Genomic DNA, 72,089 nt, shown 5'->3' on the forward strand with positions numbered 1-72,089 from the left:
AGCGCCATATTGCAAAAAATAAATGGCCTGGTCATGAAGGGGGGGGGGGGTTAAATCTTCTGGAGGTCAAGTGGTTAAAGCGGTATTAAAGCCAAAACCAAAAATATATTATATTCCAGCTTACCAATCATTAGATGTGATGGCTGCATTCATTTTCTTTTTGTAGGCTTTTTTCACCCTCTGTTCTCACCTGGTGATCTGGTCGGTAACACACCTCCTGTATTAGAGTGACTGCACTCTGGATGAAGGAGCACAGGGGGCACATTTGGACAGCACCATTGTCAGTCTGGGGGGAGGGGAGTGTTACTAGCAAATTCTATTTTCTTTCTTCTTCTTGGTATAAAGGTTTTCCATGAATAAAAAAAAGCTGATCATTGTAAGCACCCTCTACAAACCATTGCAAAACCCAGATTGTGTGTGCTATATGTCCACATCCCTATAATTCATATAATTCAATAAGCAAATCTGACATCATTGACTTTCTGAGGACATATATATATAGAACAATTGAGTATTCTAAAAAAACAAACGATTTTATTAGGTTTCATTAAAAAGCATTTACAAAATTTGCAAAACATATTAAAATACTCTTCACTTAGAGGTTCACAACATGTAAGGATTCCAAACATAGTTCACATGTAGACTCGACGCGTTTCAGAATCCTTTTTCAGGAGAACATGTGAGAGAACTAATACATTGGAAGCCACACTTGATCTTTCTGGAAAGGCACCAAATGGTATAATTAACTGGAATTTACAACATGAAAATATTTCCTGTGAAGATGCAGCTGAAGAAATCAAAATGGAATCACCGCCTCTTATGTAAGGATACCCATAAATGGCCAAAAAGCAATCGAAAATTAGTGATGAGCCCGCGGTTCCAGTCGAACGTAAGTTTGACTCGAACATCGGGTGTTCGTTTGCTCTAAAAGGAACCGAACATATGGGGCGTTTGGAGGAAATTCTAACCCCGCAGAACGCCCAATAATGCACTGCGAGATCGCAGTGCATTGCTGTATGATGATTGGCCAAAGCATGCACCTGACCTGCATGTTTTTGGCCAATCACAGCGCGCTCTGCTGAGAGAGTCAAAATTGGTCAAAGGCAGGGTGCCTTTAGCCAATCATGGCTCAGGGGGACTAAGTCCACACCCCCACACTATATAAGGCTGCTTACACAGCGGCCGTGTATAGTGTGTGGATGGAGATAGATTGAGATAGATTAGGCAGGCATGTTAGTTAGAGGCAGTGTATTTGATATATATATTTATACAGTATATACAGTCTAATATATATATATATATATATATATATATATATATATATATATATATATATATATATATACATATATATACTCCGCATTCAGTGTAGCTTATATATTCAGTGTATACTCTACAGTGCCTTGCAAAAGTATTCAACCCCCCTTGGCTTCTTACCTATTTTGTTACATTACAGCCTTTAGTTTAGTTTTTTTTAATCTGAATTATATGTGATGGATCAGAACACAATAGTCTAAGTTGGTGAAGTAAAATTAGAAAAATATATACATAAAACTATTTTTTCAGAAATAAAAAACTGATAATTGGCATGTGCGTATGTATTCACCCCCTTTGTTATGAAGCCCATAAAAAGCTCTGGTGCAAAAAGTTATAGCGCCTACAAACTAGGGTACATTTTCTGGAATTTACACAGCTTTTAGTTTATGACTGCCTATGTCGTTTCTTGAGGTGCTAAAATGGCAGGGCAGTACAAAACCCCCACAAATGACCCCATTTTGGAAAGTAGACACCCCAAGGAAATTGCTGAGAGGCATGTTGAGCCCATTGAATATAAATTTTTTTTTGTCCCAAGTGATTGAATAATGACAAAAAAAAAAAATTACAAAAAGTTGTCACTAAATGATATATTGCTCACACAGGCCATGGGCATATGTGGAATTGCATGCCAAAATACATTTAGCTGCTTCTCCTGAGTATGGGGATACCACATGTGTGGGACTTTTTGGGAGCCTAGCCGCGTACGGGGCCCCGAAAACCAATCACTGCCTTCAGGATTTCTAAGGGTGTAAATTTTTGATTTTACTCCTCACTACATATCACAGTTTTGAAGGCCATAAAATGCCCAGATGGCATAAACCCCCCCCCCCCAAATGACCCCATTTTGGAAAGTAGACACCCCAAGCTATTTGCTGAGAGGCATGTTGAGTCCATGGAATATTTTATATTTTGACACAAGTTGCGGGAAAGTGACAATTTTTTTTTTTTTTTGCACAAAGTTGTTACTAAATGATATATTGCTCACACAGGCCATGGGCATATGTGGAATTGCACCCCAAAATACATTTAGCTGCTTCTCCTGAGTATGGGGATACCACATGTGTGGGACTTTTTGGGAGCCTAGCCGCGTACTGGGCCCCAAAAACCAATCACCGCCTTGAGGATTTCTAAGGGTGTAAATTTTTGATTTCACTCTTCACTACCTATCACAGTTTCGGAGGCCATGGAATGCCCAGGTGGCACAAACCCCCCCAAATGACCCCATTTTGGAAAGTAGACACCCCAAGCTATTTGCTGAGAGGCATGGTGAGTATTTTGCAGCTCTCATTTGTTTTTGAAAATAAAGAAAGACAAGAAAAAAAAATTTTTTTTCTTTTTTCAATTTTCAAAACTTTGTGAAAAAAGTGAGGTCTGCAAAATACTCACTATACCTCTCAGCAAATAGCTTGGGGTGTCTACTTTCCAAAATGGGGTCATTTGGGGGTTTTTTTTTGCCACCTGGGCATTCCATGGCCTCCGAAACTGTGATAGGCAGTGAAGAGTAAAATCAAAAATTTACGCCATTAGAAAGCCTGAAGGCGGTGCTTGGTTTTCGGGGTCCCGTACGCGGCTAGGCTCCCAAAAAGTCTCACACATGTGGTATCCCCATACTCGGGAGAAGCAACAGAATGTATTTTGGGGTGTAATTTCACATATTCCCATGGCATGTTTGAGCAATATATCATTTAGTGACAACTTTGTGCAAAAAAAAAAAAAAAAAATTGTCTCTTTCCCGCAACTTGTGTCACAATATAAAATATTCCATGGACTCGATATGCCTCTCAGCAAATAGCTTGGGGTGTCTACTTTCCAAAATGGGGTCATTTGGGGGGGTTTTGAACTGTCCTGGCATTTTATGCACAACATCTAGAAGCTTATGTCACACATCACCCACTCTTCTAACCACTTGAAGACAAAGCCCTTTCTGACACTTTTTGATTACATGAAAAAATTATTTTTTTTTGCAAGAAAATTACTTTGAACCCCCAAACATTATATATATTTTTTAAAGCAAATGTCCTACAGATTAAAATGGTGGGGGTTTCATTTTTTTTTCACACAGTATTTGCGCAGCGATTTTTTAAACGCATTTTTTGGGGAAAAACACACTTTTTTAAATTTTAATGCACTAAAACACACTATATTGCCCAAATGTTTGATAAAATAAAAAAGATGATCTTAGGCCAAGTACATGGATACCAAACATGACATGCTTTAAAATTGCGCACAAACATGCAGTGGCGACAAACTAAATACATTTTTAAAAGCCTTTAAAAGTCTTTACAGGTTACCACTTTAGATTTACAGAGGAGGTCTACTGCTAAAATTACTGCCTTCGATCTGACCTTTGCGGTGATACCTCACATGCATGGTGCAATTGCTGTTTACATTTGACGCCAGACCGACGCTTGCGTTTGCCTTAGCAGGGGGGACAGGGGTGCTTTTTTTTTTTTTTTTTTTTTCTTTATTTTTTTTTGCTTTTTTATCTTATTTTTAAACTGTTCCTTTCATATTTTTTTTAAATCATTTTTATTGTTATCTCAGGGAATGTAAATATCCCCTATGATAGCAATAGGTAGTGACAGGTACTCTTTTTTTAAAAAATTGGGGTCTATTAGACCCTAGATTTCTCCTCTGCCCTCAAAGCATCTGACCACACCAAGATCGGTGTGATAAAATGCTTTCCCAATTTCCCAATGGCGCTGTTTACATCCGGCGAAATCTAAGTCATAAAATGCTCGTAGCTTCCGGTTTCTTAGGCCATAGAGATGTTTGGAGCCACTCTGGTCTCTGATCAGCTCTATGGTCAGCTGGCTGAATCACCGGCTGCATTCTCAGGTTCCCTGTTGAGACAGGAGAGCCAGAGAAAAACACGGAAGACGGTGGGGGGGGCAATCCCTCCCACTGCTTGTAAAAGTAGTCTAGAGGCTAATTAGCCGCTAGGATTGCTTTTACATGAAAGCCGACCGCTGGCTGAAAAGAATTAAAACCAAGATGATACCTAAACCTGCAGGCATCATTCTGGTATAACCACTCAAAGTCGTGAATGGCGTACCTGAAGACAAAAAAATGGTTAACAATAAAGCACAGTAAACGGTAAAGTATATAAAATTGCATACCTGAAAAGCAAACATGATAAAACATAATAACAATAAAACATTGCAGAATAGAATACAGTAAAAAAGAGCAGAACAATAGAGAGAGAATAGAGAGAGAGAGAATAGAGAGAGAGAGAACAATAAAATGACAACTATTTTTTTTTATTTTATATTTTTGTTTGTGTTTTTATTTTTATTTTTTTACACTTTTTTTTGTAACTGTAACTTTTATAACTGTAACCGGTTCCAGGTTCGGGTCTCTCAAAATGCGATGGCATCTTGGGAGACCCTGTGAAAGTGTGCCTAGTCTATGCAATGCTGTATCCTACGCTAATACTCAACTAGTGAATGGTAGCGTTCAAAACATTCACCAATGCAAAGACCAGGATTATCAGGACAGGAGGGACAATAATAGCGGGTGTCACACCTATATCCGCGCTTGCTGCAGACACAACATCTTTTTTGGGGGGTTCGTTGGGTAGGGGTACTCGGGAAGACATAAAGAAAATGCCTCTCATGCAGCCGACTGCATTTGGTTGGGGATGTGAATGGGTGAAGTACGGGTGCTGCAGAAGTGGTGGGTTCCCAATTAAGATTGGCGAATGCAGCAGGAAGGGCACTATGGGCACGACGGGCCTGTGTTTGTCTTTTTGGTGGCAGCGGGACACTACTTGTGCTTGCCACCTCACCAGCTTGAACTGCACTTATGGGACTCGCCACGTCACCAAGTGTTACTGCAGTGCTGGTTTGACTACGACCGGGGTGTACTAGGCCGCTGGCGCTTGCCAGTTCACCAAAACGCTACCAAAAAAACTGTTAGCGATCGCAGGGATCAGGCCTGACTCTGCGAATGCTGCAGTTATGCGTTTAGTGTTTTGTAAGTGACAGTGATCGATCGATACTGCACTTGGGTGGGCCGGGCGGAGGGGCAAAACGCAGGTGCTAGCAGGTATCTGGGCTGATCCCGCTAACACTGCGTTTTTGGGAACCCTAAACTGCTGGGGACGCTAGTATAGATCTGATCAGATCAGATATTGATCCGTTCAGATACTATACCACTAAGGGAGGCGTATGCTGCGTGCGTGGGTGTTAGCGGTACTGGCGCTAATCTGACGCTGCCTGGGGCGACGCATATCACTGCCGGGCGATCGGGGGGCTAAACCTTTATTCGGTAATAAACGGCAGGTGCCCTGACACTATAAAAAATAAACAAACTAACCAGCGTCAACTGTAACGGTTATACGGTGATCAGTGGTGAAAGGGTTAACTAGGGGGCAATCAAGGGGTTAAAACCTTTATTAGTTAGTATATGGGGGTCCCTGTTGCTATAAAACGCTGACGGCGAACCTAAATATTTACGTCCCTAACTAGCGTCACCAGTGACACTAATACAGCAATCAGAAAAATGATCGCTTAGTGACACTGGTGACGGGGGTGATCAAGGGGTTAAAACTTTATTAGGGGGGGTTAGGGGGGTATCCTAGACCTACAGGGGGCTAACACTAACTGCCCTAACACTTCTAACTGTCACAAACTGACACCATGCAGTAATCAGAAAAAAAAAAAATACTGCTTGGTGTCAGTGTGACAGGGAGGAGGGGGAGGGGTGATTGAGGGGGGATCGGGGGTGTAAAGTGTGCCTGGCATGTTCTACTGTGTGTGTGTGTTGTGCACTCACTCAGATGTCTTCTCTCCTCGGCGCCGGAACAGAAACTGCCGAGCCGAGGAGAGATGACATCACATCCTCTGCCTCTGTGTACTACACAGAGGCAGGAGATGATTGTCATTGGCTGGGAGCGATCGCGAGGGGGGGGCCATGATCGGATGGCCTCCCCCTCATCTCTAAACGCTCCCAGACCAAAGCCGACCGCCGCTGGCACCGGGGGGGAAGCCCCCCGCCCGCGGAGGCAGATCACGTGCCACTCTGCGACGTATATCGGCGTGAGGCAGTCGGCAAGTGGTTAAGTTGTAAAAATATATCCAAATCTTTGATGATCCCTAGGAGCACCATCAAATCTATCATAACCGAGTGGAAAGAACATGACACAACAGCAAACCTGCCAAGAGACGGCCGCACACCAAAACTCATGGACCAGGCAAGGAGGGCATTAATCAGAGAGGCAGCACAGAGACCTAAGGTAACCCTGGAGGAGCTGCAGAGTTCCACAGCAGAGACTGGAGTATCTGTACATAGGAGGACAATAAGCCGTATGCTCCATAGAGTTGGGCTTTATGGCAGAGTGCTCAGAAGAAAGCCATTACTTTCAGCAAAAAACAAAATGGCACGTTTTGAGTTTGCGAAAAGGCATGTGGGAGACTCCAAAAATGTATGGAGGAAGGTGCTCTGGTCTGATGAGACTAAAATTGAACTTTTTGGCCATTAAAGAAAACGTTATTCCTGGCGCAAACCCAACACATCACATCACCCAAAGATCACCATCCCCACTGTGAAACATGGTGGTGGCAGCATCATGCTGTGGGGATGATTTTCAGCAGTCGGGACTGGGCAACTGGTCAGAGTTGAGGGAAAGATGGATGGTGCTAAATACGGGGATATTCTTGAGCAAAACCTGTACCACTCTGTGTGTGATTTGAGGCTAGGATGGAGGTTCACCTTCCAGCAGGACAATGACCCCAAACACACTGCTAAAGCAACACTTGAGTGGTTTAAGGGGAAACATGTAAATATGTTGGAATGGGCTAGTCAAAGCCCAGACCTCAATCCAACAAAAAATCTGTGGTCAGACTTAAAGAATGCTGTTCACAAGCGCAAACCATCCAACTTGAAGGAGCTGGAGGAGTTTTACAAGGAAGAATGGGCAAAAATCCCAGTGGTAAGATGTGGCAAGCTCATAAAGACTTAACCAAAGCGACTTGGAGCTGTGATAGATGAAAGGAATTCTGGTTCTGGGCGGCCATCCTTGATTAATTCGTCAAGCCACTTGGACCCTCGGCACCGGGAGACACCCCAAAAATACAGGAAGCAAGCAAGATGTGTATTCATAGGGTCTCTGTCTGTATACAGATGAAAAGAAAAGGGGGGCGGTCTTAGTGACAGGAAGAGAGAAACTATTAAATACAGATACCAAAAAACAGTAAACTGGACACCTGGTCATTTAGTCATAAAACGAAGCCGATTGCCTAAGGATAAATAGGATATACAAACCTGAAAGGGCTTGACCATAAATACACACTATAGGGTGTATGCTATTTATACAGACATTCCTACATAATCATAAACAATCTGAAACCAGAAGCAATGAGAGACTATACCGAATATAGCAGGAACAAATCAAATGATGGGACTTATTAAATTGGAGTCCTTATGATTCATTCATATTATCACAATAGCCACAAAAGGTGGCTCTACAATGTATTGACTTTAGGGGGGTGAATAGTTATGCACATTGACTTTTTCTGTTATTTTGTCCTATTTGTTGTTTGCTTCACAATTAAAAAAAAACATCTTCAAAGTTGTGGGCACCTCTTTAATTAAATGATGCAAATCCTCAAACAATCCATGTTAATTCCAGGTTGTGAGGCAACAAAACACAAAAAATGCCAAGGGGGTGAATACTTTTGCAAGGCACTGTATATTTAGTCAACGCAGGCAGTGTAGTTTATATAACACAGTGTACTGAAGTGGTTAAGGGAAACCCTGCGCCAATTTTTTTTTTTTAAATGGCGTGGGGGTCCCCCTCCCCAAATTCATACCAGGCCCTTCAGGTCTGGTATGGGTTTTAAGGGGAACCTCACGCCATAATTTAAAAAAAAAATGGCGTGGGGGTCCCCCCAAAATCCACACCAGGCCCTTTAGGTCTGGTATGGATTTTAAGGGGAACCCTGCGCCAAAATAAAAAAAATGGCGTGGCATACCAGACCCTTATCCAAGCATGCAACCTGGCAAGTCGCAGGAAAAGGGGGAGATGAGAGAGCACCCCCCCTCCTGAACTGTACCAGGCCACATGCCCTCAACATGGGGAAGGTGCTTTGAGGTCCCCCTCAAAGCACCTTGTCCCCATGTTGATGGAGACAAGGGCCTCATCCCCACGACCCTTGCCTGGTGGTTGTGGGGATCTGCGGGTGGAGGGCTTATTGGAATCTGGAACCCACTTTAACAAGGGGGCCCCCAGATCCCGCCCAGCCTATGTGAATGTACCCCTACCCATTCACCAAAAAAGTGTCAAAAAAGTAAAAACAACAGCAGGCAGTTTTTGACAATTCCTTTATTTTAAAAAAAATTTAAAAAGTGTCCTGCAATGTCCATCTATCTTCAATCACGGAGCCGACAGTCCCAAGAAAAAAAAACAGAAAAACTCAGCCTCCATGGGAGGTGTCCCACCGACTGCAGCCTTTTTACGGTGACAGCTGTTATATAGCCAAGGGCGGGGCCACAGCCGGGTGACCCCACCCCTTCTGATGTCATGTGATGTCACAGGGGGCGGGGTCACCCATTTATGTCACCGGGTGGGGGGGACTTATGTTTTGAAAGCGGATCCATTGAAGTCTATTACTTGCAAAACGCTGCATTTTGCAAGGAAAAAAGTCCCCGACCCTTTCCAAAAACGAAGAGGCACAAAAATGCATTGATGTGAACATGTTCCGTAGGAACCCATGTTAAAAAATGTCCCTGCATTAATGCAAAGTGCAAAATACATCAAAAAACGCATTAGTGTGAATGGAGCCTAAGTCTGGGATGCCATTAAAGTTTATGTGTGTGTAAAGGCAGGTGTCCCAATACTTTTGGTAATAAAGTGTATCTTCAAAAAAATTCAGGGTCCCCCAGTCCATACCCATAAAAAAAAAGTGGAATCTCAACGTTCTGCATGATTCACATCATTCCAGCGTCTGATGGTTTGTTTCATCCCTGTAACTGATACAATCTGCAAGAGAGCTTGTTCTTTTGAAACACAACAGGCTTACTGATTGGATCACCAGGTGAAAATAGAAAAAGGAAAGCCAAGAAAAAAAAAAGAAAACGAATGCAGACATCACATCTAGAAATTGCTAGGCTGCGATATAATAAATGTCTGCTTTTGGGTTTAATACGGCTTTAACTCCATCAATAAGACACAGAAACACAGCTCCCAACTGTCCCTGATTTGGAGGGACTGTCCCTGATTTGGAGCAATGTCCCTCTGTCCCTCTTTCCTCTTCATTTGTGCCTCATTTTGGTCTGATCTATATAAATGTATATAAAATGCACTTTTTATCTTTCAAAAAGTGTTTCCCAGTGCTAAACCTTTCATCCGAATTCTAAATTGTAAATTTTAAAAGCCAATATAAAGGAATAGTAGTGGTAAAAAAAAGTCCTTGTGGATTTATTTAACCTTTTTTTTTGTGTTAATTCTCCTTTAAGGGGGTGTGGCAGGGGGCGTGTCCTATACCTACATACATTTGCTAGTAGTAGTAGGTGTCCCTCATTCCCATCTCAAAATGTTGGGAGGTGTGCAGAAGATGAATCCATCACAATTTTACTTCATCTAATTGCAATACAGGCAACATGGAGGAAATAAGGAGGGTTTAGGCGGGACTAAAGTAACTAGCACTAAACAGGAGGGGGCGGACAGAGGTAGATACAAAATCATATTAATAAACAAGCTGTAGTGGCCAGAAACTGCCACTAGGTGTCAGCATACTAATGAACAATAATAATCTAATGCAGTACAATAGAAGACATGAAAATACGTGAAATTGGGGCAGAAAACCAAGGATGAGCAAACCGATGTCCCCCGAGTGGAAACTCTAAACTGCTCTTATTGACCTGCTTATGTGAAATTTGTTGAAAATGATTTGCAATTCTTTCCATCCAGTCCTGGGTTTTACACAGCTCTGGCACGCAGCACACCCCTATCTGGCAGGGCAGGAGACATTATTTTTTTCTCCTAAAGTTCAGTAACACTTACAGGTCTTCTCCTTCCCCAGCCTATGATAGGACAGCCAAAGGAGTAACAGCAACCTAATGCAGCTCACCTCCCTGTCACTCTGCTCTCTCCTTCTTTGAGCATACCCCATATTACTTCTTGCGCACTGCAGCACAACTGATTGGTTCCGTGCGCTGCTTCTCCCTCTCCGGTCTGAGCTGTGTTGTACTGGGTTGAGGCTGATACCAAGACCCATTCTGTCACTTACACTGCTTGTATTTAAAAAAAAAAAAAATAATAATGCAGGCCTTGTTCAGACAGGTGGCCGCCCCTCTGAAAAGCGATCTACCACAGGTCATTTTTCAGAGGGGCAGACACCTGTCTGAACGAGGCCTAAATTTTTTTTTTAATTTTTTTTATAGGCATCTGGGAGATGAGATGTCTCCTTTTCATTGCATGTTTTAGCCCTGAAACGACCCGAACCACTGTATGTGGGTGTAGGGTGGTAGTGGCACCTGACTGGGTCACGTTCGGTGGTGGTTTTGCTACAAAAACAACATAGGATTCATTTTTGCAGCATCATGTGTACAGCCCTGAGCACCTGCATGGTTTTCTTTAGGTGGGCCGTCGGGCAAAGGGGGCGGTAAAACCAAAGTCCTACATGCCACCCTCCAATTCACCTCCAAGGATCTGCAGGCTGCATGTACCATTCCACTGCTTGGGGGGGGGGTGACAAATACAAAAAATGATTTTCTCAGCACAGACTTGCAGCAATCACAGGATTTGTACGGCATCATTTCCAAAGTCTGGTATCACTTTTCACCACATCGCCTGCAGGGTGTGGTCATTATAGGACACCCCCGCCCTCTCTGTGGAATGGTATGGCCCTCAGGTATATAAGCCCAGGTACTCTCTAATGGGCAGTAGTCTGTTGAGAACTTTGCAAAACAATATGAGTCATATGCAGGTATTAGTTGGGGAAATGCATAAGCCCAGGAAACCTACTGGAGAAGATCAAGCCATCCTTGACAAGGTAAGTGGTTGAGGATCCAATCCTAAGGACTTGTTGGCACCAGGTGTGATGATCTGCATTGGGATCCTGAGATAACAATTCATCTCTGTGTGTCCTGTGCTCTCCATACAAGTGTGTGTTGGATTAAAATGCATTACAATGTGTCAGTATGGAGTTGTTTGAATTATTTTAAGTAAGGCTCCATTCACAATTGTACGATTTCAAAGTTGCACCGACTTTGCAGTGCAACTTTTGATGGGTGCAACTTGGATACAACTTTGGATTTGATCAGTGATAATGGCCAACTGTTGCACACAAGTTGTGTTGTAGAACATTCAGGTATGGCTTTCATGCAGCTTCTTAGGGTTAACCTTAAAGTCTGTGGCCCTCAAGTTGCATGAAAGTCAGCCTAAAGTGTTGCATGAGCTACTTTTGAAGTTGCTGCAACTTTTAAATTGCACAAATATGAATGATTATCATTGGAAAACATGGGGAAGGCCTTGGCCTGCAACTTTGATGTCCAAATTTGCATGACAAGTAGTAAGAGTGCATAGCTCCCAACTGTCCCTGATTTTTGAGGGACTGTCCCTCTTTTCTTCTCATTTGTCCCTCATTTTGGTCTATGTGTATTTAGTCAGCCACCAATTGTGCAAGTTCTCCCACTTAAAAAGATGAGAGGTCTGTAATTGTCGTCATAGGTATACCTCAACCGTGAGAGACAAAATGTGGAAACAAATCCAGACAATCACATTGTCTGACTTTTGAAAGAATTTATTTGCAAATCATGGTGGAAAAGTATTTGGTCACCTACAAACAAGCGGACCTGTATCTTCTTCTTTAGGAGGCTCCTCTGTCCTCCACTCATTACCTGTATTAATGGCACCTGTTTGAAATTGTTATCAGTATAAGCCTCGGTTCACACCAGAGGCGGCACGACTTTGCAGGTCGCCTCACCGAGGCGACCTGCACACGACTGCCGGGGCGACTTGCAAGACGACTTCTGTATAGAAGTCTATGCAAGTCGCCCCCAAAGTAGTACAGGAACCTTTCTTCTAAGTCGGAGCGACTTGCGTTGCTCCGATTAGAATGGTTCCATTGTACAGCACGGGAGGCGACTTGTCAGGCGGCTAGGTCGCCTGACAAGTCGCCCCCGTGTGAACCGAGCCTAAAAGACACCTGTCCACAACCTCAAACAGTCACACTCCAAACTCCACTATAGTGAAGACCAAAGAGCTGTCGAAGGACACCAGAAACAAAATTGTAGACCTGCACCAGGCTGGGAAGACAATCTGTAATAGGCAAGCAGCTTGGTGTGAAGAAATCAACTGTGGGAGCAATAATTAGAGAATGGAAGACATACAAGACCACTGATCTCCCTCTATCTGGGGCTCCACGCAAGATCTCACCCCGTGGGGTCAAAATGATCACAAGAATGGTGAGCAAAAATTCCAGAACCACACGGGGGGGATCTAGTGAATGACCTGCAGAGAGCTGGGACCAACGTAAGAAAGGCTACCATCAGTAACACGCTACGCCGCCAGGGACTCAGATCCTGCAGTGCCAGACATGTCCCCCTGCTTAAGCCAGTACATGTCTGGGCCCATCTGAGGTTTGCTAGAGAGCATTTGGATGATCCAGAAGAGGATTGGGAGAATGTCTTATTGTCAGATGAAACCAAAGTAGAACTGTTTGGTAGAAACACAACTCGTGTTTGGAGGAGAGGATGGTGAGTTGCAACCAAAGAATACCATACCTACTGTGAAGCATGGGGGTGACAACATCATGCTTTTGGGGCTGTTTCTCTGCAAAGGGAACAGGATGACTGATCTGTGTACATGAATGAATGGGGCCATGTATTGTGAGATTTTGAGTGCAAACCTCCTCCCATCAGCAAGGGCATTGAAGATGAAAAGTGGCTGGGTCTTTCAGCATGACAATGATCCCAAACACACCGCCCGGGCAACAAAGGAGTGGCTTCGTAAGAAGCATATCAAGGTCCTGGAGTGGCCTAGCCAGTCTCCAGATCTCAACCCCATAGAAAACCTTTGGAGAGAGTTGAAAGTCCGTGTTGCCCAGCGACAGCCCCAAAACATCACTGCTCAAGAGGAGATCTGCATGGAGGAATGGGCCAACATAACAGCTACAGTGTGTGACAACCTTGTGAAGACTTACAGAAAACGTTTGACCTCTGTCATTGCCAATAAAGGATATATAACAAAGTATTGAGATAAACTTTTGATATTGACCAAATACTTATTTTCCACCATAATTTGCAAATTCTTTCAAAAATCAGACAATGTGATTGTCTGTCTGGATTTGTTTCTACATTTTGCACAATTGGTGGCTGACTAAATACTTTTTTTGCCCCACTGTAAAATGCACTAATCTTTTCAGAAAGTGTTTCCCAGAGCTAAACCTTTCATTCAATTTCTACATTGCTGCAGTTGTGTATTTGGGTTTTGCGCTGCCCTAGGCCTGACTAAACTTGTGCACCCCCCCTAATTTAAATATGACCCACTCCTTTCTGTCAATGCCATGCCCCTTCATGTGTAAGACCTGCCCTATCACCTGTAAACCACACCTCTTCCTCTTTAGGCTCCACCTCGATACTGCTATATAAGTACCTGAAATAAATGAAGAATAAATTTAGTACAGTGATAGTGCATATTGTCACTGGTCCCCAAAAAAGTGACAATGTGATTTTTGTCCACTGCAATGGCCCAGTCCCACCATGTACATGAGAGTAAAGACCAGGTATTCATAGTGTAGGAAGCGCTTGTAGCTTGGGAACTAGCCGTTTTATGTGAGTAGCAGCTCTTTTGTAATGTATTTTTAATCAAATAAAATAGATTTACAGTATGGGTGCCCATGCCCGGTCTTTACTCTTTCAACATGTACATGGAGTAGAGAAGTAAATGAGGCTGACCTCTTTCAAGAGGCGTAGATATTTCATTGTTCCAGTCAGTGAAGACACACAGGAGGGGAGCAGAGTACACCTGGGGCACTGGAAAAATGTATAGAGGCACTAAACACTTTCATATCACAGCTTATTATTGTACACAAATTGTGTATTGAGTATAGTTTGGAGCATACAAATTTTTACTGAATGCAGACTGTTTAACCACTTAAGGACCAAGCTTTTTTTATTTTATTTCTAACACCCTAGAGAATAAAATGGCGGTCGTTGCAATACTTTTTTGTCACACCGTATTTGTGCAGCGGTCTTACAAGCGCACTTTTTTGGAAAAAATGCACTTTTTTTAATTAAAAATAAGACAACAGTAAAGTTAGCCCAATTTATTTATTTTTTTTTTCTATATTGTGAAAGATAATGTTACGCCGAGTAAATTGATAACTAACATGTCATGCTTCAAAATTGCGCCTGCTCGTGGAATGGTGACAAACTTTTACCCTTAATCTCCATAGGCGACGGTAAAAAAAAAAAAAAAAAATTCTAAAGGTTGCATGTTTTGAGTTAGAGGAGGTCCAGGGCTGTAATGTAAACATCCCTTGTAATAGAAAAAAAGTATGACAGGTCCTCTTAAATATGAGATCTGGGGGTCAAAAAGACCTCAGATCTCGTATTTACACTAAAATGCAATAAAAAAGGCCCTTTAAGAGCTATGGGTGGAAGTGACGTTTTGACATCGCTTCCGCCCTGCAATGATATGGAGACAGGTGGGGGCCATCTAAACCCCCCCCCCCCCCCCCCACTTGGCTCCGGTAAGTGGCGGAGGGCACTGAGAGGGGCCCCCTCTCCTGCTGCTGATAAAAGTGATCTCGTGGTGAATCCGCCGCAGAGACTTTTTTTTTTTTTTTTTTTTTTTTTATCTTGTAGCTGGCCAAACACGAGGATACCAGGGTTATGGCAGCTAGCTGCTGCCATAACGATATCCGTCCTCACAGTAAGGATGGTTGGCAAGTGGTTAATGAATTTTTAGAGCACTTTATTGCATTATCTGTACATTAATTTAATGCATGTTGATCACTTTATATTTGATCCTATTGCTCCCAAGATAGAAAGCAGTTGTAAACTAAATGCAACTGCCCTTGATCACAGAAGGAAGAGACACAGTGCTTTCTATCATCAAAGAGCGCTTCTGTCCCTGCCTGTTAACTACCAGACCCAGTGGCGGCTGGTGCTCAACTTTTTTTTTTTTTTTTTTTGGGGGGGCGTAAAAGTGAAATACGGGGGGGGGGACCCATCCATTGCAGCCTCTCTGTGCCCTGTCAAATGCCACTACTGTGGCCCCCACACTTGCATTTTAGTGGCAGGTCAGGCAAGGGGTGACATTGGTGAGCTGTGGGATGGTTCCTGTGTTCTCCATGCCCCCCCCCCTTGTGGTGTTTTTTGATGGGAATCCAATCGGGTAACTGGTATTAGACCCGCGCTACCTGATTGGTGGCGAGGCGGTTCAGCGTTGGAAAAGAATATTTGCTTTTCTGATAAACCTGGGTGGGCTCCGAGTGCAATGCTCTCCACTCCAAGTCCACCAGTTTTGAAGCCTATTGGAGCTTATGGCTCTAATCAGGTGCTTAAAAAAAAAAAAAACACCCCCGCCGCTGTAATTTAGGCCCCTGAAAAGGGGCCGGATGTCTGAATGGGGGGGGGCAGCCATAGATGGATTCATGGGATGCATGAATCTATCCATGCTGGAGAAAGGGGGGGGGGGGGTGGCTCGAGTGTGCCCTTAATGGACGGGCCACCCCAGACCCATGTGCCGTTTAATTGCAGCTTTTGTCCAGGTCTGACAAGCAGCAGGTCTGCGCCACCGGGGACATTGCTGGAGCCATGTGTTTTCTGGGGACAGACTTTTATGCAGCATGGATTGGAGCCATAGGAAGTGCTTTTGAAATCCTCCTCGGCTCTGTGCTAGCTACACAGGTCTGACAGGAGGTGGGCAGAGACCAGAGCCAACGACTACAGTACATCCTTCAAACTCCTCCTTGTCTGCATGCCGCACAGGCTTGACAGGTGGCAGTAACATTTGCAATGGAACTAGTGCGCTTGCAGCATTAAGGATGCACAAGTGTTTGCTGGACAGGCGAGCTGGTCTGCCTGGGAGTTCTCCTCGTCCTCCTCCTCTCTCATCGAGTCGTCAGCCTGGGCAGGAAAGATCCTGTGGAGGAAGGTAGGTGGAGCATTAGGCTCCGCCTCTGGCAGTTGTACTGAAGTGCAGCCGGTCTAGACAATCACTGACCGCTTTATGGGGGTGCCAGTCTCTGCCCCCCCTGCACAGCCATGCCATAATGACCTAGTGTAACGGCTACACAAAAGCCACTGTGGACTATTATGCAGCGGGAGGAGCTTTCTCTTTTTGTGTGTGGCTTTTCTGCCACCCTAGGCCTGGGCCTTGTTGGCCTAAGCTAAGACTCGGCACTGCTTTGCTATTTTTGTAAACTTGAAAAGCCAGTATAATGGAATAGTGGTGAGAATTTTTTTTCTGTGGGTTTAACAAATCTTTTTATATAATTCTCCTTTAAAAGGGTGTGGCAGGGGGTGTCCTATGCCTACATATTTTTGCTAAAAGTTGGGAAGTATGCGAGTGTGAAAGGAGCCTAAAAGTAAACTGTGAAATGCATTGTAACTATGTACACCATAATGAGTGCCTGTTGGTGTGAATGGGCCTTTAAGGGATTTATAATGTGTTTTTATTGGCTAGACTTTGTGAAATTACCCCAAAGCAGTAATGTGAGAGGGCCCTTAAAGTGGTATTAAGCAAAAATGTATTGTATTTGCTGTTTACCAATCTTTGGATGTGGTGGCTGTATTGGCTTTGCTTTAGACTGTAGGCCATTAAGTCAAATTTTTCAACTTTTTTCCAAGTGGCAGAGGGTTGGGACAAACAATCTACCACTGAGAGGTGCTTACAATGGTCAGCTTTTATTCATTTATGCGAAATCTTTGTTACCAAAAAGGGGGGACTGTTGCTGTAACTGCTTATCTGGAGTTCAGCTTTAATGTATTAGTCTTAATTCTGCAGACTGACAAAGCTGTTGTCCAAGGGTGACTGGTCTATGATGACGTCTGCCAGACTTCATTTGGAGGTCACGTGGGGTGAGTCAGAGATGCAGATAGCCTGGCCTTGTTTGACTGTCCAATCACTGACAGGCTTTTTCATTGGTCAGTTGGGCCTAGCTTTAACAAATCCTGAGCGGGCATCTAGAGCAGTGGTCTCCAGGCTGTAGCCCAGGGTCTGGATGAAGCCCTTTGCTTGCTGCTAGCTTCTATCTGGCCTTTGGAGCACGCTTCCTCCCAGTGGTGCCAACGATGGGGTATTTTTCACTTCAATGGCCAGTCTGCTACCCCCTAAAGTCTAAAGGACCGTAAACTTGTTTTGTCAGACTCCTGCTCTAGAGGATCCTTTCCCTACAGGTTAATGCCTGGATCAGATGTGGTGGTCTAGAGTCCCAGGCCTGAGGACCTTGGGTAACTGGTCCACCATTTTTCTACTAAATACTTCAGCATGGGTGAGGCCCATTCTGATCTGTCTACTACCAAGGATGACACAAGACAATGGAGTAACATCTGAACCTCCACTGGTCTACTGTCTTGCAAAAGACAGCCAATCCCAGTCCTATGCCTGGGGACAAGATGAATCAACTATGGGGTTCCACTTGGATGACAGAAGGCACTTTTGATTGCAGGCACTGCCAGACCATTTTATGTTCCCACCTTGTGGCGGCTCAGTTTAAGCTGGCCATATACTTGTAGAATTCCATATCGGCATTTGCGAGAGTTCTTGTCTAAACGGTCATAGAATGTTTGTTCTAGCCACCATTGAGTTAACTAATTTTTGTTCAAAGCCCTGTAAACTTTGTCCAGACAATCCTATTTCTTTGTAATTACGGATGTATTAAACATGTTTAAATTTTTTTTTTTTTTTTTTTTTTTTTTCCCCCTTGAACATTCCTAGTTTAAGTTTGTTTGAGAAAGGTCCTTTTAACATGTCACTTTTTTAAAGATGAACAGTAAACATGGTGTTTTTCAGGTGAAGGAACAGTATGAGAGGCAGTCCGGGGCGAAGCCCAGGAAATTTAAGGCAGTCCTCGTCCGTACTCAGGTTGTTACCGGAACAAATTACTTTTTCAAGGTAATGCTTTGGGTTTTCTACAAGATCGTCCCACCAATCACTTGCTATACATCTATAAAGCTCTGACATATACTGCAGTGCAAAGACTTTGCACCAGGGTAGCTTACGCTCAGTTCCGTACCCCCCCCCCCCCTCAGAAAACAAAGCGTTTTTCTGGATATTTTTGTTCTGTCTCACTGTAAAAATAAACCTTTCATCAAAATGAGCCTGATCATTTCTTTGTTGGTGGGCTGGTAACTGAGGGTGGTACAGGTGACCCATCCCACCAGGAGGTGGCTGGCTGTCAGTGCACTATTTGTCCCCCAACAAAAATACCACCAGCCACCACTGCACACTATTACGCTTATGTGTTTTCTCAACTTCAGTCCTCAAGTACCCCCAACAGGCCATGTTTTGGGAATTTCTCTTAGGCTCGGTTCACACTGGGGCGACTTGGGATCCGACTTGTACGCCCTCAAGTCGCCCCAAGTCGCCCCAGAAATAGTTTGAATGGGAGTTAACGCTAGCATCTTAATAGACGCTACTGAAGTCGCTCCGACTTCAGAGCGTACTCCCTGTACTACTTTGATCCGACTTGGTAGGCAACCTGTAACATAGAAATCAATGGAAGTCGCCTCCAAGTCGGATCTCTCTGTAAAGTCAAGCGACTTTGCAGGGAAAACCCCTCCCTCCCAGAGAGCTGATTGGCCACAGGCGAAGTCGCCTGTCATGCAGGCGACTTCAAGTAGCCTTGTAATTTGCTAAAGTCGCGTCGAAGTCGTGTTGCCCCAGTGTGAACCGAGCCTTAGATAAAATAGCTGTCCAAAATACCAAGCCATTGACTCTGATTCAAAGCACCTGTGTGAAATAAAGGAAAACCTGCAAACATGGCCTGTTGGGGGTACTTGAGGACTGAGGTTGAGAACCACTGATGTAGCTGACCTATTCCAGTGCTGCAGATTGCAGCAGTTCTTAACCAGAAGAGCTTGCACTCCAATGTCTGTCAGTCCTTGCCCCACAGGAGCTTGCAACCTAAAGTAGCTCCTGGAGTATCTCAGAACTGTTATTCCAGATAGAACATTTGAAATGTATATCGGTAACTTTTTTTTTTTATATTTATTTATTTTTTTTGATCCTTTCAGGTGGACACTGGAAGAGACACTTATAGCCACGTTCGAGTCTTCGTACCTCAGCCTGGTTTAGATGAGGAACCCACTTTGGAGTGTTTCCAGGCGGATAAGACCAAGGATGATGAGCTGGTGTATTTCTTAGCTGATGACAACAGACTATGAACATGAAGAATCCTCCTAGTACAAATCCCCAGTTCACCTTTCAGTCGGCACAATTTTAATTAATGCATATGTCAAGGACAAGTGTACATGTCTGCAATGCATGCATTCCACATCTTTTCTTTTTCTTTAGCCTCTTCTCACTGATATAATGCTTGGGCTCCATGCACACTGGACATTGAAATAACCATCTTAAAAAAACGCCAGTAGCTTTGCAGTGAGTCCTTCAACGTTTTTGCAATAGTGCTAGTTTTTTTAGCTTTTTTTGAGCAAAAAAAGTTAAATGCTGGTGAGCCACATTTTTTGAGCGTTTGCTGTTTTTTGTGGTCAGAAATACGACTCCTGAACACTATTTTATGGCGTTCAGGAAACTGCCCATAAACTCCACTGCTGAAAAACGTCCATGTGTGCATGGACTCATAGGATAACATAGAGGGGAGTTTATGGGCTGTTAAAGGCAGTTTATCAGCTTTAGTGTGCATGGAGCCTTATGAGTCTGTATGGGGGATGAACCTGAACGCTGTATGTATAAATGTCAGCTGGCTCCCTGCAGAGACTTTTCTAAGCACAGTGACCGAGCTGTCACCTTTGTATCAGGTGGGCAGGGCTTGTGATCATGTGCTCACTGCAACAGCCAATTAAAGTAGTTGTGTGATCAGGAGCTCCACCTGTCTTTCAAAACTCCTTAAAGGGCCAGCAACAAGAGTTTTAAAAGCAGAAATATCTGATCTGCCAGATATGCACTTGGCTGATGCACAATATTTCTGTGGACTCAGGTCTCCTGACAACTGATGGTGTGTAACATTGATATGTACCTAATTTGTAAAACCCTGTTCAGTGTTATCTTGCTCACTGTAACAAACTCTGAAAAATGCAAATAAAATATTTTGGAGAAGTTTGTTTGCCTAGCTTTGCAAATGTATGTAAAGCCACCTCTAATCGTGCCTCCGATTGGCCACAGGTATGTACTTTTCGCATAATAGACGCCCTGCCACAGTAAATATACGGCAGGTATACTGGTTCTAGCAGATGTCCTGGAGAATAAATTGGTGGGGGTTGCTATTATGTCGCACAATATTTGCACAGCAGTTTTTCAATTTATTTTATTTATTTGGGGGGGGGGGGGGGGAGAATACACAATACCTAGCCCAAATCAGATAAATATTGATGGATAGGTCACAAATGTAAATTTTAGCATCCATAGGTGATGTGTTTTTAAAAGCCTTTACAGGTGACCACTTTAGATTTAGAGTAGGTATTGTGCTAGAATTTACTGCCCGTGATCTGACATTCACAACCTGTGGGGTGATTGCTGCATGGGCCCGACATATTCACCTTTTGCATGGGGGGGGGGCACTAAATTTTGGGTTTTGTTTTTTTTTTATACACTGTTTAATTTTTGATCACTTTTATTGCTGTCACATGGAATGTAAACATCCCTTTAGCAATAGGCATGTAACAGGTACTCTTTTTTTTTTTTTTTTTTTTTTTTTATGGAGAGATCAGGAGTCTAAGACCCCCAAATCCTCCTCGGCACTTAAAGCATTCAAAATGCCAAGATCTGTTTTTGTGTGTGGTTTAAATGGTGCTGTTTACATCCGGGTAAACCAGAAGTGATGTCATTTCAGGTTAATATAGTGAATAGCCAATCCCAGCTTTGTTTGGCTGTCCAGCTGGTTGCTCAGGCCTACCCCAACCCCCCCCCCCCCCCTTCTAATAGCAATTGAGTGGCTAGTTAGCTGCTGATTGCAATTACAAGAGACAACTGCTGGCTCTAAAAAAAAAGTACTATGCTGATGCCTGCAGGTGTCATCCTGGTATAACCACTAAAGTTCATTTTAAGTGGTTAAATTTGTTACTTAAAGGGACACTAAAGGGCAGGACTCGGCACCACCCTGGGTGTCCACGTCATTGGACTTGATTGACAGCAGCGGGAGCCAATGGTGCTGTTGCTATCAATCTAGCTTATCAAGAGCTGAGACACTGGCCAGAGAGGGTGCGTGTCTCCGACGTGGGAATGATTGGGCTCAGGTGAGTAAAACTGGGGGGGCTAGTGCCCTACAAAAGTGTTTTTCACCTCAATGCATCCTCAAACAGAAGGTGGAGGAGTACAAGGTCTCTAACATCCACCAGCTTCGTGATGTCCTCGTGGAAGAGGACTACAGTGGCAACCTGTGAACTCCATGCCCAAGAGGGTTAAGATGGAAAATAATGGTGGCCACACAAAATATTGACACTTTTTTTTTTTTTTTGGGGGGGGGGGGGGGGGGGGTGATACCCATACATGTGTCTACAAGGTCCCAGAACACAGCAGTATGATTGCACATTGCATGTCCCACATAATAAAGATGGAGTGCAGCTGTGGGATAGACATGTGCACTGACTCATTCATTTTCATTAAAATTTTTTTTTTTTTTTTTTTTTCTCTGGTCATTCATTATGATCTAAATTTGTTTAGATGCAGTATTTGTTTTTGAAAATCTGCATTACTAACTAATGGCTATTAAATTATAGGCATTAGAATTCCCTTTTAAATTTGGCTATTAGTGAATGTAACGAATACGAATTTATCCAAAGTTACAAACTTTGTGAAATGCAGCATTAAAACAAATGGAAGTTAACAAATTCATTATATGAAATAACGGATGCTGCATAACGAATTTAATGTTTTTATTATGTGGCATCCGTTATTTCATATAATTCATTTGTTAAGTTATATTTATTTCATACAAGTTTATCCAAAGTGACAGATTATATTTGTTACGTTCACTAACAGCCAAATTTGAAAGGAAATTCTAATACCTATTGTTATATTTTGGAACTTTGTATTTTTCAATAACGGGAATTTTCCCGTTTTAACAGGTTTTTGTTAATTCGAATATTTCCAAATTAACATTTGTCGAATTTAGTCGAAAAACGAATTTGGAACGAAATGAATTGCGTTTACTGTGGGACACAGAGGCGGCTCTCTAATTAGGCGGTCGCCTAAGGCCTCGCGGCCTCCTAATTTTCCTGTTCTCAATCACTGAAGTTGACGCCGGCGGCTCCGCCTGCCCCCACTGGGACTCTGTGGCTTAGGAGCTGATGGACAAATCAGATACTGCCCGCAGCCTGAGGAATAGCGGCCTCATCACGGAGCGTCCCGGTCCGTGGGGCCTCATGTGTAAGTTTTGCCTAAGGCCTCACAAAGCCTAGAGCTGCCTCTGACAATAACCTTGTTGTGGTGGAGCTCCTAAAGGCAGGTATGCCTTGGAGGTGCAACATCACTTAGGCCCCATTTACACAGGCACCAAGGCCCATAGTCTCTAAATGTGCCTGGTTTATGTAGCTTGAGCTGCCAGATGCTACATGCATTTTGGAAGCCCCACACCTGCTAAACTAGACTATGTCCATGCAGCCTCTGTCCCCATAGACTTGAATAGGATGGCTGCATTCAGAATCTGACAACTGTGGCCACAAACACGCCCTGTTCATAGACTACAGACCTTGGTGTCTGTATGACTGAGGCTTTAAAGACCCTCCATCATTATCCCATTAAAGGAGAAGAGAATTGTGCGCTGCATTTCCAGATTTCATAATTTGCCGCGTCACAAATGTTAATGCTCCATTGCGAGCACTAGCTTACAAGACCGACCGCTTCCGGCTCATCCTTGCTTCCGAGCATGCATGTTTGGACTTTCGTCCGACGGACTTGTGTACACACGTTCGGAAAATCCGACAACAGACATTTGTCCGCGGAAAATTTTAAAACCTGCTAGTCAAAATTTGTTGGCGGAAAATCCGACAACAATTGTCAGATGGAGCGTACAAACGGTTGGATTTACCGCCAACAGCCTGTCGTCACACGCTTCCTGACGGAAAGGCCGATTGTGTGTACGAGGCTTGAGTCTATACGCTGAAGCCTACTGTGTCTGATGGCAAATCCAGCTCTACATGCAGATAAAAGATTTTATTCAGGAATCAACATTGAAAATACAAGGAGACATATCAGATGTATGTTGGAGTTCCCAGGACACCATGGTAAGAGGAAGGGAGGGGAGAGAACTAAAGAGAGGGGAGATGATGATGATGATTACAGGACAGAGTTGGATACGGAAGGATCGCCCGGGATATAATTCACTGTGCCGCCTCAAACACATTTTTAGCAATCCCCGAGTTTATCATTTTCATTCTTATTATCCTCGTAAGACTCCAACTTTGGTCCCTCATTTGTACCAGGCAGAGGTACAAACACATGAAGGTGGACATATAAGCCATTTCCAATGTAAACCTGAAAAGATTAGAAAAAAGATGAAAAAAAATGACACCAATAATATATATTTTCGCTGATATTCTAGAAATCATATTGATAAGATATGCAGTATATCAGGAATAACACTTGTGAGATACTCTGGTGGCTACATTGGATTGCAAGCTCCTGACACAAAGCCCATCCTATGGTGCTGAACTGACATGTCTCATGCAATCTTGTATGTGCAGAGCTATGAAAATGTATAATAGTGTGTGACTGTGGTGGGGACATTGGAATCTAAGCTCCTGGGGTGCAATGACTAATATGACTGGCAAAGTGGTCTAAGTACAGCACTGTGGAATATGTCAGAGCTATAAAAATGTATAATAGTGTGTAACTGTGTGGGGGACATTAGAGTGTAAGCTCCTCTGATGCAGCAGCTGTAGGAAAAAACAGAAGAGGGGGAGAGAAAGCACATCTACGTGTGGCAAATCACATTTAGAACACAATATATAAATGTAGCACACCACATGCAGGAGCTGCTGAGTCAGGATCCCCCACTGCTACACGGCCAGACACACAGCATTTCCCTCATGCATTCCAACACCGAAAATAGTCCTTGGCTTGTTTTGGTTATATTTATTAGCAATGGCGTGCCTAGGGGGGGGCCAGAGGGGGCCCTGATCCCCCCAACATTATGCTGTGCCCCACCATGTGCCCCCCCAATTAAATTTTTTTTTTTTACTAAAAGGCAATGTCTAAGAGGGAGAGCGCCCCCAGTCAGCTCCTGCGGGTGATTCCTCCCCCCTCCCTCTGCTCGCTGACACTGCATAATGCGAGCACTCACACAACCACGGCCACCCGATCTGCTCCTTCCCCTGCATTCTCATTGGCAGGGAGAAGAGCGAGTTGCAGGAAGGACTCCACCAGGACTCTCAGTTACTGAAAAAACAGACGGATTTCTCCCGTCCTTAGGACAAGAGAACCAGCCTGTAAATTCCAAGAGATGCCAGACCAGCGCTGTCAATAGCAGGGGCAGGACAGCAAGAGGAGACTGGGGAACCCCACAGTGGCAGAACATCAGGGCCCGGTGGCAAGACAACCTTTGCAACCCTGATAGTTCTCCCACTGCTTTGGACCCTTATATTTTCTTGGTATGCTGGTGACATATATCTCTTGTTTTCTGCCACCCTGGGGGGCCCCAATACAGTAAGAAGGGAGCTCACTGCAGAACATGTGAAAGGGCCCATTGTAGGATTGTAGTAAAGGTCCCCAGGATATATATATATATATATATATATATATATAAAATTGCATTTTATAGTTGCCCCCCTACTTATGTCCCTGTCCTCCCCCTAAATATGAAAGCTGGAGACGCCACTCTTTATTAGGGGTTGTTAACTTGGATGGGATAAGGAATTATGGGATTCTCAACTTGAGTAATGTCCTGAACTATAAACAAAGGGTACAACTTCCTCCTTATTTACACAAAATCCTCGGCTTCCCTCCTCCTGCACAAACTTGGTTCACATGTGCCTCTCCTGCTGATCACTCCAGAGGAACTAACAGTCTTTAGTGTTAATTCAGCAACTGCCCATTACAGGCTGGGAACATCCTGTCCCTTTTGTGGATCAAGTAGCAAAATGTGGAGTGAACAGATTCTCCTGCCCTCCTGTAGACATTGAGCACAGTTGTACTAGCTGCAGAAGATACCAGCCTACCTGGCTGCTTACTTCCCCGGTCCTTCCTGACTGGCACACACTTCCCTGGTCCTCCCTGACTGGCACACACTTATCTTGTCCTTCCTGACTGGCACACTTCTCCAGTCCTTCCTGACTGGCACACACTTCCCCGGTCCTCCCTGACTGGCACACTTCCCCAGTCCTCCCTGACTGGCACACTTCCCCAGTCCTCCCTGACTGGCACACACTTCTCCAGTCCTTCCTGACTGGCACACTTCCCCAGTCCTCCCTCACTGGCACACTTCCCCAGTCCTCCCTGACTGGCACACTTCCCCAGTCCTTCCTGACTGGCACACTTCCCCAGTCCTTCCTGACTGGCACACTTCCCCAGTCCTCCCTCACTGGCACACTTCCCCAGTCCTCCCTGACTGGCACACTTCCCCAGTCCTTCCTGACTGGCACACATCTCCAGTCTTTCCTGACTGGCACACTTCCCCGGTCCTCCCTGACTGGCACACTTCTCCAGTCCTCCCTGACTGGCACACTTCTCCGGTCCTCCCTGACTGGCACACTTCCCCGGTCCTTCCTGACTGGCACACTTTCCCAGTCCTCCCTGACTGGCACACTTCCCCAGTCCTCCCTGACTGGCACACTTCCCCGGTCCTTCCTGACTGGCACACTTCCCCAGTCCTCCCTGACTGGCACACACTTCTCCAGTCCTTCCTGACTGGCACACTTCCCCAGTCCTCCCTCACTGGCACACTTCCCCAGTCCTCCCTGACTGGCACACTTCTCCAGTCCTCCCTGCCTGGCACACTTTTCCAGTCCTCCCTGACTGGCACACACTTTTCCAGTCCTCCCTGACTGGCACACACTTTTCCAGTCCTCCCTGACTGGCACACACTTCCCCAGTCCTTCCTGACTGGCACACACGTCCCCAGTCCTGACTGGTACACACTTCCCCAGTCCTTCCTGACTGGCACACACTTCCCCAGTCCTCTTGACTGGCACACACTTCCACAGTCCGTCCTGACTGGCACACTTCCCCGGTCCGTCCTGACTGGCACACTTCCCCAGTCCTCCATGACTGGCAGACTTCCCCAGTCCTCCCTAACTGGCACACACTTCCCCGGTCTTTCCTGACTGGCACACACTTCCCCAGTCCTCCCTGACTGGCACAGACTTCCCCAGTCCTCCCTGACTGGCACACACTTCCCCAGTCCTTCCTGACTGGCACACATTTCCACAGTCCTTTTCATCACCCTGGATGTTCCTGATCTCATCTGATCTGAGAGACTAAGCAGGGTCAGGCCTGGTTAGTATTTGGATGGGAGACTGTCTAGGAATACCAGGTGCTGTAGTATTAAAGCGGATTCCACCACAAAATACCTAGGCATACCCACTCCACTCCTCCTTAAGACAACATATGTCATTTCTCTCTGTTGGCCAGAAATCACTTCCTTGTGGTCCACAGTGACCGCCATCAGTACATCCTTAGCTGGCTTCTCCTGGTTCCTGTGTTAGTCATTTTACACTGTGCCCTGTTGTACTTTTCCACCAATAGAAGCTCTCCATCCATCCTCTACAAGCATTTCTATTGGGGTCAATAGAAGGATGTCATCTGCTAGACTCTTTGAGTTAACTTTTTTGTTTTTACCTATTACATAATGCATTAGTGTTTGTTTCTCATTTACTGTTTTTTTAATAAATACTACACAGAGTGGCACGCTCTCTCCTTGTTTTGCATTTTTTTGTGTCATCCTGAACTATTCTGGTTTTCTGAGGCCATTCACCAACAGATCAGTTGTGTTCCGCCTACTACATGTCAGTGCATTACATACATTCTTTTTTTCATCACTTTTTTTATTAAAGAGGAAGTAAACTTCCTTTACTGACTTTTACCTATAAGTAAGTCTATAATAAGGCTTACCTATAGGTAGTGTAAATATTTCCTAAATGTGCACCGTTTAGGAGATATTTACATTACATGCAGCCTGTGATGTCACTGGCACATGCGCTCTGAAGGCACAGCCATCCGTGCTGTTCCTTCAGACAGTGACGCTTTCTTCCCCTCTCTTCTGTTTCTTTCATACATGCCCATTGGTAGAAAGTACTTCATAACCCACAAACGTGAAAAGAGCCAGCAATGCTGTATTCCTTTAAAGAGTACTTTATTGGTTACATCAGAGTGACAATAAAATTGCGTTTCGGCAAAAAGGCTTAGTCATAACTACGACTAAGGCTCTTTACCGAAACACGTCAGCTCTACTATTTTATTATCACTCTGTTGTAACCAATAAGGTACTCTTTAAAGGATTACAGCGTTGCCAGCTCTCTGTATTCTGCATTTGTATTCGGCCCCTCTGGGTCAATACTTTGTAGAACTACCTCTTGCTGCAATTACAGCTGCAAGTATTCTTGGGGATGTCTCTACCAGCTTTGCACATCTAGAGAGTGACATTTTTGCCCATTCTTCTTTGCAAAATAGCTCAAGTTCTATCAGATTGGATGGAGAGCGTCTGTGAACAGCAATTTTCAAGTCTTGCCACAGATTCTCAATTGGATTTAGGTCTGCACTTTGACTGGGTCATTCTAACACATGAATATGCTTTGATCTAAACCATTCCATTGTAGCTCTGGCTGTATGTTTGGGGTCGTTGCCCTGCTGGAAGGTGAACCTCCGCCCCAGTCTCAAGTCTTTTGCAGACTCTAACAGGTTATCTTCTAAGATTGCCCTGTATTTGGCTCAATCCATGTTCCCATCAACTCTGACCAGCTTCCCTGTCCCCACTGAAGAAAAGCATCCCCACAACATGATGCTGCCACCACCATGTTTCACGGTGAGGATGGTGTGTTCAGGGTGATGTGCAGTGTTAGTTTTCCGCCACACATAGTGTTTTGCTTTTAGGCCAAAAAGTTCAATTTTGGTCTCATCTGACCAGAGCACCTTCTTCCACATGTTTGCTTCTTGCAAACTACAAACGGGACTTCTTATGGCTTTCTTTCAACAATAGCTTTCTTCTTGCCCCTGTTCCATAAAGGTCAGATTTGTGGAGAACACGACTAATAATTGTCCTATGGACAGATTCTCCCACCTGAGCTGTGGATCTCTGCAGCTCCTTCAGAGTTACCATGGGCCTCTTGGCTCTTCTCTGACGAATGCTCTCCTTGCCCGGCCTATCAGTTTAGGTGGACGGTCATGTCTTGGTAGGTTTGCAGTTGTGCCATACTCTTTCCATTTTCGGATGATGGATTGAACAGAGCTCTGTGAGATGTTCAAAGCTTGGGATATTTTTTTATAACCTAATCCTGCTTTAAAACTTCTCCACAAATGTATCCCTGACCTGTCTGGTGTGTTCCTTGGCTTTCACGATGCTGTTCGTTCGCTAAGGTTCTCTAACAAACCTCTGAGGACTTCACAGAACAGCTGTATTTATACTGAGATTAAATTACACACAGGTGGACTCTATTTACAATATATTTATAATTTTCCTTCACAATTATGTTCCACTTTGTGTTGGTCTATCACATAAAATCCCAATAAAATACATTTACGTTTTTTTGGCTGTGACATGACAAAATGTGGAAAATGTCAAGGGGTATGAATACTTTTTCAAGACACTGTATGTGAAGTGTGGCGGTGCGAGCGGTGGCAAGCAGGCCCTGTGAAAGAGGGGGATTGAGGAGCAGGAGACAGCAGCATATTAATTAGGGGGGTGAGGAGTGGGAACAGCAGTGTGGTATGAGGGGGGAGGAGTGGAGAACAACAATGAGGGACAGGGGGGTGAGGAGTGGGAACAGCAGTGTGGTATGAGGGGTGAGGAGTGGGGAACAACAATGGGGGACAGGGGGGTGAGGAGTGAGAACAGCAGTGTGAGGGGGGAGGAGTAGGGAACAATAATGAGGGACAGAGGAGTGAGGAGTGGGAACAGCAGTGTGGTATGAGGGGGGAGGAGTGGGGTACAACAATGAGGGACAGAGGAGTGAGGAGTGGGGAACCACGGCTTTGGATGGGTGCTCAGGAGCGGGGAGCACATTGTACGATTTATGGGTTAGGAGCATGAGACCACAGTGTTGGATGGAGGGGAGTAGAGCAGGGCTCCACTGCCTGGCATGTGGAATAATGAACAGAGGACCAGAGTGTTGAATTGAGGTTTGAGGAGCAAGAAGAATGGGCAAAAATATCAGTCTCTAGATGTGTAAAGCTGGTAGAGACATCCCCAAAAAGACTTGCAGCTGTAATTGCAATGAAAGGGGGTTCTACAAAGTATTGACTCGGGGGGGGGGGGGGGGCTGAATAAAAATGCACGCCACACTTTTCACATACATATTTGTAAAAATAATTTAAAAACCACTTTTCATTTTCCTTCCACTTGACAATTTTTTGCCATTTTGTGTTGGTCTATCTCTATCACATAAAATCCCAATAAAATACATTTACGCTTTTGGTTGTAACATGACAAAATGTGAAAAAATTCAAGAGGTATGTATACTTTTTCAAGGCACTGTATATCTGCTGTCTTCAGCTTTACACTGTATAATGTATACTGTTTAGAAAGTTCAGATCCTGTTAGGAGATTTCCTCTTCCTGTTCAACACTGCAGTGTAGTCTGGGCATACAGCCAAGACAGCTGATTGGAGGGAAAGCACCCCCCCCCCCCTCTCCTCATAGGTAGAGACTTTCAGAATTGATCGTTGAATAGTTTGTGGCTCTGCTAATCTATTTATAACATCCTCCCCCAACACAAAGGCTGCTTTTATCATTATGTGACTGAGAACTTGTCAGGCTGATAAGAGAAGAACAGAGCAGGAGACAGCTAGGGGACATTTTGGAGAGAGAGATAACAAAACACTGCAGATATACAGGTATGTGCCAAGCTCAGATTCCATGAATCTGGTTTACATCCACTTTAAGATACATTAGGCACCTTGTATGATTTTGTCATGCAACAATTGAACTTTTTAATGTTTGTAATAAAGCTTTGTTAACCCTTTTATGTATGAAAAGTTCTATATCAATATTTTCCTGGGGTATTTATTTAAATTTAAAATCTCTATTTTCTTTACCTATTTATGGTTTGGCTAAAATTCGGGTTGCTAACCCCAGGAAAGTATCATAGATAATATCCAGAGTAACCTCCAAAACTTTGCGGTGAAGTCTTCAAATAAAACCAACATTACCTTCAACAAGTAAATCGTGCCAGCAACAACCTTGGTCTTGACTTTCATTACCGTAAATTCACTGGTTTGTGTCCCGGACTGTGTCTCATACTGACCTCTAACCTGAAAGCAAAAAACAAACTGCATTACCTTCAGGAGAGAAGCCATTTGTTCAGGAGAATCTGAAGAGTCAGAGAATTCTGTAGACGCAGAATCCTTTACGGACTGGGGTCAATCATAAATGATATTATTATTATTATTATTATTATTATAATACAGGATTTATATAGCGCCGACAGTTTACGCAGCGCTTTACAACATTAGGGCAGACAGTACAAGTACAATACAATTCAATACAGGAGGAATCAGAGGGCCCTGCTCATTATACCTTCAAATAAAATATACGGTGAATAGGTATTTTTGAGGGGGATCCCCAGCTGTCTATATATACGTATTACTGCAGCTGGGGAGTTTGTCATTTAGCAATAAGGGCCCAGCATGTCTGCATCAGCGGACATAATTGAAGCAGGATTAACATTGCTGGATGCTGTGATTGATGTGGAACAATTTCTGAGGACAGTAGTAACATCAATTAAGCAGGTAAGTATGTGTGTTTTAATTTAAGGAATTTCTAATTTGGTGTGTGTGTATTTACATTTAACTCTTTACGTGAATGGATAAGGGGTACTAATATTACCCCCTGTACACATTCCCCTGGAAGGGGGCTCCCATATTCCACCACAAGTCCCCCATATTACCCCCACCTCTTTTTTTTTGGGGGGGGGGGGCATCGGAGATCAGGAAGAGGCATTGGTCCCCTCAATATTAGGACAAGGGTACTTTTCAATGAGGGAAGGCTTTGCCAGTCTCCCTGCAAGGTATCCCCCACCCCCCATGTTGAAAGGCATGTGGCCTGGTTTGGTACAGGAAGAGCTTGCTCACAGCCCTCCCTTTCCTGGCCACCTAGGCTGCATGCCTGAGTAGAATCTGGTTGAAATTTTAAGGGGAACCCCCACATTATAGAGGAGCAGTGGCGGCCTGTCCATAGGGGGTGCATGGGTGCTGCACCCCCCCCCCCCCCCTTCTGGACAGTCACAAAAAATAAAAAATAAATAAAACTTTTTTTTTTAAACTGGCTGGCCCTTTAAAAAAAAAAATTGAAAAAAGGTCCATAAGTGCACTGTGTTCGGGCGCCATACACAGTGCACTATGGGAAGTGCTACATCTGTGCAATCATGAGATTGATGATGCGGCGCTCCATTTGCAGGCCTTTAACCCGCCTTGTGTTGCGCGATCCATCGCACCGAGTAGCTTCCGCATTAATATGCATATTATGTGCATTACTACGGCTTTGAGTGACATTCGAGTTATGATGTCACTTCCGCTTTTATCTCCCAGTGTGCCCGAGCAGAGAAAGCATGGGGACTGGGGAGCGGACTCCTCTACTGCCGTGTGACCACTGCCGTGTCACACAGAGAGAAGACATCCTACCCAGCCAGCCAGTGTATGGAACGAAGGAGGCAGAGGAGGTGTCAGGACAGCTGTCTCTAGCCACGGATTGCAGCCTGCTCAGGAAGGAGCCTCATTACCAGAGATATGTAAGTCCTCATCATCAACTGTCTATCTATCTCCCCTCCCACCCAGTGTCTGTTGTCTATCTATCCATCTTCATCCCCATCCCACCCAGTGTCTGTCTATCTATCTGTAGGCCCTATTACGAGCGAGTGACGGGGGGTGGGGGGGGTATGGAGTTGGTTGGGGCTTTGTTTGCGCCCCCCCCAAAAAAATGGAGCACCATCCGACCACTGGAGGAGAGATGTACTTGGTGGCATACTTGGACCGACAACATCATTGTCTTTAAAAAATCAAAGAAAAATGTGAATCCCACCTAATTCCTATGTGTAGTACTTACCCAGTATATAGGGGGGTGTAATCAAAATGTATAATAAACAAAAATACAAAAAAACAAAACAGATGATTCTACACACCCAACTGAGTTAACTACATAATTTATTGCATCAGAAGGCTATACAAAACGTTGCTCGCACAAAAAAAAAGAACCCCCACAATCCCCAAAGCTTCCCAAGAACATCCTAAATACCTCACCCTGTATGGGACAGAAATGCACCACCCCTCATAACAAGCGAGGGGTGGGGGGTGCGGTCCCTGCAGGGAGCTGAGCCCACCCTCTCCAATACAAACACCCCCCTTCAAAATGTCTCTAAGCCAACCTATCAGAGATCCCCAAAACCCATCATTGTCTTTGGCAGAACCCTTGAAGAGCACTTGGAGAAGGTCATGAAGAGATTTCATGATAAGGGGTTGAGGTTGTCCCCTGACCAATGATATTTATATCAGTCTTCTGTTACTTATCTTGGACAAATCATTTCCACTAAAGAATGGCTACAGACCCCAAGAAGTTGGAAGCTGTCCCCTCCTGATCAAGACCAAGCAACGTGACTGACCTGAGGTCATTACTGGGGTTCTGCTCCTATGATCAACAGTTGAAGAGATTTGCCAAGGTAGCCTGACCCCTCAATGGGCTGCTGAGGAGTGAGGGGGAAGAAGGCTCATGATTGCTGATATCAGCCAGTCAAGTCAAAGGGCCCAGGAAATCTCAAGATATCTTACAGGATGAATAGACCGATCAGTGTGAATGAGCATTTAGCCAGCCAGTTTGACCAATGCCTCTGTCCTGACCTACACTGATCCAACTCGACCCTTCAAGTTACATGTTGACACCAGCTGAGATGGGCTAGGTAGGGTATTATATCAGCAGAATTATGGACACCTACGACCTGTTTCCTATGTGAGCCAAAGCCTTACCCTAACTGAAAAGAACTATCCCATGCACAAACTGTAATTCTTTGCTTTGAACTGGGCAGTGGTGGGCAAACTGGAAGGTTGATCAATGTCTGCTTACCGTTTATGCCATATCTGATTATCTGTGATTGACCCGGCTTGTCTGACCCTGCTCCAGTCTTGCTCCATCCTGCTCCATCCAGTACCTGTTGATGCTGTCCTGCATCTGCTGTGCATCCGCACCTGCTGCTGCCACCACCACCTGCTGCTCATGACCCAGCCTGGTCATCTCTCCCTTCAACAAGAGATTCAACAGGCACTCCTAACTCAATGTGCTGTCATGCCCACTGTTGCAACTCCAGTGGTCCCTGAACCAGGGCTGTAAGAGAGGTCTCCTTCTACACGTCAGGCTCTGTTACAAGGTACGTGACATTTCCCAAGCTCTACTGTGACCTCACTCAAGTAAGAGGTGGAGAACTGCCTGCTCTAGAAGAAAGACCTAAGAAAAGATCAAACAGAAGACCCTTTATGCAGTTTGACCCTGAAAGCCTTTAAAGAGGAAGTAAACCCTGGTGGGTGTTACTTCCTCTTTGTTTCCCTGCAAAGGTAAAGCATAATGGGCTACTATGCATTGCATAGTAGCCCATTATGTGACACTTACCTGCAGGAGAAGCCCACGATGTCCCTGTTTTCCTCGCTAGTAGCGAATGTCCATTCTTCGCCCCTCTTCCTTCCGGGGCCGCGAACTCCGGCTCTGTGACTGGCCGGAGTCGCGTGACGTTGCGTGATGTCACTCCCGCGCATGCGCATGGGAGCCGTCTTTAACGGCATGACCCGAGCTAGAAACAGCACAGTGTGCCCTTTCTAACTCCGGTGCCTGCGCAAAAGAAATCGCCCTACAGCGATTTGCAAATATCTCCTAGACCGTGCAGATCTGGGAGATATTTCAAGTGCCTACAGGTAAGCCTTAATCTAGGCTTACCTGTAGGTTAAAGTGGGGATTTACAACCACTTTAAGAGTGAATGCTTAGAGCTCTTGCTAATGAACTCTCCAAAAGAAGCCTGCCTGTTCTACAAAAGATGGGAATGACTATAGCTACATTACATGGTGGTCTACAAAAGGGGGCCTTCAGATGATCCTGAAGACAAGTGGCAATTGTTTCTACCAGAGAAACTAGCTGGCTTGCTTGGTGACCATGGTCATTAGGGCCTGAGAGGACTTTCAAGTTAGTGAGAAACTGGTTCTACTGGGCTTGCATACGCTGCACATGGGGAAAGACTTTGCGCTCCAGAAGCATCTCAATAGACCACCTCCAAAGTCAAGGACCCATGGTTTTGGTGTGCATTGACTTCTTTTGCTTAGACCCCAATTCAAGTGGACAGGAACATTTCTTGGTGGTGAAGACCATTTCACCCATTATGCCTAGTTGTTTCCAACAAAACACCAAACAGAAAAAGCCTTGGTGGAGAAGATCTTTGTTCACTATGGATTGCCCGAACTAATCTCTTCTGATCAGGGAATGGTCTCTGAGAGCTGACTCACCTAGAAACTTCTGGAACTATTGGGCATTCAGAAGTCCAGAATGACCCCCTATCATCCACAAGGGGACTCACAGCCTGAGAGGTTCAACTGCAACCCTCCTGACATGCTTGGGACTCATACAATGAAAGAGAAGCAACACTAGAGTAGGCACATCTCAGCAGTTGTACATGCATATAACAGCACCATGAACGATGCCACAGGTTATTATTTACAAGCTCATGTTTGGGAGAGAAGCTTGCCTGCCTGTTGACTTTTTGAGCTTTTGGCACATCTCTGAATCAGACATTTGTTAAATCCCACAGAGGGTATGGGGATCATCTCAGAAGTAACTGAATACAGCTTATGAAAAAGTCCTGGTTGCATCTGATGTCTGAGGTCAGTGGAACAAAAACATTTGTGCAAAGATGTACTGCAAGGTGCATTGGGGGGGACCCCAAAACACTTTCCTCATGTTGAGGGCATGTGGCCTGGTATGGTTCAGGAGGTGGGGGCTTTTCCTGCGTCCTGCCAGGTTGCATCCTCAGATAATGGTCTGGTAAGGATTTTGGTGTGGACCCCCACGCCATTTTTTTAAAAATCGGGGTTCACCTTAAGAGGGCCCACACCAAATTAAAAAAAAAAACATCCATACCATTTTTTATGTATATTGCCAGGATCCGGCAAAACTTTACCGCCGCAAGCAATTTTGAATGAAATTTTTTCATTTAGAAATGTCATTTTGCTGCGGTACTGTTATAAACATAGGAAAGATGCGCTACTTTATAGGCAGACTAAGGGGACACCCAGGCACGATATTTAAAGGAATATTTCATTGTTATCGTTTCATTTTAAGCATTATTAAAATCACTGCTTCTGAAAAAACGGCCGTTTTAAAAACTTTTTTTGCATTGATCCATGTCCCCTGGGGCAGGACCCGGGTCCCCAAACACTTTTTATGGCAATAACTTGCATAATAGCCTTTAAAATGAGCACTTTTGATTTTTTACAGTCGTGTCCCATAGACTGTGTTTGCATCTTTGCACAAATTTTTTGTCTGTTCGCATGTTCTGGTGCGAACCGAACCGGGGGCTGTTTGGCTCATCCCTACTGAGGACCTGGATCACCTGCCTGTGGCATAGTTGAAGGGTTTCCGGTGGCCACCAGCAGTTGTATCCTTGCAGCCAGCAGATCTCAGTAATGATGCTGGCTACTGAGAAGGTATATAATACCTTCCTTCAATTGCATAAGAGCTTCAGAAAGGACCCTTCCCACAGTCTGGGCATTCTTTTTGGCATACTGGCATATTTCTCAGTTTGTTACTGAGCACCTCTGGCTGTCAGAAGCACTTGCTACCTTCTCCTAGCACAGCAGAAATTGCCTGAATATTGCAAAGATTAAAATCCACAGTGTTGCTTGTAATAACCCGTCCCTTATTCACCAGTCTAGTTCTACCAGGCAGGTAACTGCCTGCTTATTGCACTCAGTGAGCAACCCTATATCTGAGCATACACAATATGATATACTTACATGATCTGCTCTAGTTCTACCAACTGGAGTTGTTGGTACAGCAATTTAAATAGACAGGATTTAGGTGGACTATCTCTTTTCATAGATAACTAAATTGTAAGCTGTGTGGACAGCTTTAGGGACAAGTCGGTCCCAATGAAAAAAATGCATTGCTTGTATGAATGATATTTTATCTCTACAAGTTTACATCAAGACAAAATAATTGTAGTGGAATCAGTGCCAGAACAAGGTCATCTAGAGCCCAGGGCGAACGTGCCGAATTGCACCCCCCCCCCAGATATATGATCATTATGTGTCAGCAAAAATCCCCCCCACCCCCCAAAAAAATTTGAGCGCTACTCTGCATGCTTAGCTCAAATCCCCTCATAACACATATGCTCCCAGCACAACCTCCCCCCACCCAAAAAAAAAACAATTCCCCCTTACTAGCATAAATCCTCTACCCCTCAAATTTCACCCCCAAACACAAATCCCGTCCCCCTATTCTAAGACCCACCTCCCATCACAAATTCCCCTCCCTTAATCCCCCCATCCTAGCAAAAATCCCCCCCCCCCCTTATTTATTCTCCTAGCACAAATACCGCACAATCTTCCCTTTCCCCAATTTCCCCTCCTAGAACGATTCTTATCCTCTTATCCAAATTACCCCCAACACATATCACCCCTCCCATCTCCTTTTGGTGCCCCCGAACCTCACATAATACCACAGTGCCCAGGGTAGCCTCCCCTCCTGCCCACCCCTTGTCCTGGCCCTGAGTGGAATGCAAATGTCTCTCTACTGGCCAATCTACATCATGTTTGTATATTTAATAAAGTCTCAGAAATATGTAACAGCAAACGTTCAGAGATAAAGAAGTTATATTCAAAATGAAACGTTATGCAAAACACAAAATTCATGGTTGTGTAAAATACTTTGTGGTTTCCATTTACATTTTAGGGATCCAAGAAGCTTTTCTAAATAAAAGGGACTTCTGTGTGTAATATACATGGGCAGTCATTGCTAATTGTATTGTTTCTTCCCTTGTAAATTTTAGGTGAGCTCTGGGATTAATTCAAAACCTCTAGTCCATGTGTGCTCAACCTGTGGCCCTCCAGCTGTTGCAGAACTACAAGTCCCATCATGCCTTTGCCTGTGGGAGTCATGCTTGTACTTGTCAGCCTTGCAATGGGACTTGCAATGCCTCATGGGACTTGTAGTTCCGCAACAGCTAGAGGTTCCACAGGTTGAGCACCCTTGCTCTAGTCAATAAAAATACATTATAGTTCCCCGTAGGATTGTTACCCCGACCGTTTACCTGGTTAGCAACATCTTGATCTTCAGGAGTAGCTGGCCTCTCATCACTACAGCCCCCGGGTACACTCATTTTTGTACGGTGTTCAACAGACTAACAACATCAGACAATACACGGGCTTATATACAGTATATGTGAGGGCTATACCATTCCACAGAGACGACAGGGGTGTCTGTCTAGTAATGAGAACACTCTGCTGATGACGTGCCATGTGCAAGAGAAAACTTTTACTTGACTTTGGAAATGACATGAGACAGAAGCAACAAGGTCTTTGCCCAGAAAATTATTTTTTCCCCCAATCGGTGGAATGGTACAAGCTGCGGATTCCTGGAGGGGAATTAGAGGGGCGGCACTCAGATCTGTGCACTAAGCAAGTTGGATACAGTCCAAGAAGATTCAGGAATATTTACATAATAATTTGGCATAATTCCACTTCAATAGGTGTGACTATATAATTACATATTCCCACACAATGTGAAACTGAATATTTATATGGTTATACAGGATTTGTATAGCGCCAACCGATGGTGTACCAATGGGGGGGGGTCCCCCGTAGGTGCCACACATTTAAGGGGTGACAGCCCGGAGGGGGGGGGGGGGCAGGCTGAATAGAGGACTGCAACTGAGTTGGCCCTGAGCAATATTGAGTTGGCCCACTTTTTGTTTTTTGTAGCTATAACAGCTTCAACTCTTATGGGAAGGCCATCCACAAAGTTTAAGAGTGTGTCTACGGGAATGTTTGACCATTCTTCCAAAAGCGCATTTGTGAGGTCAGGCACTGATGTTGGACGAGAAGGCCTGGCTCGCATTCTCTGCTTTAATTCGTCCCAAAAGTGTTCTATTGGATGAGGTCAGAACTCTGTGCAGGCCAGTCAAGTTCCTCCACCCCAAACTCGCTCATCCATGTCTTTACGGACCTTGCTTTGTGCACTGGTCCAAATCATTTGGTGGTAGGGGGATTATGGTGTGGGGTGGTTTTTCAGGGGTTGGGCTTGGCCCCTTAGTTTGAGTGAAGGGAGCTGGTAAGGCGTCAGCATACCAAAACATTTTGTACAATTTCATGCTCCCTTCCTGTTCCAACATGACTGCGCACCAGTGCACAAAGCAAGGCCCATAAAGACCTGGATGAGTGAGTTTGGGGTGGAGGAAATTGACTGGCCTGCACAGAGTCCTGACCTCAGCCCAATAGAACACCTTTGGGGTGAATTAGAGCGGAGACTGCAATCCAGGCCTTCTCGTCCAACATCAGTGCCTGGCCTCACAAATGCGCTTCTGGAAGAATGGTCAAACATTCCCATAGACACACTCCTAAACCTTGTGGACGGCCTTCACAGAAAAGTTGAAGCTGTTATAGCTACAAAAAAGTGGGCCAACTCAATATTGAACCCTGCGGACTAATGCCGCGTACACACGGTCGGATTTTCTGACGGGAAATGTTCGATGGGAGCTTGTTGTCGGAAACTCCGACCGTGCGTTGGCTCCAGCAGACATTTTTTGTCGGAATTTCCGACAAACCAAATTTGAGATCTGGATCATAAATTTTCCGACAACAAAATCTGTTCTCGTAAATTCCGATTGTGTGTAGACAATTCCGACGCACAAGTTCCACGCATGCTCTGAATCAATTACGAGACGGAAGCGCTTGGTCTGGTAAAACTAACATTCGTAATGGTGATAGCACATTCGTCACGCTGCAAATTTTAAAATCTTTTAATGCAGCGCATTCTCTTCTTCTTTATAATGCTAGAAGAATGACGTTGTTTTGCTGCTGATATTCACACAGAGTTCTGACAACCTGATTTCTTTATTATTTTTCGTGATTTCATGAATAATTTTTTTTTTTTATCCAAATCACCTATTTTTTTTTTTTTATAGTGATCTCCATATTGTTTTTTTTTTTTTTTTTTGTTTTGTGTCAAGTTACCACAACACCATTATTATCTTGTATTTTTTAACCTCAAGGAGGTTGGTGTTGGTGTTCCTTGTTAATTTGAACATTGTATTTTTGAAATGTACCTGCCTACTCACAAACAAAATAAAGAGGGAGGCAACACTGGAGAAACTGGTGAAATTTGCAAAGCCTTTGTACCCCAGGGCAGACATCAATTATTTTACAGTCAAAATTGGTGGCCTGAGGAGTCCTTATAATAGAGAGCACAATCCGGTCCAGGACTACAAGAGATCAGGAACAGCAGCAGATGACATATATGTCCCCAGGCTGTGGTCTTACAACAGCCTGGGTCTTTTGTCAGACCAGACTGAACCCAGGTCATCACTCTCTTGTCTTCCTTCCACACTTCCTTCCATGCTTGCTTCCAGGCTGTGGCTCTGGTGTTGGAGTTGTGGCAGGAGGTGGAGGAGGAGGAGGATGGTTGAACTCACAAACGTGGCTTTGGCTTGTGAGTTCGTCCCTCAACCCCTTATTTAGGGCTTGTAAGATAACTTCCTCACATAAGAGGCGTTGGCCCTCCTCCATTTCCTGCATTTTGCAGGCTGTCATGTAGGCATAGTCGTCTTGATTATTGGGGGGGTTCTGAGGGCCGCAGTAGCTTTCCGAAATAGGCCAAGTGCTGCCTCCTCCTGGTCACTCCTCTTCCTGGGACTTTTTTTTGGAAGATGGAGGGACCTGGGATTTGGGCAGGCTACTGGGCCCGGCCACCTCCTGACTGCCACTTACCCCCACCACCTCCTGACTGCCACTTACCACCACCACCTCCTGGCTGCCACTTACCCCTGCCACCTCCTGGCTGCCACTTTCCACGGCCTCCTCCTGGTTGAGACTTTCCTGTGTATGAAAAAGGGACATAGTTTTAGTTATTGTTTCATCAATTACACACAATTTTCAGCTCATGACTGTTGCAAATTGAATGTTAATAAATAGAAAAGACTATCATTCTGACCCCAGCATTTTTCATTCTTGTCCCAATCATTTGTGGCCACTACTGTCTATTGATATGTAAAACACTTTGTAAAATCAGAAATTACTGATCCATAATAACATCTATTTAACATCATTAATGATTTGACTAGAAATATGTTGAACAATGCTATACCTGGCTCAAGCTGGGCTCCTCCACTTCTTCCTGGCTGGAAGGCCCAGGTTGGATGTCGGAAGCCTCAGCTGAGGTGGAAGGAAGCCTTGAAGGAAGAGTGGAGAGTGCTGGCTTGGGTTCACTTTGGTCTGTCAGAAAATGCAGTCTGCCATAGTACCAAAGCCTGGGTACATAAATGTCATCTGCTGCAGCTCCTGATCTCTGGGAATCCTGGACCTTCTTGTGCTCCCTATTATAAGTGCTCCTCATGCCACCAATTAGGGCCTTCAAATAGTTGATGGTTGCCGTGGGGATCACCGGCTTCACAAATTCCAGCAATTAATCCAGCTCTGCCTTCCTCTTTGATTTATTGTTATAAAAGGGGTGGTTTACCTGCCACAGACAGGGCAGCTCCCTGTACATTTTAAGGAATATGGGGATAAAGTCCTCATCATTGAATAGATCCATTTTCTCTGCAAGACACAACACAAGACAAACCCTAATGTCAGGCTAAACTCTCCTAATCTTGTCCCCATAAGGGCCTCAATCTAGAAGCAGTAAAGGCCACTGATGCACCAAGTTAAACTTGTACCTTCGTTAGAACGATCGGCGCTTCCGCTACACCTTCCTCCGCTCACAGATCGTACGTATGACGCACGCGTGTTACGCTTTATATACACTGCGCATGCGTGAAACTCCGCCTACCCCTGACGTTCTTTCTAATCTATTCCCCACCCGTTGTCTTTCAGCGCAGTGGGAGAGCACATGGCGGAGAAAGAGCAAGTGCATGCAGACAGCAGCAACGACAAAAGGCCCGAGCCACGAACGTCCCGATCCCGGAGGAGATTTAAGGACTCAAATATGTCCTTTATAGAGATGGTGGAGATGGTGGACATCTTGAAGAGGGCTGACTATTATGGGAAGCATGGACCTTACCCAAACCCAAATGTTAGAAAGGCCAAGATCATGACTAAAGTTATGAAAAGTCTGCACAGGAATTTTGGGGTACGATGATCCAAGGATCAATTGAGGAAATGATGGTCAGACCTGAAATTGAGGGAGCAGAATCAGTACAGAAAGATCAAGAGAGTTCTTCAAAAAAGTAAGTAGTTGTCGTGTGTGCCTATTATTATAATTAGTTGCATGCTGCTCCATGTGCTTTTCTTTGCTGTTGTACAGTTTAAAATGGCAATTTTCAGGTTCGTGGGCACAGTAATCGTTCGTAGTAAACATCGTTCGTTCGCCCACTAATACAATGTTTTTGGCAGATCCAGGTTAACGACATTTGTTCAGGCCTATTTGTATATAAAGAAGTTTATGACATTGTTGTCTAGATGGGTTTGTACTAGAATGAAATGCAAACTAGATTCAGTGTAAGGAGAGGACACTCAGTAGCTGTTTACACATCTGGACGCAGGAGCACTAGTGAGGGACACCAGAACAAACTTTTTAGGGTGTCCCACACAGGTGCTCCAGTGGATACTAGGGGTGTCTCCATGTGTGAAAATTGTACAAAAAAAGTAAGTATTCCAGCTTTATAAAGGGAAACAAATAATGTCTTCAGCTTGGAACTCTGCCAAAAAAGACAATTGTACGACACTTCCAAGCAATGTTTCATATTACTATTTCTGGCCTCAAATATCTGTGTGCTAAGTATACCTATTTTTTACTCACATAGGGGAGAAAAGACTCGGGACATCTGAGGACACCAGGGACCCCCCACCTCCAAAAGAAAAGCAAATCCCTACACCACAACCAGAAGATGTGGAGGAAGGAGAGGTTTATGAAGTGGGCGAAATAGTGACCACAACAGGTGAGTGTCTGAGACCACAGCTTCAGGTAATAGATGGATGCCTGCATCAGGGAGATAATGGTGTGCAATCGGGATTTACAGAAGATCGAGGAAGACACCAATGAAGTGGAAAAAAGACTCAAAAACATCATTGATGTTTTAGGCAGAATATAAAACACCCCGAAATTCTTCTAGTTTGTTTGTATTTTTATTATTATCACACATTTTAAATATTTTTTAGAAAGCCAAATTTTGAAGATGCACACAGTGTGTCAACATGTGCTATCTGCCATCACGGGATATCAAGGGGGTGCAACCCCTTGCTCGCAACTAAAGTAGATGAGAGGAAGGGGTTGCACCTCCGAAACACGTCCATTGATCCCCCATGACGGGAGATAGCACATGTTGACATTAGGCATGGGAAAAGGAGGGAAATCCCCATTTTGACTCTCAATTTGTGTGCATCTTCAAAATTTGGTTTTCGCAGGGGTGACATTACCCCATCTGATGAAGGCAATATCAACACAGTTTGGACATACTAATGTCTGATATTGCCTTCACTTTGTCAAAGTTGAACTTTGTAAGTTCTTGAGTTGTGTACTGTTTTATGGTTTTTTAAACACAAAAAAGGCTATTTGTACTGTCAAAAACAACAATGTTATTACTAAAATATGTTGGTTTGTTCAAAAACCCTTTTCTAACGCACATGTGAATGTGCACAGAGTAAAAAGTTTTCTACTCAACAATGTGTGGCTTCTTTTTTCAATGCTCAATATCATTTTTTGTAGTAAGTTGGTGTTTACACTGAAATGGGGGTTATTTACTAAAGGCAAATCCACTTTGCACTACAAGTGCACTCTCACTTGGAGTGAAAAGTGGATTTTCCTTTAGTAAATAACTCCCACAGTGCTTTATAATTTGCCACAATCAGGCCATTTTCGTGACTCACCAAAATGTATTCATGGTTCTGAAAATGATGATTATTTTTATCGGTAATGCATTACATACATTAACAACAAAGGTAGCCCAAAGGGTGGCGCATTGGCTATTGAACTTCCCTTTTATAGTGCCGTCATACGCATTGTACGTCACCTCGTTCTAGACGTTCGGAAGTTCCGACAAGATTTGTGTGACCGTGTGTATGCAAAACAAGTTTGAGCCAACATCCTTCGGAAAAAAAACATGGATTTTGTTGTTGGAATGTGCGATCGTGTGTACGCGGCATAAGACTGGGATGCCATTAAAGTTCATGTGCATGTAAAGGCAGGCGTCTTAATACTTTTGACAATATTTTGTATGTGTCCTCAAATTACTACTTAAAGAGGAGTTCCCATTTTAAAAACAAAATTAAAAGTCAGCAGCTACAAATACTGCAGCTGCTGACTTTTAATAATCGGACACTTACCTGTCCCTGGGTCCAGCAATGCGGGGGATAGAGGCTCCGCTCGTCTCCCCCTCCGTTCGGTGGCGCCGGCATTGCAACTGTGGGCGCCGGCTGTGGCTTCACAGCCGGGCCCCCACTGCGTATGCGCGAGCGGCGCCGCTCGCCGTGATTGGCCGCTCAGTCATCTGGGACCTGTAATTTGTCCCAGATGATTGACAAGAGGGAGGGGGCAGAGCTGAGCCTTTCCTGTGCCGAGGGGAAGTGATGTCACCAGCCCAGGCACTGAAGGAGGCAGACTACGAGGGACCCCCTAGCAACAGCCATTTAGAGGTGAGTAAAAAAAAAAATTCCAAATTTTTTTTTTTTTTTTTTTTAGGAACATTCATGCTTTTTTTTTTTTTTTTTTTTACGTTGGAACACCACTTTAACATTACTGGTAATAATACTAGTTACCCTGCACCCGTCCAAATTCAGGTTTTCAATAAGCAATTAGTGGACCTCCAGCTGTTGCAGAACTACAAGTCCCATGAGGCATAGCAAGACTCTGACAGCCACAAGCATGACACCCAGAGGCAGAGGCATGATGGGACTTGTAGTTTTGCAACAGCTGGAGGTCCACTAATTGCATATCCCTGGCCTAGAAACTAGAAGAGTGACCGAGACTGTGTGCCTGGCTGCTGGTGCACTTATTGGTGAAAGAACCTTGAGACCACTTGGTGGGCCCTCTCAGGGGTGAGCGTTACAGGTATTTCAGAGGACAGAAAGTAGGGTAGCCACTAGCCAGGCAGTGAAGTCTCTGAGGAAGCTTTATACTGGTCAAGGAGGGCAATAGATCACAGAAATCCTCTGTGAAACTGCAGAAAATAGACAAATACAATTCATTTTAAAAGAGGAGTGGGACAGAAAGGGAGGTGAGGAAAGAACTTTTTTATGATGTCTGTAGGAGCTACATATTCTCACTAAAGGTATGACTTATCATCTGTTTGGTTATTAATGTGTATACATTAGGGATGAGCCGAACACCCCCCGGTTCGGTTCGCACCAGAACCCGCGAACGGACCGAAAGTTCGCACGAACGTTAGAACCCCATTGACGTCTATGGGACTCGAACGTTCGAAATCAAAAGTGCTCATTTTAAAGGCTAATTTGCATGGTATTGTCCTAAAAAGGGTTTGGGGACCCGGGTCCTACCCCAGGGGACATGTATCAATGCAAAAAAAACTTTTAAAAACGGCCGTTTTTTCGGGAGCAGTGATTTTAATGATGCTTAAAGTAAAAAAAAAAAAGTGAAATATTCCTTTAAATATCGTACCTGGGGGGTGTCTATAGTATGCCTGTAAAGTGACGCGTGTTTCCCATGTTTAGAACAGTCCCTGCACCAAATGTCATTTTTAAAGGAAAAAATCTCATTTAAAACTGCTTGCGGGTTTAATGTCATGTCGGGTCATGGCAATATGGATGAAAATCAGTGAGACAAACGGCATGGGTACCCCCCAGTCCATTACCAGGCCCTTTGGGTCTTGTATGGATATTAAGGGGAACCCCGCACCCAAATTAAAATAAGGAAAGGTGTGGGGCCACCAGGCCCTATATACTCTGAACAGCAGTATACAGGCGGTGCAAACAAGACAGGGACTGTAGGTTTGTTGTTAAGTAGAATCTGTTTGTAATTTTGAACATTTTTAACGTGTTTAGCTCCAGCCAAAAAATCTTTTCTAAGCTTTTTGGAAAACATAGGGAAGGGTTATCACCCCTGTGACATTTGTTTTGCTGTCTTTCCTCCTCTTCAGAAGATTTCACCTCACTTTTTTGTCCCAATGAAAAATGTTTTTTGAAAATTTGGGTTTTTTTGTGGAACAAGGATTGGAAAGCATCAGTGGAAAGGAGAAATTGTTTTCCCATATTAACTCTTACAGGAGAGAATTTCCCTTCCTAGGGGTAGATTTCATCTCACTTCCTGTTGTCTCCTTCCGTTTGCAAGTAGGAGTCGTTTGTAAGTTAGATGTTTGAAAGTAGGGTCCTGCCCTATATACTCAGCAGAAATTTGGGCCTTAGGTGTTGCTGTGGCCACAACACTGTAAGCCCTCACAGGGCCCTGCTGTGAAATATTAGATCAAGAATTGTAATTACATGCCCCTGTTGAACAGGAGCTGAAAAATTAGGCCTTAGGCACTGGTGCTGGTGCCACAACACTGCAACCCCTCACAGACACTCTAGTTGGAACGCAGGAACGAGCCCTGCTGCAAATTATTGCTTCAAAAATTGTAATTACACGCCCCTGTTAGACAGGGGCAGAAAAATTGGGCCTTAGGCACTGGTGCTGGTGCCACAACACTGCAACCCCTCACAGACACTCTAGTTGGAACGCAGGAACGAGCCCTGCTGCAAAGTATTGCATCAAAAATTGTAATTACACGCCCCTGTTAGACAGGGGCAGAAAAATTGGGCCTTAGGCACTGGTGCTGGTGCCACAACACTGCAACCCCTCACAGACACTCTAGTTGGAACGCAGGAACGAGCCCTGCTGCAAAGTATTGCATCAAAAATTGTAATTACACGCCCCTGTTAGACAGGGGCAGAAAAATTGGGCCTTAGGCACTGGTGCTGGTGCCACAACACTGCAACCCCTCACAGACACTCTAGTTGGAACGCAGGAACGAGCCCTGCTGCAAAGTATTGCATCAAAAATTGTAATTACACGCCCCTGTTAGACAGGGGCAGAAAAATTGGGCCTTAGGCACTGGTGCTGGTGCCACAACACTGCAACCCCTCACAGACACTCTAGTTGGAACACAGGAACGAGCCCTGCTGCAAAGTATTGCATCAAAAATTGTAATTACACGCCCCTGTTAGACAGGGGCAGAAAAATTGGGCCCTAGGCACTGGTGCTGGTGCCACAACACTGCAACCCCTCACAGACACTCTAGTTGGAATGCAGGAACGAGCCCTGCTGCAAAGTATTACATCAAAAATTGTAATTACACGCCCCTGTTAAACAGGGGCTGAAAAATTGTGCCTTAGGCACTGGTGGTGGCGCCCAGAACCAAAAATGTTCTTACAAGCTATCAGCGTGATGATTGAGGAGGAAGAGGATAATTACTCAGGGATAGTCACTCAGCATCAGCATAGGCAGTCTTTGAAGGGATCTGAGATTTCAAAAAAAATTATTCGGTTACATCAGCATCAGGTGCTTGGTAGCTGGTGGTGATCCAAGACTCATTCATTTTTATGAAGGTCAGCCGATCGACCGAGTCGGTGGACAGACGCACCCTGTGATCGGTTACCACGCCTCCAGCAGCACTGAATGTGCGTTCCGAAAGAACGCTGGATGCAGGACAGGCCAGTAGCTCAATTGCATACTGTGCAAGCTCTGGCCAGTGATCCATCCTCAAGACCCAGTAACCCAGAGGATTTTCGGTGGGAAAGGTGTCCAAGTCTGATCTTGCCCCTAGGTATTCCTGCACCATGTAAAACAGACGCTGGCGATGGTTGCTGGAACCGATCATACCTTGGGGCTGCGGACCAAAAAATTGTCTGAACGCATCGGTCAGACGGCCACCTTCTCCACCGCTCCTTCTTTGACTGACCGAAGCCTCAGCAACACGTTGTCCAGAAACAGGAGTTTGTAACCTCCCAGTCTCTGGGAACGCGTTGCACAGACCTTTCTGCAAGGCCTCCCGAAGATGTTTCATCCTCTGCTCCCTCTGCGATGGCAAGATAAGGTCCGCAACCTTACCCTTGTAACGTGGATCAAGGAGGGTTGCCAGCCAGTATTGGTCCTTCTCCTTGATACCACGAATACGAGGATCCTTACGCAGGCTTTGCAGGATCAGGGAGGCCATGCAGCGTAGGTTTGCTGAGGCATTCGGTCCGGAGTCCTCTGGGTCACTAAGAACGACATGGTCCGCAGCCACCTCCTCCCAGCCACGTACAAGTCCATGTGTTTCTTGGGACTGATCCCTTAAAGACTGCTGCTGATGCTGAGTGCCAGGCTCCACCTCCATACTGACACAATCTTCCTCCTCCTCCTCTTCCTCCTCCTCCTCTTCCTGTGTGATCGGCGGGCACGCAGGAACACTGTCTGGATAAAGGGGGCCTTGAGAGCTAAGGAAGTCCTCCTCTTCCTGCCTCTGTTCTGCCTCAAGTGCCCTGTCCATTATTCCACGCAGCGTGTGCTCCAACAGGTGGACAAGGGGGACAGTGTCACTGATGCATGCACTGTCACTGCTCACCATCCTCGTGGCCTCCTCGAATGGTGACAGGACAGTGCATGCATCCCTGATCATGGCCCACTGGCGTGGGGAAAAAAAACCAAGCTCCCCTGACCCTGTCCTGGTGCCATAGTCGCACAGGTACTCATTGATGGCCCTCTGCTGCGTGTGCAGCCGCTGCAGCATGGCCAACGTTGAGTTCCACCTGGTGGGCATGTCACAGATTAGGCGGTTCTTGGGCAGGTTAAACTCCTTTTGGAGGTCCGTCAGCCGAGCACTGGCATTATATGACCGGCGGAAATGCACACAGACTTTCCTGGCCTGCCTCAGGACATCCTGTAAGCCCGGGTACCTGCCCAAGAACCGCTGCACCACCAAGTTAAGGACGTGAGCCAAACAGGGCACATGGGTCATTTGTCCCTGTCGGAGGGCAGAGAGGAGGTTGGTGCCATTGTCGCAAACCACCATTCCTGCCTTAAGTTGGCGTGGCGTCAACCACCTCTGAACCTGCCCCTGCAGAGCTGACAGAACCTCTGCCCCAGTGTGGCTCCTGTCCCCCAAGCACACCAGCTCAAGCACCGCATGGCATCTTTTGGCCTGCGTACTTGCGTAGCCCCTTGAACGCCTACGGAGCACCGCTGGTTCCGAGGAAGAGGCCATGGAGGAAGAAGAAGAGGAGGGGGTGGAGGAGAGAGGTGTGTCACAATCAGCATTTTGGAGGCGTGGTGGCGGAACAACCTCCAACACTACTGCACCTTGTCCTGCATCCTTCCCAGCTGCCAGCAGAGTCACCCAATGCGCTGTGAAACTTAGGTAACGTCCCTGTCCATGCCTGCTGGACCATGAGTCAGCGGTAATATGCACCTTACCGCTGACCGCCCTGTCCAGCGAGGCATGGACATTGCCTTCCACATGCCGGTAGAGAGCCGGAATCGCCTTCCGTGAGAAAAAGTGGCGTTTGGGTACCTGCCACTGAGGAACCGCACATTCCACAAACTCACGGAAGGGGGCAGAGTCTACCAACTGAAAAGGCAGCAGTTGAAGTGCTAGCAATTTTGCCAAGCTAGCATTCAACCGCTGGGCATGTGGATGGCTGGGAGCAAACTTCTTTCGGCGGTGCAGCAGCTGGGGCAGGGAAATTTGCCTGGTACAATCTGACGTCGGTGTACCAAAAGCAGATTGCCCACAAGTACTTGGCTGTGACACACCTAATTCTACACCTTCATTCCTCTCACTGCAGGTCTCAGAGAGGACTGAAGGTCTAGTGGGGTTGGAAATCTCAGCTGATGAGGAGCAAGGAGAGATCCTCTTTGTTCTTTGGTGTGGGTCTTTTAGATACGCTTGCCAACGAACTGCATGGCAGGTCAACATATGTCTGGTCAAGCATGTGGTACCCAAGCGGGAGATGTTTTGGCCACGCGAGATACGCTTGAGACATATGTTGCAAATAGCAGCGGTGCGATCTGATGCACTCGTCTCAAAAAAGGCCCACACCAAAGAACTTTTTGAATAACGCGCAGAGACTGCAGCGCCCTGCACATGTGGAGCTTTGGGGTGTGATGCAGTCAATGTGCTGCCCTTAGGCTGGCCCCTGGAGGGCATCCTGCCTCGTATGTGATGTGCTGCCGCCTCCTCCTCCTCCTCCTCCTCCTCCTCCTCCTCTCTCCTATCAGGCACCCACGTTGAGTCAGTGATCATCCCCTCCCTCCTCATCACTGGAGCAAACCTGGCAGTATGCTGCAGCAGGGGGAGCATGACTGCCAGATTGCTGTCCTTCTTGGGCACCCCCTCTGTCCGCGCTCATGTTACTGCCTTCATCGAGCTCAGTATCGTCATCAGAGCCTTCCAAACGCTGGGCATCCTCCTGGAGCATGTACCCAACACTGTGGTCAAACAGTTCGAGGGAATCCTCATGAGGACATGGTGGAGCTAGGGAAGGAGTCACTGATGACATTGAGCTGAGGGAAGAGGCCGCTGCTTTGCCAGACAAAGCACCCTGGGCATGGGTGAGAGAGGATGAGGAGGATGAGGACGGCTTGGTCATCCACTCGACCAAGTCTTCCGCATGTTGCGGCTCAACACGGCCAGCTGCCGAAAAAAAGGCCAAGCGTGTCCCATGGCCACGTGCTGATGAGGATGCACCGTCTCCACGACCAGCACTAGACACAGAGCCTGCTTGCCCTCTCTTATTGGCTTGTGACTGTCTGCCTCTCCTTCTTGGCCTTCCAGACATACTAATGGCCTGTAGCTGCACTAAGCTGGGATAGAACACCTGTAATTTTCTTCAAGTAGCTTTATATACTGTAACCAGACAAGCCTGCCTGTCAGTAGGAAGATAACAGGAACGGATCTAGCTGAACACTGTGAGCAGGACGCACTGTACTAAATGTAAATAGTCTAGCTGCCTGACCGTGGTACTAATAGGATCAAATAGAACACCTGTAATTTTCTTCAGGTAGCTTTATATACTGTAACCAGACAAGCCTGCCTGTCAGTAGGAAGATAACAGGAACGGATCTAGCTGTACACTGTGAGCAGGACGCACTGTACTAAATGTAAATAGTCTAGCTGCCTGACCGTGGTACTAATAGGATCAAATAGAACACCTGTAATTTTCTTCAGGTAGCTTTATATACTGTAACCAGACAAGCCTGCCTGTCAGTAGGAAGATAACAGGAACGGATCTAGCTGAACACTGTGAGCAGGACGCACTGTACTAAATGTAAATAGTCTAGCTGCCTGACCGTGGTACTAATAGGATCAAATAGAACACCTGTAATTTTCTTCAGGTAGCTTTATATACTGTAACCAGACAAGCCTGCCTGTCAGTAGGAAGATAACAGGAACGGATCTAGCTGTACACTGTGAGCAGGACGCACTGTACTAAATGTAAATAGTCTAGCTGCCTGACCGTGGTACTAATAGGATCAAATAGAACACCTGTAATTTTCTTCAGGTAGCTTTATATACTGTAACCAGACAAGCCTGCCTGTCAGTAGGAAGATAACAGGAACGGATCTAGCTGAACACTGTGAGCAGGACGCACTGTACTAAATGTAAATAGTCTAGCTGCCTGACCGTGGTACTAATAGGATCAAATAGAACACCTGTAATTTTCTTCAGGTAGCTTTATATACTGTAACCAGACAAGCCTGCCTGTCAGTAGGAATTTAACAGGAACGGATCTAGCTGAACACTGTGAGCAGGACGCACTGCACTAAATGTAAATAGTCTAGAAGATAACAGGAACGGATCTAGCTGAACACTGTGAGCAGGACGCACTGCACTAAATGTAAATAGTCTAGAAGATAACAGGAACGGATCTAGCTGAACACTGTGAGCAGGACGCACTGCACTAAATGTAAATAGTCTAGAAGATAACAGGAACGGATCTAGCTGAACACTGTGAGCAGGACGCACTGCACTAAATGTAAATAGCAGGAACGGATCTAGCTGAACACTGTGAGCAGGACGCACTGCACTAAATGTAAATAGTCTAGAAGATAACAGGAACGGATCTAGCTGAACACTGTGAGCAGGACGCACTGCACTAAATGTAAATAGCAGGAACGGCTCTAGCTGAACACTGTGCGCAGGACGCACTGCACTAAATGTAAATAGCAGGAACGGATCTAGCTGAACACTGTGAGCAGGACGCACTGCACTAAATGTAAATAGCAGGAACGGATCTAGCTGAACACTGTGAGCAGGACGCACTGCACTAAATGTAAATAGCAGGAACGGATCTAGCTGAACACTGTGAGCAGGACGCACTGCACTAAATGTAAATAGCAGGAACGGATCTAGCTGAACACTGTGAGCAGGACGCACTGCACTAAATGTAAATAGTCTAGAAGATAACAGGAACGGATCTAGCTGAACACTGTGAGCAGGACGCACTGCACTAAATGTAAATAGCAGGAACGGATCTAGCTGAACACTGTGAGCAGGACGCACTGCATTAAATGTAAATAGTCTAGATAGAAGATAACAGGAACGGATCTAGCTAAACTGAATACAGTGTATATATATATATGCAACACCTGGGATGCATATATATACACAATACACTGTAAGTGCAGCTAACTGACTGACTGTTCTGCCTAATCTAGCTAACTCAAATCAAATGACACTGTCTCTCTCTCTCTCTATCTCTCAGCACACCGGAACACACACTACACAGGGCCGCCGTGCAGGCGGCCTTATATAGTGTGGGGTGTGTACTAAATCCCCTGAGCCATAATTGGCCAAAGCCACCCTGGTTTGGCCAATTACAGCTCTCTCTACTGACGGCGCTGTGATTGGCCAAGCATGCGGGTCATAGTGCATGCTTGGCCAATCATCAGCCAGCAATGCACTGCGATGCCGCAGTGAATTATGGGCCGTGACGCGCCACACGAATTTAGCGCGAACGGCCCATAACGTTCGCAATTCGGCGAACGATCGAACAGCCGATGTTCGAGTCGAACATGGGTTCGACTCGAACACGAAGCTCATCCCTAGTATACATACATCTTGGTTGCATAGTTGCCAACTGTCCCAGATTTCCCGGGACATTCCCGGGACTTGGACTCCATTCCCGAATTTGTGGTGTCCCGGGAAATGTCCCGATAAATCCGGTTCCCGATTTTCGAAACCGCCGCCGCTAGAGGTTGGCGGCCGGTGGAGACATTGTCTCCGCCGGCCGCCATTTTATTGAAGTTCAGTAAGACGGCTGGGGGGGGGCTAGACGGAGCTTCTGCGTCGCCGCCCACCCCCCGGCCCGCTCCGCCTCGCCCCGCTCCACCTCGGCCCGCCTACCCCCCGCCCCGCTGCCAGTCTGATATGGAAAGGGCCGGGGGTTCTAGCCATGCTGCGGACACACTTCTGAGGTGGGGGGGCACGCGCACCGCTGTGGGACACCTGATGTGAGTGGGGGGGGCACTGGGGACACCTGATGTGAGTGGGGGGGCACTGGGGACACCTGATGTGAGTGGGGGGGGCACTGGGGACACCTGATGTGAGGGGGGACACTGGGGACACCTGATGTGAGTGGGGGGGGCACTGGGGACACCTGATGTGAGGGGGGGCACTGGGGACACTTGATGTGAGGGGGGGCACTGGGGACACCTGATGTGAGGGGGGGCACTGGGGACACCTGATGTGAGGGGGGGCACTGGGGACACCTGATGTGAGGGGGGGAACTGGGGACACCTGATGTGAGGGGGGGCACTGGGGACACCTGATGTGAGGGGGGGCACTGGGGACACCTGATGTGAGGGGGGGGCACTGGGGACACCTGATGTGAGGGGGGGGCACTGGGGACACCTGATGTGAGGGGGGGCACTGGGGACACCTGATGTGAGGGGGGGGCACTGGGGACACCTGATGTGAGGGGGGGCACTGGGGACACCTGATGTGAGGGGGGCTCCACTGGGGACACCTGATGTGAGGGGGAGCTCTGTCGGGGACTCCTGATGTGAGGGGGAGCTCTGCCGGGGACTCCTGATGTGAGGGGGGCTCTGCCGGGGACTCCTGATGTGAGAGGGGGCTCCGCCGGGGACTCCTGGTGTAAGGGGGAGCTCCGCCGGGGACACCTGATTTGAGGGGGAGCTCCACCGGGGACTCCTGGTGTGAGGGGGGGCTCCGCCGGGGACTCCTGGTGTGAGGGGGGGCTCCGCTGGGGACATCTGATGTAAGGGGGGGCTCCGCTGGGGGCACCTGATGCAAGGACGGACTCTGCTCGGACATCTGAAGCAAGGACGGACGGCTGGTGGCAGGCGACGTGGCTAGTGACACGCTCAGGGATCCCACTGATTCTGCATTATGGTAAGTTGAATGATTTCATTTTATATTACAATGTAATAATAGAAATAATGCACTTCAATCATCCTGACACCATAACAACCATGGTGCCGGGATGATTGAAGTGCTAACACCAGGTGTTTGGAGTATCTTTATCTGCTGATTGTTAAACTTTCTAGAATACACATATTTTTAATCCCTCTCCCCCTCTCCCCCTCTCTCTCTCTCCATCCCTCATTCATCTCAGACTCTAACCACACCCTCTTGAGACACGCCCATTTAAGCCACGCCCACTATTTATCGTAAACCACGCCCATTTTTCACCGCGGCCCGCTTCGCGCGCCGCACTTCTATATTTTTGCTAGGCCACGCCTACTGATGAATGCCCCGCCCCTAATTATTGGACAGCTCCGCCTACAGCCACAAAAGTGTCCCACATTTTTTTTTTTACAATGTTGGCAACTATGTGGTTGGGGTACGCTCACTGGTTGAGCCAAACCATAGTACATTAGATTATACAAACCTGCACCAAATTGTTTGCTTGTTGTACTTAATATATGGTATCATAGGGATATTATGTCTATTATAATTTTTCCTTTGTGTATGTAAAAATCTTATATATATTTGCTTCATTCTAGTTAAGAGTTACATATTATACAGGCTTGAATGGTCCTAAAGAAGCGGGAGTTCTGCGTCGACCAGACCAAGCTCTCATTGAATATATGCCTCTGTGCTCTTACAATATGTACTCTATTCTGTATGGTATTAACTGCATTGTTGTATGCTATTAGGCATCTTTTATCTGTATAAATGTAATAAAGAACCTTTTTAATCTATATGCATTGTGTGATGTGTTCTTAAAGGCATATGTAAAGCCCCACCCCTTTTACCTGTGCCCTTTCTCTCTTCCAGGTGAGGGAAGAACCTGAAAAGTGAGGATAGAAGGATTCCAACTAAACCTTCCTTTCGTTCTCTTGTAGACAGGGGCCTACTTTATTTATTTATTTTTTTTAGTTGTATTTCTGTAAATGTACCTTTAAATCTAATCTGGTGTAGACAGGGCTTCAAGTGGATGTAAACCCTTCCATATACTCAGTGAAGTGACTGGCCTCAGGTGATACACAGAGATGAAACAAATCCTCCTACATAAGTTGTACCTGTTTATCTGCAGCCATTTGTCCTGTACATATTTGAGGTTTACAGCAATTACAACTACCTGCCAACCACTCACAGTAAATTTACTGCAAGTGGGTGGCAGGTACAGGCATGGTCCCATACATGTATGTGATGACCCTTCTTCTGGTTTTGGGGGGGGGGGGTGCACATGCGTGTGCGCCCTGCTGACCCGTGCTGTGATTGGACACAGCACAAGTTTGGTACAAGCAGCCTGCGGATTCCTGGAAGGGAATTTGAGAGCGGCACTCAGGTCTGTGCACTATGCAAGTTGGATACAGTCTCACAAGATTCAGGAATAAGATTATTTTTCATAATAATTTGGCATAATTCCACTTCATTAGGTGTGTCTATATAATTACAAATTCCCACACAATGTGAACTTGAATATTTATATTGTTATACAGGATTTGTATAGCGCCAACAGCTTACACAACAATTTACAAATTAAAGCAAGACAGGACAGTTACAATATAAATTAATACAAGAGAGTTCAGAGGTTCCCTGCTTGTGAAAAGCTTATAATCTAACAATAGGGATGAGCTTGGAGTTCGAGTCGAACCCATGTTCGCAGTGCATTGCTGGCTGATGATTGGCCAAGCATGCACTATGACCCGCATGCTGCCAATCACAGTGCCATCTGTACAGAGAGCCGTAATTGGCCAAAGCCAGGGTGGCTTTGGCCAATTATGGCTCAGGGGGTTTAGTACATGCTCCACACTATATAAGGCCACCTGCGTGGCGGCCTTGTGTAGTGTGTTATGGCGGCGGAGAGAGATAGACAGAGAGACAGTGTCATTTGATTTAAGTTAGATAGCATAGGCAGGCGAGTCAGTTAGCTGCACCTACAGTGTATTGTGTATATATATGTATCCCAGGTGTTGTGTATATATACACTGTATTCAGTTTAGCTAGATCAGTTCCTGTTATTCTCTTCCTACTGACAGGCAGGCAGGTGTTTTTACAGTATTTACAGTTAGTGTACTGTGTCCTCTGCACAGTGTGCACCTAAAGCTACCTGAAGACAATTGCTGGTGTTCTCATACTAATAATACTACAGGCAGGCAGTTGATTCTGCTAGCTGCAGTATAATCAGTATATATATACAGACCCCAGCTTTGTGCAGCTACATCTCACTGCAGGCCATTAGTATGTCTGGAAGGCCAACAAGGAGGCAGTCACAAGCCAATAAAAGAGGGCAAGCAGGCTCTGTGTCTAGAGGCAACAGTGCTGGTCGTGCATCCTCATCAGCACGTGGCTGTGGGACACGCTTGTCCTTTTTTTCGGCGGCTGGCCGTGTTGAGCCGCAACATGCCTCATCCTCTCTCACCCAGGCTCAGGGTACTTTGTCTGGTAAAGCAACTGCCAACGCTGCCTCTTCCCTTGGCTCAATGGCATCAGTCACTCCTTCCCTAGCCCCACCATGTCCTCCTGAGGATTTCCAAGAACTGTTGGACCACAGTGTTGGGTACATGCTCCAGGAGGATGCCCAGCGTTTTGAAGGCTCCGATGATGGTACTCAGCTAGAGGAAGGCAGTAACCTGAGCCCAGAGAGAGGGGGTGCCCAAGAAGGACAGCAATCTGACAGTCATGTTCCCCCAGCTGCAGCATACTGCCAGCTTTGCTCCAGTGATGAGGAGGGAGGGGATGATGAGGAAGTCACTGACTCCACGTGGGTGCCTGATAAGAGAGAGGAGGAGGAGGAGGAAGTACATCTCCAATGAGGCAGGATGCCCTCCAGGGGCCAGCTTAAGGGCAGCACACCGACTGGATCACACCGCAGAGCTCCACATCTGCAGGGCGCTGCTGTCTCTGCGCGTTATTCCAAAAGTTCTTTGGTGTGGGCCTTTTTTGGGACGAGTGCATCAGATCGCACCGCTGCTATTTGCAACATATGTCTCAAACGTATCTCGCGTGGCCAAAACATCACCCGCTTGGGCACCACATGCTTGACCAGACATATGTTGACCTGCCATGCAGTTCGTTGGCAAGCGTACCTAAAAGACCCACACCAAAGAACAAAGCGGGCCTCTCCTTGCTCCTCATCAGCTGGGATCTCCAACCCCACTATACCTTCAGTCCTCTCTAAAACCTGCACTGAGAGGAATGAAGGTGTAGAATTAGGTGTGTTGCAGCCAGGTACTTGCGGGCAATCTGCTATTGGTACACCGACGTCAGAATGTACCAGGCAAATTTCCCTACCCCAGCTGCTGCACCACCGAAAGAAGTTCACTCCCCGCCACCCACATGCTCAGCGGTTGAATGCTAGCTTGGCTAAATTGCTAGCACTTCAACTGCTGCCTTTTCAGTTGGTAGACTATGCCCCCTTCCGTGAGTTTGTGGAATGTGCGGTTCCTCAGTGGCAGGTTCCCAAACGCCACTTTTTCTCACGGAAGGCGATTCTGGCTCTCTACCGGCATGTGGGAGGCAATGTCTTGGCCTAGCTGGACAGGGCGGTCAGCGGTAAGGTGCATATTACCGCTGACTCATGGTCCAGCAGGCATGGACAGGGACATTACCTATCTTTCACCGCGCACTGGGTGAATCTTCTGGCAGCTGGAAAGGATGCAGAACAGGGTGTAGTAGTGTTGGAGGTTGTTCCATTACCACGCCTCCAAAATTCTATTATTGGTGATTCTGCCACACCTCTCTCCTCCACCCCCATCTCTTCTTCTTCCTCCATGGCCTCTTCCTGTGCTGATTTGTCCTCGGAACCAGCGGTGCTCCGTAGGCGTTCAAGGGGCTACGCAAGCACGCAGGCAAAAAGATGACATGCGGTGCTTGAGCTGGTGTGCTTGGGGGACAGGAGCCACACTGTGGCAAAGATTCTGTCAGCTCTGCAGGGGCAGGTTCAGAGGTGGTTGACGCCACGCCAAGTTAAGGCAGAAATGGTGGTTTGCGACAATGGCACCAACCTCCTCTCCGCCCTCCGACAGCGACAACTGACCCGTGTGCCCTGTTTTGCTCACGTCCTTAACTTGGTGGTGCAGCGGTTCTTGGGTAGGTACCAGGGGCTTGCAGGATGTCCTGAGGCAGGCCAGGAAAGTCTGTGTGCATTTTCGCCGGTCATATAATGCCAGTGCTCGGCTGGCAGACCTCCAAAAGGAATTTAACCTGCCCAAGAACTGCCCAATCTGTGACATGCAAACCAGGTGGAACTCAACGTTGGCCATGCTGCAGTGGCTGCACACGCAGCAGAGGGCCATCAATGAGTACCTGTGCGACTATGGCACCAGGACAGGGTCAGGGGAGCTTGTTTTTTCTCCCCACTCCAGTGGGCCATGATCAGGGATGCATGCACTGTCCTGTCACCATTTGAGGAGGCCGCGAGGATGGTAGGCTGTGACAGTGTATGCATTAGTGACACTGTCCCCCTTGTCCACCTTGGAGCACACGCTGCGTGGAATAATGGACAGGGAACTTGAGGCAGAACAGAGGCAGGAAGAGGAGGACTTCCTTAGCTCTCCCCTTTATCCAGGACGCTGGGAGGACGTGGCTGCGGATCATGTCATCCTTAGTGACCCACAGGACTCCGGACCGAGTGCCTCAGCAAACCCACGCTACATGGCCTCCCTGATCCTGCAAAGCCTGCGGAAGGATTCTCGTATTCATGGTATCGAGGAGGGGGATCGTTACTGGCTGGCAACCCTCCTTGATTCACGTTACAAGGGTAAGGTTGCGGACCTTATCTTGCCGTTGCAGAGGGAGCAGAGGATGAAACATCTTCGGGAGGTCTTGTAGAAAGGTCTGTGCAACGCGTTCCCAGAGACTGGGTGGTTACAAAATCCTGTTCCTGGACAACGTGTTGCTGAGGCTTCGGTCAGTCAAAGAAGGAGCGGTGGAGAAGGCGGCCGTCTGACCGATGCGTTCAGACAATTTTTTTGTCCGCAGCCCCAAGGTATGATCGGTTCTAGCAACCATCGCCAGCGTCTGTTTTACATGGTGCAGGAATACCTAGGGGCAAGATCTGACTTGGACACCTTTCCCACCGAAAATCCTCTGGGTTACTGGGTCTTGAGGATGGATCACTGGCCAGAGCTTGCACAGTATGCAATTGAGCTACTGGCCTGTCCTGCATCCAGCATTCTTTCGGGAACGCACATTCAGTGCTGCTGCAGGCTTTGTAACCGAACACAGGGTGCGCCTGTCCACCGACTCAGTCGATCGACTGACCTTCATAAAAATGAATCACCACCAGATACCAAGTACCTGATGCTGATGTAACCGAATAAATTTTTTTGAAATGTCAGATCCCTTCAAGACTGCCTATGCTGATGCTGAGTGATTATCCTGTTATGCTGAGTGACTATCCTCTTCCTCCTCAATGATCATGCTGATAGCTTGTAAGAATATTTTAGTTTCCTGCGCTCCAACTAGAGTATCTGTGAGGGGTTGCAGTGTTGTGGCACCAGCACCAGTGCCTAAGGCCCAATTTTTCAGCCCCTGTTTAACAGGGGCGTGTAATTACAATTTTTGATGCAATACTTTGCAGCAGGGCTCGTTCCTCCGCTCCAACCAGAGTATCTGTGAGGGGTTGCAGTGTTGTGGCACCAGCACCAGTGCCTAAGGCCCAATTTTTCAGCCCCTGTTTACCAGGGGCGTGTAATTACAATTTTTGATGCAATACTTTGCAGCAGGGCTCGTTCCTGCGCTCCAACTAAGAACATTTTTGCTTCTGGGCACCGCCACCAGTGGCTAAGGCCCAATTTTTCAGCCCCTGTTTAACAGGGGCGTGTAATTACAATTTTTGATGCAATACTTTGCAGCAGGGCTCATTCCTGTGCTCCAACTAGAGTGTCTGTGAGGGGTTGCAGTATTGTGCACCAGCACCAGTGCCCAAGGCCCAATTTTTCTGCCCCTGTTCAACAGGGACATGTAATTACAATTCTTGATCTAATATTTCACAGCAGGGCCCATTCCTGCGCCCACCAAGAGTAACTGTGAGGGCTTACAGTGTTGTGGCAACACCACCACCACCAAAGGCCCAATTTTTCTGCCCCTGTTCAACAGGTACATGTAATTTCAATTCTTGATATAATATTTCACAACAGGGCTCGTTCCAGCGCCCACCATGAGTAACTGTGAGGACTTAAAGTGTTGTGGCACCAGCAACACCACCACCAAAGGCCCAATTTTTCTACCACTGTTCAACAATGGCATGTAATTACAATTTTTGATCTAATATTTCACAGCAGGCCCGTTCCTGCGCCCAGCAGAGTAGAGTAAGAGTAACTGTGAGGGCTTACAGTGTTGTGGCAACACCAACACCTAAGGCCCCAATTTCTGCAGAGTATATAGGGCAGGCCACTACTTTCAAACATCCAACTTACAAATGACTCCTACTTGCAAACGGAAGGAGACAACAGGAAGTGAGATGAAATCTAGAAACAAATATATACCTCAATGTGGGATTTTTAAGGCAATGTAATGAAAAAAAGATTATATTTAAGAAGAATAATTTATTGATACATAGAAAATATATAACACATACAAAATACTTTTAGTGATTATGCGATTAAAAAGAGAAACCATCAAATAACATGAAATGGATAAGGAGCTAAAGCTCCTACATTGTGATACATCCTGCTACAAGATACAATCACCACCTATGACAGTGCGATAGCGTCTAAATGGTCTAAATGAAACTGAAAGCTTTAGACCTTTTTGGAGGGTTTCAGCTCAGGGAAAACGGACTAAAATGAATTATAAATATGTATTGCACTCTGTTATCTCAACATGCATGCTCTGACCCCATTTGAAACTACTACATTTTGGGCTTCCCCTGCACTAAGATAGTGACTCTAAGGGTCATAGGAGATGTGGATGTGGGGTGTGGAGCTCTCATCAAGGGGTGGGATGTCACTTGGTCAACACCGCGCCCCTTACATTGCTATCTAGGAGTAATGTTAGGTGTCGCAATGGAGACGTGACGCCTGGAGACCGATCACACCCACACCTGTCATCTGAGGGGCGGGATGCCGCTCAGTTGGCACCGCGCCTCCCAAGGCTGCACCAATTGGTGGTGGGGCGTCACTATGGATATGCGACGCCCAGAGCTTAGCCACGCCCCCATCCCTTTATTAGGACGCCAGGGACGGCCCATGGCAGCACTTTCCATTCGGCTTCCAACCGAGAGGTACTCCACAATTCAGGCTCATCATCACAGGCTTTCCTGCATTCTTTACAAGACCTATAGTCTACTATACTAGAAGGTAATTTTTTATATACGCTTTAATCTTAAGAGCCTCAGAGAATATTGGTCTCTGAAAGAATCTCATTCTTATTATTATCCCAAAACTTTTTGTTTCTTTAGAAACTTCATTTTCTGACTGCCTATATTTGGTGTTTTTTTCAAAATATACCCAGTCGTCCTGTAGAGGATTTGGGACAGTATGGGCAACAAATGTTGGAGACCCTTCCTTCCTTTTTAAAGCATTGGGAATGCATTTTTTTCTGCAAATACATGAAAAATGTAAGTTTTTTTTTTTGAATATATGCGTTGAATGACATATATGTGATATATATATGGTATGTAACACTGTTATTTTTTGAAACTTTAGAACGTGATACAATCTTTCCCTGAGGAAGACTTTTTTGATGTTATAAGTTGAAACGCGTTATATCGCTACTTGACGCCATCGCACTATCATAGGTGGTGATTGTATCTTGTAGCAGGATGTATCACAATGTAGGAGCTTTAGCTCCTTATCCATTTCATGTTATTTGATGGTTTGTCTTTTTAATCGCATAATCACTAAAAGTATTTTGTATGTGTTATATATTTTCTATGTATCAATAAATTATTCTTTTTAAATATAATCTTTTTTTCATTACATTGCCTTAAAAATCCCACATTGAGGTATATATTTGTTTCTAATCTTCTAAGGGATGATGGCAATGACACATTCAACCCTCTGAGCCACTTAGTTTCGTGCGATGAAATCTACCCCTAGGAAGGGAAATTCTCTCCTGTAAAAGTTAATTTGGGAAAAATGTGTCTCCTCTCCACTGATTCTTTATCACCAATCCTTGTTTCACTAAAAACCCCAAATTTTCAAAAAACATTTGTCATTGGGACAGAAAGTGAGGTGAAATCTTCTGAAGAGGAGCACAGACAGCAAAACAAATGTCACAGGGGTGATAACCCTTCCCTGTGTTTTTCAAAAAGCTTAAAAATAGATTTTTTGGCTGGAGCTACACTTTAAAAATGTACCAGTTCAAAATACAAACAGATTCTACTTAACAACAAACCTACAGTCCCTGTCTTGTTTGCACCGCCTGTATACTGCTGTTCAGAGTATATAGGGCCTGGGGGCCCCACACCTTTCCTTTTTTAATTTGGGTGCGGGGTTCCCCTTAATATCCATACAAGACCCAAAGGGCCTGGTAATGGACTGGGGGGGGGGGGGTACCCATGCCGTTTGTCTCACTGATTTTGATCCATTTTGCCAGGACCCGACATTAAAGCCACAAGCAGTTTTAAATTACTTTTATTCCTTTAAAAATGTAATGTTGTGCAGGGACTGTTCTAAGCACGGGAAACACGCGCCACTTTACAGGCATACTATAGACACACCCCAGGTACGATATTTAAAGGAATATTTCACTTTTTTTTTTTTTTACTTTGAGCATTATTAAAATCACTGCTCCCGAAAAATTGGCCGTTTTTAAACTTTTTTTGCATTGATACATGTCCCCTGGGGCAGGACCCGGATCCCCAAACCCTTTTTAGGACAATAACTTGCATATTAGCCTTTAAAATTAGCACTTTTTATTTCGAACGTTCGGGTTCTATAGACTTTAACGGGGTTCTAAAGTTCGTGAAAACTTTCAGTCCATTCGCAGGTTCTGGTGCGAACCGAACCGGGGGGAGTTACATATTATACAGGCTTGAATGGTCCTAAAGAAGCGGGAGTTCTGCGAAACGCGTCAACCAGACCAAGCTCCCATTGAATATATGCCTCTGTGCTCTCACAATATGTACTCTATTATGGTATTAACTGCTATTAGGCATCTTTTATCTGTATAAACGTAATAAAGAACCTTTTTAATCTATATGCATTGTGTGATGTGTTCTCAAAGGCATATGTAAAGCCCCACCCCTTTTACCTGTGCCCTTTCTCTCTCCCAGGTGAGGGAAGAACCTGAAAAGTGAGGAAAGAAGGATTCCAACTAAACCTTCCTTTCGTTTACTTGTAGGCAGGTGCCTACTTTATATTATTTTTTTTGTTGAGTTGTATTTCTGTAAATGTACCTTTAAATCTAATCTGGTGTAGACAGGGCTTCAAGTGGATGTAAACCCTTCCATATACTCAGTGAAGTGACTGGGCTCAGGTGATACACAGAGATAAAACAAATCCTCCTACATAAGTTGTACCTGTTTATCTGTGGTCATTTGTCCTGTACAAATCTGAGGTTTACAACGATTACAACTACCTGCCAACCGCTCACAGTAAATTTACTGCAAGTGGGTGGCAGGTACAGGAATGGTCCCATACATGTATGGGTTTGGGGGGGGGGCACATGCGTGTGCCCCCTGCTGACCCGTGCTGTGATTGGACATAGCAAAAGTTTAGTACAAGCAGCCTGCAGATTCCTGGAGGGGAATTTGAGGGCGGCACTCAGGTCTGTGCACTATGCAAGTTGGATACAGTCTCACAAGATTCAGGAATAAGATTATTTTTCATAATAATTTAGCATAATTCCACTTCATTAGGTGTGACTATATAATTACATATTCCCACACAATGTGAACCTGAATATTTATATTGTTATACAGGATTTGTATAGCGCCAACAGCTTACACAACAATTTACAAATTAAAGCAAGACAGTACAGTTACAATATAAATCAATACAAGAGAGTTCAGAGGTTCCCTGCTTGTGAAAGCTTATCATCTAAAAGGTAGGGCCAAATGATCCAAAAGGTGATAACTGTAATGGAATTGCTGATGGCAAAAGTAAAAGTACAGTTTATTTGTTATAGGTGGATAGACTAAAGAGCACATTATATCAAGAGGATGCATTAAGGTGAAAAAACACGTACCTTTACAACCCCTTTAACTTACAAACAGAGGAATACCCCAACAATTTAAAAAAATATGGACCCACTGGTTGGACCCCAACAATCTATTATATGATGGTTCATTGATAGCAGTGCAGCCATTGGCGGGCGCTGGGGGGGGGCGGGTCCAAGTCATACATTCGCTGCCTATCGACGCCGTATGCTGGACTCAGGAGCGTGCCCACAAGGTAACCCCATTGGCGGAGCGCTTCTCCTAGGGGCTTATCTGATGTGGGGAGGAGCCGCGGGAGTCGCCGGGGGACCCCAGAAGATGAGGATCGGGGGCCACTCTGTGCAAAAGGAGCTGCACAGTGGAGGTAAGTATGATATGTTTGTTATTTAAAAAAAACAAAAAACAAACCCTTACAATCACTTTAACCTTTCTCTTTTTAATATGTAATTAAGTTTCTCACCCCATTGTTTATGAGTTGGAGCAGGAGAGATCCATTTTTGTAAGATGAGTTTACGTGCTAAATATAAGGACCTAGTCCACATGGTACACATCTCTACTGGTAGTTCTCCATCAGGGATTATTCCCAGTAGTGCAAATTTTGGGGCTCCTATTATTTCTGTTGAACATAGTGAATTCAGAGTTAAAAACACTCTTTCCCAACGCCGATGAAGCTTTGGGCAATGCCAAAGCATATGACTAAGGGATCCATTAGATAGAGAACAAATCTCCGCTCTTCTCAAGACCTCTTACTCTCAAGCTCTCTCGTCTCCTCCTCCCATGTTCGTCTCCAGGATTTCTCCAGAGCCTCTCCCATCTTCTGGAACTCACTACCTCAACCTGTCCGGCTATCCCCTACTCTTGCTACCTTTAGGCGATCCCTGAAAACTCATCTCTTCAGGAAAGCTTATCACGTCTCCAACGAATCTTTTACCACTTCCATCAGCTCATTCCCAAGTTACAACCTTTTGTACCACCTGCCCCACCCTATTAGATTGTAAGCTCTTCTGAGCCTCTTAATCCTCTTGTATTTTATTGTACTATATTTGTGTTGTCTCCCTTTTATATTGTAAAGCGCTGCGTAAACTATTGGCGCTATATAAATCCAGTATAATTATAATAATAATAGAGAGCAGCAAGGGCATAGTGGTGTTGTATATTTTCCCCAGGCATGGAGCTTTTGTGGGGTGTAATGAGCCCTATGTAAAATAAAAAGCTGAATTAGTTTTGAGACGGCGAGAGAGAGATCTCAGGTAAAGCCTCCATCGCCCGTATCCAATCCTCTTCATTTAGATCTTCTATATCCCTTCGCCAACAGGAAAGACTATTTAACTGTCTTTCTGTACTCTTTACAGTTTGTAGGATAAGGTAAAGGTCTCCTATTAACCCTTGTTTCGTACAATGTACTGAAGTTGCCTTCGATAATATCTTAGAGGTGTTATATTGTAATTCAAATTTTGAGATCTGACTTTGTAATGCATGGCGTATCTGGAGATATTGATAGAAATGATTATTTAATAATTGATATCGATCGTTTAGTACATCAAAAGGCGATATAACTGATATAAAAATATTATGCCGGTTTTTCCCATTCTAATAATTCTGGCAGTTTATTTAATTCACATAGACAGTAATTATCCCATATAGGCATGTGTCTTCTATAACCCTTATGCTGAGTGATGGTTCGTACCGCCTCCCATAACCTATGGATTAGATGAAAGGTAGGAAACGTTCTCTTATTGTAAAAATGATGAGCGACTATTCGTTGTACTAAAGGGGATATCTTAAATTGAGATATTATAATCTTCTGTATAGGTTCCTGCATGTCTACCTCTTCCCAACCATGCCAGTGTTGCATTGTGCTGCAATAAAATATAATCTTGCGTTAGGTATCACAATTCCCCCTCTATCCTTCGCCTGTTGCCAGGTTGCGTGCTCGGATAAGGGTCTGGTATGGATTTTTGGGGGTACCCCCAAGCCATTTTTTTTTAAATGTTGGCGCAGGGTTCCCATTAAAACCCATACCAGACCTGAAGGGCCTGTTATGGAATTTGGGGGGACCCCCACGCAATTTTTTTTTTTTCATTTTGGTTCAGGGTTCCCTTAATATTCATACCAGACCCATAGGGCCTGGTAATGGACTGTGGGGGAATCCCATGCCGTATTTTCAATGACTTTTATGTGTATTGCCGAGACCCAACTATTCATTATAGCCGCGAGTACTTTTAAATGACTTTTTTTCCTTTAGAAATGTCATGTTGCTCTCGGACTGTTCTAAACACGGGAAACATGCGCCACTTTACAGGCATACTATAGACACCCCCCAACTACGAAATTTAAAGGAATATTTCACTTTTATTGTTTCACTTTAAGCATCATTAAAATCACTGCTCCCGAAAAAACGTCAGTTTTTAACCCCTTCCTGCCGACCGAACGCATATATGCGTACTCGGCTTTCCGGGGTTATACCGGGATGATGCCCGCAGCTGCAGGCATCATCCCGGTACCGTTGTTTTCAGCGGGCGATCGGCTACCCGAGTATAACAACCAATGCGGCTAAAAGCCGCTCGGTTGTTATACCGGAGGAGCGGGAGGGGACATCCCCCCCCCTCCCGCCGCCTCCCGCCGCCTCCCGCCGCTGTTACCGGGCCTCCCATGCGATCGGGAGGCCCGGTGTCCGTTTGGCTGCCTTCGGCGGCTGGGGGCGGACTGGAACGAAGCTGCGAGCGGCTTCGTTCCAGCCTTCTTCTTGTAAATGCGGAAGCGACATCATGACGTCACTTCCCGTTTACTCAGCTGCCAATGGCGCCAAATTTAAAAAAGTACACAGTATTCAGAATCGCCGTTTTTGGCGATCTGAATACTTTGAAGTGTAAAGGAGGGATGGGGGGTCTTTTAGACCCCCCATCCCTCCATAAAGAGTACCTGTCACCACATATTACTGTCACAAGGGATGTTTACATTGCTTGTGACAGCAATAAAAGTAAAAAAAAAAAAAAAAAATTTTAAACACAATTTATAAAGTACAAAAATAAATAAATTAAATAAAAAAAAAAAAAATTTTTAAAGTGCCCCTGTCCCCACGAGCTCGCGCAGCGAAGAAAACGCATACGGAAGTCGCGCCCGCATATGTAAACGGTGTTCAAACCACACATGTGAGGTATCGCCGCGATCGTCAGAGCGAGAGCAATAATTATAGCCCTAGACCTCCTCTGTAGCTCAAACCTGGTAACCGTAAAAAAATTTTAAATCGTCGCCTATGGAAATTCAAAGGTACCGTAGTTCGTCGCCATTCCACGAGTGCGTGCAATTATAAAGGGTGACATGTTTGGTATCTATTTACTCAGCATAACATCATCTTTCACATTATACAAAAAAATTGGGGTAACTTTACTGTTTGGATTTTTTAAAATACATGAAAGTGTCACTTTTCCAAAAATTTGCGTTTAAAACACCGCTGCACAAATACCGTGTGATAAAAAATATTGCAACAATCGCCATTTTATTCTCTAGATTCTCTGCTAAAAAATATATATATAATGTTTGGGGGTTCTATTTCAAAAATAGGCTTAGTCATGAAAGGGTTAAAACTTTTTTTTGCATTAATACATGTCCCCTGGGGCAGGACCCAGGTCCCCAAACACCTTTTATGACAATAACTTGCATATAAGCCTTTAAAATTAGCACTTTTGATTATTCATGTTCTCATAGACTTTAACGGTGTTCGTGTGTTTGAACAAATTTTTTGCCTGTTCGCATGTTCTGCTGCGGACCGAACCGGGGGGTGTTCGGCTCATCCCTAGTGAGGATTTATACTATCAACTAACGTGTTTGGTTGTCAGATATCAGTAGCTGAGTATATTTGAGTCTGCGTTGTATGGAGAAAATAAACTTTACCTATGATACAACTTAGGGTGGTATTTAAACAAGAGTGAGAAGGGAATAAAAATTTGGTCTGAGCTGAGCCTGAAATAAGGTGACTATGATGAGTGTTATCATTCGAAAAAAAAAAAAATCATTAGTTCACATTAAACCAGTTTTTCCATATTTTTCCAATGCATATTAAACTTTTTCCTAGTGCCAGCTAATAGCAATTCGTAAACATAGTGTGAATGGGTGGTTAATAGAACCTTCGAAGCGTTGGGTGCTTTATCCTTTTTCCAGTGCTCTGCTATGAGTGTTCTAGCAACTAAAAGGATATGAGAAATCACAACCTGGAAATCAGGGGGAAAGTTTTCAATACCGATGTTTAGGACTGCCAGGCCTGAATTGGGGGGGGGTGTGAGAATACCTGTAATGTTTGAGATTGAGCGGAATATGCTATTCCAAAAGCTGGTCAAATGCTTACAGGTCCAGAACATGTGGAGAAGGTTACCCACTGTGCCACAGTTTCTCCAGCAGAGTGGGAGGAAGTACATTCTTATCTACATATTCAATAGCGTTTCGGGTAATTATCACTCCCAGATATTTTAATGATGTAACTAACGTCATCTGATGAGCCTGGTGTGGAAGCTCCAAACGTATCGGATCAATGGGCAAGATTACCGATTTATCCCAATTAATGTTAAATCTTGAGAATGTTACATAGGTGTCTATTAATGACATAACTGTAGACAAAGAGGTATATGTATCCCCTAGGAATGGTATTGTCCGCATAGAGTGCTATTTTTTCTTTGCCGGTAGATCTCCGAAACCCCACGATATCTGTGCAACTACGGATAGCCTCTGCTAAAGGTTCTACGGCCAGTGCAAAAAGGAGCAGAGACAGGGGACAGCCCTGCCTTGTTCCTCTATTCAATAGAAAAGGGACCAATATATATCCATTTATTTGTACTCTTGCACTCGGGGAATTATATAAAAGCTGTATCCATTTTATACATCTAGGACCAAACCCAAAGCGTTTTAAATAGTTCCATAAAAAGTCTCATTCTATACTATCGAATGCTTTAGCCACGTCCAGTGGCAATATGGCTCTATTTCCTCTATTATCTATGGGAAGTTGTAAATTTAAAAATAGACGCCTAATATTGCTAGCTGTGGATCTATTAGGAATAAATCCTGATTGATAACAATTAATTCATTTTTTTTATATATTTTGACAGTCTGGTCGCCAATATCTTTGCCAGTAGCTTAATGTCTGACGATAACAAAGACATTGGGCGATATGCATCAGGGTTATTTGGATCTTTACCAGGTTTCAAAAGCACAAAAATTACTGCTTCAGTCATCGAGGGGGGCAAAGAGCCCACCTCCATGGCACAATTAAAGACTTCCAACCAATCGAGTAACAGTACATCCCCATATTTTTTGAATATTTCCACTGGGAGGCCATCTGGTCCTGGCGTTTTATTATTAGGTAAATTAGCTACTGCAAGTCTTAGCTCTTCCAGCGTCAGTGGTCCCTTTAATACCTCTCTCTCATCATCTGATAAGGTTGGTAAATTAATGGTTTCAAAGAACAGGTCCTCCTCTGAATAGGATACCCTACTTTTGTATAGGTTCCAATAAAATTCCCGAAACACCTCCAGAATCTCTGGGGTGGTGTCAACCCTCTTATATAAAGAAGATTGTATTTCAGTTACATACGATGCAGGCCCCTGGGCTTTTACAATAGAGGCCAGTAAATGTCCTGTCCCTTCTCCCTCTTCAAAATATGGTTGTTGTAAAAAAAAAAAAAATCTTTTATTTTCTGCCTTCTTTATAGTCACCACTGTATATTGTTCTTGACTGTGAAGCCATTCTGTTTGAGTATCATTATTTGGATTAGCTACATATAAAAGTTCAGCCTTAGGGATGGGCGAACGTGTCACGTACCTGGTTGGTGAGCCTGACATGTAGAGGAAGGCCTCTCGTACAGCTCAGGCTCGAGAGCCACTGATAGTGAGACAGCAGCCACTGGAGCACGACGGGGTAAGTGTGCCTAGGATCAGTCCAGAAGTCTGTGCAGGTAGTAGAACTCACAGGCAGGAAGCAAATACCTCCATTCTTCATAGGCTTTTATGACAAGAAGCTCACGATCTTCAACATCATAATTCCTCTCAGCAGGGGCAAGTTTCCTTGAGAAGAAAGACACCGGGTGAATTAAATTCCTGAAACCTTGACGTTGGGCATCCCCTGTTGAAGGTCATTGGACCGAAACGCGTAGGGCGGCTTTTCTCAGACCCTATACACTGCTTTTTACTTTATTTTGTGATCACTATTTTTTATATATATGTATCGTGGTTTTTTATAAATAAAACACCCAGAAGTTACACTATGCGGAGGCATCTCTTCTCTTCTTTCCATACACCCTGGTGAACGGAGATACAATCACGCTTTCTGGAATCCATTTCCGGCTTGGTTCCTGTGGGCAGAGAGGGGACGTCCTGGCCTGGGAGAGGCTCTACCCTTGCCTCCAACATCTCATCACTTCGCCCTGGGTGGCACCAAGCTCCATTGATTCTATACTTATGGCAGTAGAATCCAACCTCTCTGGTAAGGGTATTTTGTCTATTCGCCTAAATTGATGATATTCCAGCTGAAGGTTGAGAAGCAAACAGAATTGACACACGGATTTTCCATTCTCATTTGTGGACATTTTTTCCTTTAGGAGTCTATATTTCCTTTTTTGGGACATTACGTCTACATGCACTTTGAATTTTATTTACTATTTTTGTGTTTTAGCGCTACAATTTATTTTCGCAGGTATGCAAAGCAGTCTTCCACTCATCTCCTTCCCGTATGCGGATAAGATTGTAAGCTCCTCTCAAGTCTAATTTTGTAAAGATAGTAGCAGAACGAAGTCTCTGGAAGAGTTCTGGGACCAAGGGAAGAGGATAGCAATTCTTCACTGTGATCTTGTTTAGCTCACGGTAGTCTACACATGGTCATAGTAAATGGTCCCTCTTCTCCACAAAAAATACCCCTGCCTCAGCAGGTGAAGTAGAAGGGCGGATAAACCCCTTCTAAAGGTTCTCATTAATGTATTCCTTCAGAGTTCCTAATTCCTTTTCGGACAGTGGGAAGATCCGGCCAAACGGAATTGTAGCTACTGAAAGAAGCTCAATGGGGCAGCCGTAGGTCCTGTGTGGGGGAAGGGTGTCTGCTCCCCGTTTACTGAAAACGTCCAGGTATTCGTGATAAGCCCCAGCCATGCTTTGGCAGAGTTCAGCATCAATGTCCATACATAGCAGAGTAGAGGGTGACACAGTGGGTCTGGATAGATGGTGCTCCTTATAGTATGATGACTGGTACTTGATAGTACCGGATTTCCAATCAATCTGAGGATTATGGGCCTGTAGCCATGGTAGGCCCAAAATAACAGGAAACAGGGGTGAAGAGATTGCATCTAGGCGTAAAGGTTCTTTATGATTGGTAGGGGTCAGCAATGGTGGGGTTTCCTTGGTCACTAGTCCAGATTTCACACAAGAGCCATCAGCCAGGAATACGGTAAGTCCCTGTTTCTTAGGGTGGAGAGAAATACGTTATTGAGTTGCAAACGCCAGGTCGATGAAGCAGCTGCAAGCCCAAGAGTTAACAATTACCGTTGCTGAGACGCTTCTTCCTGGAGGCTGGAAGGAGATAGGGAGTGCCATATGAGCTGAGGTTGCTGACAGGGGCGCCTGGCTTGCTGAGGAGATGGAGAGACATCTACGTACTTTAGCTGGACAACTCCGCACATAGTGGCCGGCTCCTCCACAGTAGAGGCAGAGATTGCCCTGACGACGTCGTGAACGTTCTTCAAAGTGATGGACGAATCAAGTCGTATGGGTGTTACTGCTTCTGGTGCAGAGGGAACCAACTTGACAGATGTTGGCTGAGCAGGAACTGGAATTTAGGCATCATTCATACA

The 72,089-nt window shown here is 45.3% G+C and overlaps 2 protein-coding genes across 2 annotated transcripts; one reads left to right on the forward strand and one right to left on the reverse strand.

Moving 5' to 3' along the window:
• Positions 1 to 11,203: 11,203 nt before the first annotated feature.
• LOC141129417 (cystatin-A5-like) lies at positions 11,204 to 20,551 on the forward strand. The gene is made up of 3 exons (XM_073617439.1): positions 11,204 to 11,312; positions 18,284 to 18,385; positions 19,507 to 20,551. Exons 1-3 carry the CDS (start codon positions 11,232 to 11,234, stop codon positions 19,654 to 19,656), a joined length of 333 nt encoding a protein of 110 aa, XP_073473540.1. The 5' UTR covers positions 11,204 to 11,231; the 3' UTR covers positions 19,657 to 20,551.
• Positions 20,552 to 23,587: 3,036 nt separating this feature from the next.
• On the reverse strand, positions 23,588 to 38,022 carry LOC141129418 (cystatin-A-like). The gene is made up of 3 exons (XM_073617440.1): positions 37,873 to 38,022; positions 30,748 to 30,849; positions 23,588 to 23,923 (listed from the first exon to the last, which is right to left on the reverse strand). Exons 1-3 carry the CDS (start codon positions 37,939 to 37,941, stop codon positions 23,795 to 23,797), a joined length of 300 nt encoding a protein of 99 aa, XP_073473541.1. The 5' UTR covers positions 37,942 to 38,022; the 3' UTR covers positions 23,588 to 23,794.
• Positions 38,023 to 72,089: the final 34,067 nt, after the last annotated feature.

The sequence above is a fragment of the Aquarana catesbeiana genome, linkage group LG02, assembly GCF_042186555.1.
Source record: "Aquarana catesbeiana isolate 2022-GZ linkage group LG02, ASM4218655v1, whole genome shotgun sequence".
Lineage (NCBI taxonomy): Eukaryota > Metazoa > Chordata > Amphibia > Anura > Ranidae > Aquarana > Aquarana catesbeiana.

Excerpts from the sequence above, each read along its gene's own strand:
- LOC141129417 (XM_073617439.1), top strand. The coding sequence starts at position 11,232 with ATGAGTCATATGCAGGTATTAGTTGGGGAAATGCATAAGCCCAGGAAA. Across the intron at positions 11,313-18,283 it reads ATCAAGCCATCCTTGACAAG|GTGAAGGAACAGTATGAGAG; the intron begins GTAAGTGGTTGA and ends GGTGTTTTTCAG. Across the intron at positions 18,386-19,506 it reads GAACAAATTACTTTTTCAAG|GTGGACACTGGAAGAGACAC; the intron begins GTAATGCTTTGG and ends TGATCCTTTCAG.
- LOC141129418 (XM_073617440.1), bottom strand. The coding sequence starts at position 37,941 with ATGAGTGTACCCGGGGGCTGTAGTGATGAGAGGCCAGCTACTCCTGAA. Across the intron at positions 30,850-37,872 it reads ATCAAGATGTTGCTAACCAG|GTTAGAGGTCAGTATGAGAC; the intron begins GTAAACGGTCGG and ends TTTTGCTTTCAG. Across the intron at positions 23,924-30,747 it reads GCACGATTTACTTGTTGAAG|GTTTACATTGGAAATGGCTT; the intron begins GTAATGTTGGTT and ends TAATCTTTTCAG.